Source organism: Nicotiana tabacum, chromosome 3 (assembly GCF_000715075.1).
Source record: "Nicotiana tabacum cultivar K326 chromosome 3, ASM71507v2, whole genome shotgun sequence".
In the NCBI taxonomy this organism is placed as follows: domain Eukaryota; kingdom Viridiplantae; phylum Streptophyta; class Magnoliopsida; order Solanales; family Solanaceae; genus Nicotiana; species Nicotiana tabacum.
Genome location: NC_134082.1, coordinates 187,335,352 through 187,407,440, shown reverse-complemented (window position 1 = coordinate 187,407,440; position 72,089 = coordinate 187,335,352). Strand labels below are relative to the sequence as shown.

Genomic DNA, 72,089 nt, shown 5'->3' with positions numbered 1-72,089 from the left:
TGTTTAATAATCTACTTTCTTAAACTTGGGTGTGCATTTCATGCGACCCAAATCCAAATCCCAAAATGTCAAATAAAATATGTTCCGGATTGTGGGTACATTTCATGTGACGCAGTCCAAAGACATGTTTTAAGCGATGTTCACATTCTTAATAATAATAATTATGAGAGCGGTAAAAAGTTAAAATCTGCACATAAGTTCATATTTGTATAGAATCAGATAATCAATCCGAATATAACAGTTGAGCGACCGTGCTAGAACCACGGAACTCGGGAATGCCTAACACCTTCTCCCGGGTTAACAGAATTCCTTATCCGGATTTCTGGTACGCAGACTGTAATATGGAGTCATTCTTTTCCTCGATTCGGGATTAAAATTGGTGACTTGGGACACCCTAAATCTCCCAAGTGGCGACTCTGAAATAAATAAGCAAATCCCGTTTCGATTGTCCTTTAATTGGAAAAACTCCCTTGTACCCTCTCGGGTGCGGAAAAAGGAGGTGTGACAAAGTCCACACATATTCGCCATTTCCCGTTCTTCTTTTTGACCATGACCATATTAGCGACCCACTGGGGGTATTTCAATTCTCTGATGGAACCATTGGTGAGTAATTTGTCCACTTCTTCGCTGACCGCTTCATTGATTGTGGCATTGAATTTTTTCCTCATATGTCGTACCGGCGGATAGAGTGGGTCGACATTCAACCTATGAGTGGCGATGTCCTTTGGGATTCATGGCATATCTGAGTGGGAAAAGGAAAAAAAATCGACGTTGTTAGTTAAAAATTCACGGTACTTACCTGGATCTAAGAGGTTATGCTCGATGTAAGCCTTTTTTGCGGTGTCGATGTCGTCCAACTGACTGGGTCGAGGTCCTCTATAGTTATCTTGCAGACTTCTATGATGTCTGGGTCTCTGATGGACTCTGTTGGTGGGTCGGGTTTAGTTCCCGACATGGCTAATTGTTATGCCTTCGTACTTGCACCTTTCAGTTGTTTGGTGTGCGTGCAATCTTGGGCGATCCGATAGCATTCCTGGGCGGTACGCAGCTCGCCTTGGATGCTGAATATTCCCTATGCGGTGGGAAATTTGATTACTTGATAGAAGCTTGAGGGGACGACTCGTACGGCATGTATCCATGGGCGTCCTATGATGGCGTTATAGGTTGTTTCCTGGTTTATGATGTGGAATGTGGTTTCCATCGTGACTCCCCCTGCTAAGACTGGCAGTGCTATTTCCCCGGATGTCCGCTCTACTACATTGTTAAAACCCGTTAGTGTTATGCAACGCGGTATTATTTTATCCTCGAGCCTCATTTGCGTGAGAACTCTCTGGTGAATAATACACATGTCGCTTCTGTCATCTACCATGATTCTTTTTACATCTGTATCAGCGATGCATAATGTTATAACCAAAGCGTCATAATGAGGAAAAGACAAACCGTCGGCATCTGACTTTTTGAAGATGATACTATCTTTGAGGTCATCATATCGTTCATAGGCGACCGTCCATTTGAGTTTGTGCATGGTGGTGAACTTCACATGGTTGATTACTTAGTCGTCTCCACCACTAATGATCATCCGTATGATACGTGCCGGTGATGGCGACTTTGGAGGTCCTTGAGATGGGTCACGTCCTCTGGCGAAGTTGGCCCTTCCTTTATCGCTGAGCAGTTCTTTCAGGTACCCCTGTTTCAACATCCTGACCACTTCTTGCCGTAGGCCTATGCAATCTTCGGTCTTGTTTCCTTTTTCCTGATAAAATTCACAGAGGACGTTTGACCTTCTCGCGCTTGGGTCCGATTTCATTTTTTGTCGCCATTGGACCTTCGTGCCCAACTTCTCCAGTGTGTACACTATCTTTGAAGGGGAAACACAAAAGTTCTAAGTAGATAACAGTGGAGGCATACCACTTTCATTTCGAAGGGATGCGGTGTGTCGTAGCACGACATCCGTATGCCTTGGAGGAGGCAGGTTAGATGTTATGACATAAGGTTGATGCCTTTCTCGATTGAAACGCGGGGGTTGATCTCTTCGCCCATCGTTACATCGATCTTTCCTTGCCTCGGTTTGAACTGACGTTAGTCGCTGAGTCAGGTCATTTAGATCGTCTTCGTCTGTCCTTACCTTGGCACAACAGGCGTTGTGAATTTCTTCCCATATGGTGGAGGTACTTCATGAGTCTGTTGAGCAATTTTTTGGTTGCCTTTGATCCGTTCCTGTTTAACCCATTTTGGAAGGCCGCTACCGCCATTCCTTCTGACACATTCGGCAAGCCCATCCTTACTCTATTGAATCGGGCCAGGAAGTCTCGGAGTCTCTCGCCCGTCGTTTGCCTGATGGCGAAGATGTCATTGACCCTAGCTTCAGCCTTCTTCGCCCCTGCATGAGCGGTGGCGAATTTATTCTCCATCTCCTCAAATGTTGATATCGATCGTGTTGGTAGCTGGGAGTACCATGTTAATGCTCCTCCTGTCAAAGTCTCACCGAACCTTTTTAATAGCACAGATGGTACTTGTTTTTTTTGATAGGGCATTGCCCTTTACCGCAGTGACGTAATGGATTAGATAATCCTCTAGATCTATGGTCCTGTCGTATAATCTCAAGTGTGGCGGCATTTTAAATCTTTTCGGGATGGGGTGAGGAGCAGCTCCCTCACTGTATAGTTGTTCGACAAATCGGCCCACATCGCATTTTGGTAGTAGCTTAGGGGCGCCAGGTATTTTGTCAACCCTTTCCTAGTTCTCTATCATTTGATCACGGAGTGCTTTGTTCTCGTTTTCCATATCTTCCATTTTCTTTAGGATGGTCATGAGTGCATCGTCTCTTGCATCGATGACAGTGCGGGTGTTGCTCGTTCTCGTAGTGCCTGTCTCGCCGATGGTAGCTACGATTTCTATCGTTGGTAAGTCTTCGACATTTCCTTGAGGGGATTTTTCGAGCATGTTGCTCAGAGCACTTGTCAACCACTCCTCCAGCAGCTTTTTAATTGTTGGTGGTGTTTCCCTCGTCATGGACGTGGAAGCTCCCCTTTCGCGCAAGACCATCATATCCTCGTATGGAGAGGGTGAGATATCCCCCTCCGGTGTATCTCTTGGTGTTGTATTCTCGGTGTCTTCTCTACCGAATTCGTTGAGGGAGCTTAAGAGGTTGTTTGAGACATCTGCTATCATCTTCAGCCTTGCTTCTTTCTCCGCCATTGTTGGTTTTTATGGAGTTTGAAGAACAGTAATCGTCACTTTCAATAACCTAGATGAGAACTATGATTTCGGCTATGGAAATACCCACAGACGACGCCAAATTGTTTGACTCAAAAGATTTTAAGTTCTTTTTAAGCAAATTAATCAAAGATGAAGGGGTAAATCGTAGCCGAAGATAATAAACTCTAGGATGATAATAGTAGAGAGAGATAAGAACAACAGAGAGATAATAGTAGAAAGAGAGAGAGATAATAATTTTGTATATTCCAAACTCCAAAAAAACCTATTACAAAGCTCGAATCCCTCTTATATATTGAGAGATTTCCCTTAATCGTGGGGGCGACGGATTAAGGAATATCTACCACGCCAAATACAATGCTAATACGATGGCGTCTCTCCTTCCACCTCTGGGTCGTACCCCTGTGTCCGACTCGTAGGTTTTAGGTCACTGGTCATACTCACTATATGCTGTGGTCGATCAAATTAGGACCTATACATATACCTATCGCCTTATCCCAAACAACCTAACCAATTGGTCTTTTTTTAGATGAATAATAAATGTGCTCTCTATTCTTCTCTACTTAACTATCTATTTTTAGTGGTTTGAACTTATGACTTGTGGCTAATCACATTCTTTTTACAATGCTCATTGTACTCTTTTTCAACTCTGAAACATGCTTCGTAAATATTTTTATTTAAATCGCCAAAAAGAAAAATAGCTTGATAACACAACTAAATTAAGCACTTGAATATAAGATGAAGCATTATCCTTCAAATACTCTTTTGTGGGCGTTTGGACATAAGAATGGTAAAATTTTGAAAAAAGTAAAACAAATAATTAAGTGAAAATAGTATTTGAAAATTAAAATTGTGTTTGGACATTAATACAATTTGAAACTGTTTTTGAATTTTTGTGAGTAATTTGAAGCGAAAATAAAAAATAAAAATAAAAAATAGTTTTTTTGGAGTTTTTCAAATTTCCAAAAAATCCTGAAATTTATCTTCAAGTGAAATTTGAAATTTTCATGGACAAACACTCATTCCGAAAAAAGTGAAAAAATTTCAAAAAAAATGAAAAATTTCCTATGGTCAAATGGGTGGCAACTTTAACTTCAACTGCTCTTATTTCAACTTCAACCAAAATATTATCCATATATCTATATTGAGAAAATGACTCTCTATAGACTATAGAAAATGGGGTGATGTGCACAAATAGCCACTAATAGCACTTGTCTTTATTTTAAAGTCAGTGTTTTAAATGTCTTTAGTATTTAGCCACTGGTTTAATAAACTTATACCTGACTGGACGAAAATACCCTTATGCTGTAACTTATACCTACGCTTTTATTAACGATCAGCTGTAGCAGCAGAAGCAGCGCTAACTACTTCACTGTGATCGTCGAAATTGCAGAAGATTCTCTTTCGATTTCAAACTGTAGAATCAACCTTCTCGTCCAACAATTGACATAGATTTACAGTAAGTTATACTTTTGTGTGTTTCTATTGATTTTTATTTCGACATAGTTATACTTTTTTCGATTTCTATTGATTTTTATACAGTAAGTAGAATTTTGATATTTTTTTTGAATTTCTGGATTGATAAGGTTAAGTACATCGCGTCCTGTGATAATTCTATAAAAATTGAGCATATAATATTAAGGACATAGTGTCCTCATTTTGCAAATTGAATTGAAAAAGTTAAGGACACAATGTCCTTAACTTTGTTATTGTTCTTCTGTATATTAAGGACATACTGTCATAGTTTTGCAAATTGTTTTGAAAAAGTTAAGGACACTTGGTCCTGAAGTTTGAGTTTCAAGTTGAAAAGTTCAGGACACTTGGTCCTGAACTTACAGTTATAAGTTAAAAAGTTAAGGACATGTAGTCCTTAACTTCAAGTTTCAAGTTCAATAGTTAAGGACATTTCGTCATGAACTTTGACTTGCATGTTTAATAGTTAAGGACAATTGGTCCTTAACTTAGAGTTCCAAGTTAAAAAGTTAAGGACATGGAGTCCTTAACTTCAAGTTTCAAGTTCAAAAGTTAAGGACACTTGGTCCTTAACTTTGGATTTCAAGTTCAAACATTAAGGACAGGAGTCCTTAAGTTTGACTTGCAGGTTCAAAAGTTAAGGACAGGAGTCCTTAAGTTTGAATTACAGGTTCAAAAGTTAAGGACGGACAGTCCTTAACTTTGAATTCCAAGTTCAAAAGTTAAGGACACTTGGTCCGTAACTTGGTCTTGAACTTACAGTACCTGTTCTTAATCATACAAGGATTGCTCTATAAAATATGTCTTGAGTTTCCCATTCTCTTGACTTGCAGGATGGAAACAATATGCATTATAGTTGCTTTTAATGGTAGATGGACTGAAGATTATAAGTATCTTGATCATCAAACAAAGCTTGCTCTAGTACCTGAGGCAATTCGGTTTCAAGATTTCATTAAACAGATCTTTGAAGTTATTGAATTGGAAAGAGACAAGTTTGTAGCAGTGATATGGTTTGATATCAACCTTGGAACAAGCAAGGGAATGCTTGTATCCAAAGATATGGATCTTCACACATGTATAGAGTTACTAAAAATGCATTCACTCTTCAAGGGTTGTCGTTTCATTGTTGATATTTCGGAAAGAGTTTTTGGATCAACAAGCAACTTTGAACATGTCAATAGAGAAACTCAACATGACAATCAAAACAAATGCCAATAGATAATGGAAATAGATATGGTTGAACCTCAACCAATAACTGAAGAGGTGTTTCAAACACATGTCAACAGAGAAACTCAATATGACAATCAAAACAAATGCCAATAAATAATAGAAATAGATATGGTTGAAGCTCAACCATTTGATTTTATTTAAGTAGAAAGACAAAGCATTATAGAGATTGACAACGAACAAGCTTTGGGTATTCAAGTCTTAGAGAGTGCATCGGTAATCGAAGAAGTTGTTGAAAAAACCTCTACTCAACTAACTAGATGAAGATCAAATTTGAAACAAAAAGAATCCCCAACTATGATATTAAGAGAAAATGCTTCATTGGATGAAATAAAAGTGGGATCAGTATTTGACAAAAAGAAGAGTATAATTAACTGTTTTTCGAATATAGCAATTAAAGGACATTTTGAATTCAAGGTTGCTAGATCAAGCTCAACAAGATATTCGTTGAAATGTAATGATGATAGGTGTGGGTGGTGTGTGCGTGCTTTCAGAATTAAAGATTCAACACTGTTCAAGATAGTAAAGATTGAGAAAAAGCATGACTGCTCTATTAACAATATGAAAGTTGATCAAAGGCATGCAACTTCAAAGTTGATTAGTGGTTACATTATCGACAATCTTCGAGACCCAAGGTTTGAAGTTATACTAGCTTTTGTCATGGCAGAGATGCAAAAATTGCATGGACTAGACATTGGGTATCACAAAGCGTGATGTGCTATTCAACTTGCTTCCGCTTTAATAAGAGGAACTCCTGAAGAGAATTATGAATTATTGTCTTCGTACTTATATATGATGAGAAGTAAAAACCCGGGAACATATACTAACATAAAGATAGACGACAACAACAGGTAAACAATAAAAAAAGTTTATTAGTCCGTTTTATAAAATTTAGGACATGTTGTTTTTAACCAGTTAACTTTTGAGCTTGTAACCAGAAGTTCAGGACTGGCTGTCCTTAACTTTTGAACTTGTAATTCAAAGTTAAGGATTGCATGTCCTTAACTTTATAACTTTTAACTCTAAGGTAAGGACTGACTGTCCTTAACTTTTGACCTTGTAAGTCTAACTACAGGACTACTTGTCCTTAACTTTTGGCCTTGTAATCTGAAGTTCAGGACTACCTGTCCTTAACTTCTGTTAACCTTGTTTCATACTGTTAACCTTGTTTCATACTGTATTTCCAGGTTTGTTTATATGTTTTATGCATATGGATCATCAATATCTGGTTGAAATCATCATAGACCAGTGATTGTTGTTGATGCAACTTTTTTGAAGTCAAAATTTCATGGTGTTTTAATGATTTCAGTTTCAAATGATGCAAATAACCAAATTTTTCCACTAGCCTTTGGAATAGCAGAATATGAAAATAACAATTCCTATGAGTGGTACTTTAGTCAGCTTCGCAATGCAATTGGGAGCTGTGAGAATTTAATTTTTTTATCAGACATGCATCAAGCTATTGCATATGGCATTGCAAAGGTATATCCTGAAAGCCATCATGGGATTTGCATCTATCATTTGGAGCAGAACCTAAAGCGAAGGAAAGTGAAAAGTGAGGTCATAAAACTTTTTCAAAGTGCTGCAAGAGTATACAGGCGCAAAGAATTTGATCTATACATGTCAGATATAGCAAAAGTAGATAAGAAGACTTATGACAACTTGATGGAAGAACCACCGGAAAGGTGGGCACGTTCTTGTAGTCCACGATGAAGATATGACATGCTCACAACAAACATAGTTGAGTCAATGAATTCTGTCCTATTAGAAGCAAGGGAGATGCCTATATTAATAATGATGGATTTCATTCAAGTGAAGCTACAACATTGGTTTTATGCAAGAATAAATGAAGCAGAAGGAACGTTTTATGATGTTTCTTGTTGGGTAGAGGAGGAATTGAAGAAAAAGATAGATTTAGCATTTACTTTGAATGTAAGTATTATGTTCTATGTTTAGCTTATGATTTTAATATAATTTAACATAATGTACTAACTTATAATTTTTCAACATTGAAGGTCTTCCCTGTTGATTCATGGCATTCTAGAGTTGAAGAAGAAGGAATAACTTTCTTGGTGGACTTACACAAAAGAACATGTAATTGTTTTCAGTTTCAATTTGATGAATTACCATGCATACATGCAATTGCATCTATCGAGAAGAGAAACATCAAGAAGTCCAACTTTTGGTCGCACTGGTACTTAAAGGAATCTTGGCTGAAAACATATGAAAGACAAATACATCCTGTAGGACATACAGATTCTTGGATTGTACCAGAGAGTGTTAAGTCACAAATTATTAAACCTCCAGATTTCAAAGTCCCACCAGGTAGAAGGCAGAAGAAAAGGCATATTCTAGCTACCGAATCATCAAAAATAACATTCAAATGTGGTCGTTGCAGAAGAATTGATCATAATAGAACATCTTGTATATATTCTCCGGCAGTCCATCTATTTTCAAGGAAGCATAGAGAATAGCAGATATATCCACTTATGTTTATCGACTCTTTTAAGTTTTTGCTATAAATTGGATTCATTTAGATTATTCTTATTTGAGCAGATGTCTGAATTTTCAAAATTTCTTTCTGCTTACGTTCTTTTTGTTTCTTTTGAGTTCAAAGTTCAAAAGTTAAGGACAGACAGTCCTTAAGTTTGACCTGCTTGTTCAAAAGTTAGGGACTGTTTGTTCTTAACTTTGAGTTTCAAGTTGAAAAGTTAAGGACAGGAGTCCTTAAGTTTGACTTGTAAGTTCAAAAGTTAAGGACAGACAGTCCTTAAGTTTAACTTGTAGGTTCAAAAGTTAAGGACATTATGTCCTTAACTTTGAGTTTCAATTTCAAAAGTTAAGGACAGGAATCCTTAAGTTTGACTTGCAGGTTCAAAAGTTAAGGACAGGCAGTCCTTAACTTTGAGTTACAGGTTCAAAAGTTAAGGACATGCAGTCCTTAACTTTAAGTTCAAAGTTCAAAAGTTAAGGACTGTCTATCCTTAACTTTGAGTTTCAAGTTGAAAAGTTAAGGACAAGAGTCTTTAAGTTTGACTTGCAGGTTCAAAAGTTAAAAACAAGCAGTCCTTATGTTTGAATTACATGTTCAAACGTTAAGGATAGGCAGTCCTTAACTTTGAGTTCAAAGTTCAAAAGTTAAGGATTGTTTGTCCTTAAATTTGAGTTGCAGGTTCAAAAGTTAAGGACATGAGTCCTTAACTTTGATTCAAGTTCAAAAGTTAAGGACAGGCAGTTCTTAAGTTTTAATTACACGTTCAAAAGTTAAGGACAGGTAGTCCTTAACTTTGAGTTCAAAGTTCAAAAGTTAAGGACACTTGGTCCTTAACTTTGAATTTGTAGTTCAATTACACTTAGTCATGAACTAATACTAACAAGCGCAATGGACAAATCAACACTTGAGAGAAACAAAGAAATTAATAACATGATACCTTCATATTACTTCTAAAATTATAATTTTGCATAGCTGTGACAAAAAATTATGCTATGCATTCAAAATATAGGTGCCTTTTGAGGAATTTATAGAACATTTCAGAATTCATATGGATTCTTTACAGCAAGTTTATACAAAAAGATCAACCACAACTAACTTTCTTTACAACTAAACTACAACTCCTTCGGACAGCAAGTTTCATTTTCACTCTCATAGTCATCGCCAACATTTTCTAGTGGTGTATCATAACCAGAATTTCTTTTCCACTCACCATGTGCCCAAAGATTTGCAGCAAGTTCTTTTCTAAAGTCTTTTATGTCTTCAGGTTGGAATTTCTCCACATCCTTTCCAGTCATCAACAACTCCACATACTTGATCACGAATGCACCATAATCACTCCTAAGAAAAATGTAAGATATGGAGTGAATTAAACAATAAATCTAAAGTACATATAAATTATATAACAAATAACAACACGTACGATCCAGTTTGGTGTAGTGATCTTTGCCACTGAATATCAAATTTTTTGAAGGCATTTCCAAAAGACTTGTGATGTTTGTCAAACTGTGAGAAATTTAGCAAATGGGGGATCATGCGTGCGTACATTTCCATGTGATTCATTCCTGCCTCATATGGCTCACTATATATGGAATCGTACACATCAATCTTTTTCTGATTCAAGTCCAATACCCCCAAAAGAAAGTGTGTCACAGCATTATCATATTCTGAAGGAAGCCGACATGGAAAAAAGATTTTGTCAACCTCTGTCCAAGCAATTCCACATCTACGACTGTCCTCCCACACATATGGTGTCAGAAACATCTGATTATCACCACACCAAAACTCATCAGTAGCATCTTCACTGAAATCCTTATACACAAGTACCATATAGTTATCAAAAAGAATATCTGTAGTTGTGCAACGAAAAGGATGGTCGCGAGGATGGTAGCATTCCTTCTTTCTCAGATAATATAGGGCAATGTCAATATGCTTCATAAAAAGACAAAAAATAAAATAAATCCATCAGTCATAAAATAATTAAAAAATGATAAATTAAGAATAAAGAAAATAAATGCCTTGCGAATTATCAAACCTTATCATCAAGTACAAAGCTACTATCTGAAAGCTCAAGGAAGAACATTTTGCTACTGATTTTTTGATGATACAATTTGTATGGATTCTTTCTCATACCATTATCATCAACATATATATATATATATATATATATCAGTTTGTCCCCTTAAAATTTTGAAAATATCAAAGTTAGAAGTTAGTCCTAAACTTAGCCTTTCAAGTTGAAAGTTAAGGACATGCAGTCCTTAAGTTTGAATTACAGGTTCAAAATCTAAGGACGCTTGGTCCTGAAGTTTGAGTTTCAAATTCAAAAGTTAAGGACACATGGTCCAGAACTTAGACTTACAAGTTCAAAAGTTCAGGACACTTTGTCCTTAACTTAGAATAACAAGTATAAAAGTTAAGGACAGCTGGTCCTTAACTCTGAGTTTCGAGTTGAAAAGTTAAGGACAGGAGTCCTTAAGTTTGACTTGCAGGTTCAAAAGTTAAGGACATGCAGTCCTTAAGTTTGAATTACAGTTTCAAAAGTTAAGGACAGACAGTTCTTAACTTTGAGCTCAAAGTTCAAAAGTTAGGACACATGGTCCTGAACTTTGACTTACAAGTTCAAAAGTTAACGACACTTGGTCCTAAACTTAGACTTACAATCACAGAAGTTAAAGACACTTAACTTTAGCAATTTCAATATCAATACACTAAATCCTAAAATTTAAAATTACAAGTTAAGGACACAAATTTAAGCAATTAACAAATAATAAAATACATTAAGGGACTTACTATTTTTTGCGACCTTTCCTTTTCTCCTTGCCCAACCACACAATGAATTTCTTCAATAGTTTTGCATCATCTTTGGCATAATGAAAAATACATCTCCGAGTATATGTTGATTTTATCCAGCTTGAACTCTTGGGAGCATTTTCATTGTGTGCCATTGATGTTCCTGTTTTTCTTTCCTGATCAAGAGGAGATTTCAACTACCAACTAATCTTCTTGTTACTTTTACCTCGACGAAGCTCTTCTTCAACATTTCCTTCAACCTCCATAGACAAACCCCCATCAATGCTCATTTGTGTACTTGGAGGAGTAGGAGTAAGAATAGAAAATGACGGACCATCAAAACCAATATTATCTCTCTTTCTTTTCCTCGTATATTGGTTAAGAGCTTCATCATTGTTTTCCTCTGCAGACAACAATATATATATATTAGTTTGCTGCAAGTCGTCAAATGAAGAGACAAAAACTAAGAACATTTTTAGGACACAATTAATACCTATCTTGTTCACACTGCCTTTTTGTGTTTTTTCAACAGACAATTGAGCTAACACATTGGTTGCATCATTTTCTTTATCTTCCAACTGCACATTTTCTTTATCTTGCAACTGTTCTCCATGTACTTCAGTTGCAAGTTCACAAGATTCTGCAAAATATTTACAATAGCTAACACAATTAGTACTTGTTACTAATCTTTGATTAAAACAAACATGTATAAAATTAAAAAAAAAACACTGTCTAACCGTTTGTAGTTGTCAAGATCATCCCATATAAATCATCATCTTCACTAGCATTTTCTTGGCTTCCAATATTGTCGGTAAGAGAGCGATGTGTAGAGATATCACATCACTTCTGCTTGTTCCTTCGATATTTTCTACATCTTGAGATTGTACTCCACTTTTTCTCTTGATACTCCACTCCAGCTTCTTCCCTTGCAGCTTCAAAAGATTCTGTAACATTTGCAATTAATACCCATTCTAATAATTCACTAAACATTTAATATATCATGAAAATTTCATCTAACCTTGATTGGCACAATTTTGAACTCCAAATTTCTCTTTATATGAGAGAGGTGTAGACAGATCATATGTTCCTTCTAAGCATTTGCATACAATCTCACTGACACTTGTCCTAGTGGACTTTCTAAATGTCACAACCCGGATTTCCCAACCTCGGGGATCGTGATGGCGCCTACTAATGGGAGCTAGGTAATCCAAACCTTAACTACTTGCTACGCTTTCATATTGCTTCATTTTAACAAACACAAGGCGATAACATGATAACATCAGAACTTTAAATAATTAAGCAAAAGTCAACAATTAAATATCTTAAGTCTACGTCTATTACAACTTTTAAAACCTCAAATACCCAAAACTTGGTGTCACAGTGTCACAGACTATCTAAGATTTCTACATACAAGGTCTGAAGAAATAACAATACAATGTTTCTGAATAAAAGAAAATGAAACAGGAAGTAGAGAGAGAGGGAGACGCCAAGGCTTACGGATGCCTGCAGTTTAACTTGTGTCTCCGGGTGGACTGAAGAAAGCACTCCAACTACTGTCCGAAAGCTGCTCTTGGATCTGCACACAGTGCAGAGTGTAGTATCAGCACAACCGATCCCATGTGTTGGTAAGTGTATAGCCTAATCTCGACGAAGTAGTGACGAGGCTAGGACCAGACTACCAAATAAACCTGTGCAGTCAAACGTATATACAGCGGAAAAGAAATACAGAAAATAACGAGTCAATGTGGGAGGGTGAAACATGTTGTGGGGGAGATAATAGTTCTGAATAGAAAGCATCAAGTAAGGAAAGAAACAACATAACTCGAATATCAACAAAGAATCAGAAATCAATAATTTGCACGACATCAGCCTTCGTGTTTTTACTCTCGTCCTCTCCAAAGCAATTTTATAATAACAGTGTGCACGGCATCACCTTTTGTACTTTTACTTTTGTCCTCACCAAATCAATCATATAATAAATATGTGCACGGCACCACCCTTCGTGCTTTTACTCTCTTTCCTCACCATATAATCAATGAAAATCGGTACGGAATAGTACATTGTACGGCACGACATCACCTTTCGTGCTTTACACTCTTTCCTCACAATAGCAAACAATGCACGGCATCACCATTCGTGCTTTAACACTCTTCCTCACCCAAACAACAATCACAAGCAAAGGGGCAAGGGAATAAACAAAATAGTAATAGAGATCCCGACAAGGGAACAACAGTTAAACAATTAAATACCGGCAAGGGAACAACATCAATAATCTCAACATCACGGCAAGGGGACAATTTAATAACTCTTTCTCTTTTTTCACTTTTATTTCATAACTCACTTTACCACTTGAGTCAATGCTCCAAAGGGTTCAATCATCTCATATACTTTTACAATTCATAATATAACTTGATCCAATGCTCCAAAGGGTTCAATTATCTCATATACTTTCAAAATTCATAATATAACTTGAGCCAATGCTCCTCAATGTTCAAATGTTACAATTCCTTCCACAAACTTTCCACAACAATTAGAAATCATCTCCAAGGCATGAAAGATACAACGAAATCAAGATCTTCAAAATTTAAAGACTCACGGTCATGCTAGACACCAACGTATAGATACTCATCACCATGCCTATACGTCGTACTCAACAATTATCACATTGCAAATAAGACTCAACTCCTAATCCATCAAGCTAAGGTTAGACCAAACACTTACCTCGATGCCACGAACACAACTCAAGGTTCAATTATAGCTTTACCCCTTGATTCCACCGCCAATTCGCTCGTATTTAGTCACAATTTACTTAATTACATTAATAAACGCTAAATGAATCAATTTGAATGCATGAAAATGAGTTTTTCAAAGTTTTACCCAAAAAGTCAAAATCGCCCCGAGCCCACGTTGTCAAAACCCGATTACACATTCCCCCACAAGCTCAAATATGTAATTTGTTTTGAAATCGGACCTCAAATCGAGGTCCAAATCCCCAATTTTTTAAAAACCTAGATTCTACCCAAAACTCCCAATTTCCCCCATGAAAATCTTTGATTTTAAGTTGAATCCATGTTGAAAGGTATTGATAATTGAAGAAAACTAGTTAAAAATGACTTACAATTGATTTGGAGAAGAAAAGTTGTTTGAAAAATCGCCTCTTATGTTTTTGGGTTCTTAAAAAATGAAAAATAACTGAAAATCCCGTCTAAATATACTGCCCTCGGATGCCCTGTGCGGACCGCACAAAATCAACCGCGGCCGCACAGGCTTCCTGTGTTCTATAGTGACAGGTCTTAGTTTTTTGACCATAACTTTCTCTACAGATATCCAAATTGTGATTTCTTTATCTTTCTGAAAACAAGACACAAAGGGATACAACGTTCGTTTTTGAATCATCTCAAAATTCCTTGTAGATCAAAAGATATAGGCTTCCAAATTTGAACGAGTGAATTGCTCTTCACCACGGACCGCACCAAAACTAGTGCGGCCGCAGTCCATATCGTGCGGACTACACTGCCCTGTTTAGAGGTCCTCCACCTCTCTGAGCCTGCAACAGCTCAGTTTTTAAGCCTAAGACACCTCGGAACCTACCCGAAACTCACCCGATCCCTCGGAACTCCAACCCAAGCGCACACAAAACCTCAAAAATATCCTACGGACTTATTCGTGTAATCAAATCATCAAAATAACATCATGAACATCAAATTAAATCTCGAGATCAATGAAATTTTCTCAAAACTTCTTTAAACATAAATTTTGCAATTTAAGTCCGAATCACGTCATATGACATCCGTTTTTCACCAAATTCCAAAGAAATGTCTTAAATCATTTATAAGACCTGTACCGGGCGCCGGAACCAAAATACGGGCCCGATACCATCATGTTCTAATCAAATTTCATTTCAAATTTCTTTAAACAATTCCAGAAAATAATTTCCTTTGAAAATTCATTCCTCGGGCTTGGGACCTCGGAATTCGATTTCGGGCATACGCCCAAGTCCCATATTTTCCTACGGACCCTTCGAGACCGTCAAATCACAGGTCTGGGGCTGTTTACCCAAAACGTTGACCGAAGTCAAATTAGCTCATTTTACAATCAAAACTTATCATTTTTCACAGATTATCATATTTAAGCTTTCCGGCTATGCACCCGGACTGTGCACGCAAATCGAGGTAACTTTAAGTGAGGTTTTCAAGGCCTCAGAACATGGAATTTAGTTTTAAAACAAGTGATGACCGGGTCATCACATTCTCCACCTCTAAAACAACCATTCGTCCTCGAACGGACAGAAGAAGGAAGTACCTGAGTCGGGGAAAAGATGGGAATAACCTAGGTCGATGCCTCAGAAGGCTGACCTCTCCACTGAACACGAACAGAAGGAAAACTCTTCGACCTCAACTGACGAGTCTGCCGGTATAGAATAGCTACCGACTCCTCCTCATAAGACAAGTCCTTATCCAACTAGATAGTGCTGAAATCTAACACGTGGGATGGATAGCCGTGATATTTCCTGAGCATGGACACATGAAACACTGGATGCACGGCTAATAAGCTCGGCGGTAATGCAAGTCTATAAGCCACCTCTCCCACTCTATCAAGAATATCAAACGGACCGATGAACCTAGGGCTAAGGTTTACCTTCTTCCCAAATCTCATCACGCCCTTCATAGGTGACACTCGGAGCAATACTTGCTCTCCAACCATAAAAGCCACATCTCAAACCTAGCGGTCTGCATAACTCTTTTGCCTGGACTGAGCTGTACGAAGACTATCCTGAATAATCCTAACCTTGTCCAAAGCCTCCTGAACCAGATCCGTACCCAACAATCGAGCCTCTCCCGGCTCAAACCATCCAACCGGAGATCGACACCGCCTACCATATAAAGCCTCATAAGGAGCCATCTGGATACTCGACTGGTAACTATTGTTGTAGGCAAACTTTGCTAAAGGAAAAAACTGATCTCACGAGCCTCCAAAGTCAATGACACAAGCTCGGAGCATATCCTCCAAAATCTGAATAGTCCGCTCGACTGCCCGTCTGTTTGAGGATGAAATGTTGTACTCAACTCAACCTGGGTGCCCAACTCTCACTGAACTGCTCTCCAGAAACGTGAGGTAAACTGCGTACCTTGGTCCGAAATGATAGATACAGGCACACCAGAAAGACGAACAATCTCCCGGGTATAGATCTTAGCTAACCTCTCGGATGAATGGGAGACGCCACAGGAATGAAATGCACTGACTTGGTCAGCCTATCACAATGACCCATACTGCGTCAAACTTCCTTCGAGTCTGTGGGAGTCCAACAACGAAATACATAGTGATTTGCTCCCACTTCCACTCGAGAAGCTCAATCCTCTGAAATAAACCACCATGCCTCTGATGCTCGTACTTAAACTGCTGACAATTCAAACACTGAGCTACATATGTAACGATATCCTTCTTCATTCTCTGCCACCAATAATGCTACCGCAAATCCTGATACATCTTTGCGGCACCCGGATGAATAGAGTACCGGGAGCTATGGGCCTCAATTAAAATCAACTCTCGGAGTCCATCCATATTACGCACACAAACTCGACCCTGCAATCTCAAAACTCCATCATCATCTAAGCTAACCTGTTTGTCACCTTCGTGCTGCACCGTGTCTCTAAGGACACACAAATGGGGATCATCATACTGCCGATCACGGATACGCTCCAATAAAGAAGAATGAGCGATCGTGCAGGCCAATACACGACTAGGCTCAGAAATATCCAACCTTACAAACTGATTGGCCAAAGCCTGAACGTCCAAAGTAAGTGGTCTCTTACCGACCGGAATATAAGCAAGACTGCCCATACTGGCTGACTTTCTACTCAACGCATCAGCCACCACATTGGCCTTTCCCGGATGATACAAGATAGTGATATCATAATCTTTCAACAACTCCAACCACCTCCTCTGTCTCAAATTCAACTCCTTTTTCTTGAACAAATACTGAAGACTCTTGTGGTCCGTGAACACCTCACATGCCATGCCATACAGATAATGCCTCCAAATCTTCAATGCGTGAACAATGGCTGCCAACTCCAAGTCATGAATCGGATAGTTCTTCTCATGAATCTTTAACTGCCGCGAAGCATAGGCAATGACCTTGTCATCCTGCATCAAAACTGCACCAAGCCCAATATGAGATGCATCACAATAAACTGTATAAGGCCCTGAACCTGTGGGCAAAACCAACACCGGTGCCATAGTCAGAGCTGTCTTGAGCTTCTGAAAGCTCGCCTCACACTCGTCTGACCATCTGAATTGGGCATCCTTCTGGGTCAACCTGGTCATCGGGATTGTGATAGATGAGAACCCCTCCATGAACCGACGGTAGTAGCCTGTCAATCCCAAGAAACTCCGAAGCTCTGTAGCTGATGCTGGTCTAGGCCAGTTCTTGGCTGCCTCAATCTTCTTCAAATCAACCTGAATACACTCTGCTGATACAACATGACCCAGAAATGCAACTGAACTCAACCAGAACTCATATTTCGAGAACTTAGCATATAACTGACTATCCCTCAAGGTCTGAAGAACCACTCTAAGATGCTGCTTGTGCTCCTCCAGGCTGTGGGAATATATCAGAATATCATCAATGAAGACTATCAGGAACGAGTCCAAATAAGTCCTGAACACTCGGTTCATCAAATCCATAAAAGCTGATGGGGCATTGGTCAACCCAAATGACATGACCAGGAACTCATAATGCCCGTACCGAGTGCGGAAAGCTATCTTAGTGACATCGGATGCCCTAATCCTCAACTGATGGTAGCAGATCTCAAATCAATCTTTGAAAACACCTTGGCACCCTGAAACTGATCAAACAAATCATCGATCCTCGGCAATGGATACTAATTCTTGATTGTAACCTTGTTCAACTATTGGTAATCAATACACATTCTCATCAATCCGTCCTTCTTCTTAACAAATAACACTGGTGCACCCCAAGGCGAAATACTGGGTCTAATGAAACCCTTCTCAAGCAAGTCTTGCAACTGTTCCTTCAACTCTTTCAACTCTGGTGGGGCCATACGATACGGCGGGATAAAAATGGGCTGAGTACCCAGAGCCAAATCAATGCAAAAGTCAATATCCTTGTCGGGTGGCATACCCGGCAGGTTTGAAGGGAAAACATCATGAAACTCTCGAACAACGGGCACAGAATCAATAGAAGGGACCTTAACACTAGAATCACGAACATATGCCAAATAGGCCAAACACCCCTTCTCGACCACACGTCGAGCCTTCACATACGAGATAACACTGCAGGTAGAATGACCAGGAGTCCTTCTCTACTCTAAACGGGACAAATCCGGTAAGGCTAAGGTCACAGTCTTGGAATGACAGTCCAAGATAGTGTGGTAAGGTGATAACCAATCCATCCCCAATATAACATCGAAATCGACCATGTCTAGAAGTAACAAATCCACACGAGTCTCAAGACCCCCAATCACCACAATACAAAAATGATGGACTCGATCTACCACAATAGAATCACCCACCGGCGTAGACACATAAACAGGAATACTCAATGAATCACTAGGCATGACCAGATACGGTGCAAAATAAGATGACACATGCGAATAGGTAAACCCTAGATCAAATAACACTGAAGCATCTCTATCACAAACTAGAATAGTACTTGTAATGATTGTATCTGAAGCCTCAGCCTCGGGCCTGGCTGGAAGGGAGTAACATCGGGGTTGGGCCCCACCACCTTGAACTACATCTCTAGGACGACCTGCAGCTGGCTGGCCTCCACCTATGATGGCCTGAGCTCCACCTATAGTACCTTTAACTCCATTTCTAGCACCTCTACCCCCACCTCTAGCTGGTTGGGCGGGCTGTGGAACACCTGGTGCCTGTACCATAGCACGAGAACCCTGATGCTGAGAGCTACTCGGTGCTCGAGGGCAAAACCTGGCAATATGACCCGGATCACTACACGTGTAACAAGCCCTCGGCTGCTGAGACTACTGGCCCTAATGACCTGAATGACCACCCCGAAAACTCTAAAGCGGCGATGCACTGATAGGAGCAAGTGGTGCACTGTAGGACTGCTAATTGGGATACTGCATTTGGGGACCATGACTACCTGAAGTACCGTGAGAAACCTGGAGCGCTGACTGAAAGGGCCTAGGAGGATGGCCTCTACCATATGAATCTCGACCTCTAGATGAGGTACCACTGAATCGGCATGAATGACGGGGCCTCTTATCTGACCCATGATCGCCTTCCTATGACAGAACCATCTCAACTCTACGGGCCACATTGGTCGCCTCCTGAAAAGTAATCTCACTCCCAGCCTCTCTAGCCATCTGAAGATGAATCGGCTGAATAAGACCGTCAATAAACCTCCTCACCCTCTCTCTCTCGGTGGGGAGTATGATGAGAGCATAGCGAGCCAAATCGATGAACCTGGTCTTATATTGGGTAACAGTCATGGAACCCTGCTGGAGGCGCTCAAACTGCTTCCGATAGGCCTCTCTCTGAGTAACGGGGAGAAACTTCTCCAGGAATAACACTGTAAACTGCTCCCAAGTCAAGGCTGGCGATCTGGCTGGTCTCGCTAAGCAATAATCCCTCCACCAAGTCTTGGCGGATCTAGACAAGCGAAATGAAGCAAAATCGACCTCATTGGTCTCAATAATGCCCATGTTCCTGAGAACCTCGTAGAAGCTATCTAGATAATCCTGGGGATCCTCAGTAGATGCACCGCTAAAAGTAGAAGTGAAGATCTTTGTGAACCTATCTAGTCTCCACAAAGCATCGGCGGACATAGCCGCTCCATCACTGGTCCGAGATACCACGCACAGCTGTACTGCTCCAACTAGTTGAACCGCTGGTGTCTGAATCTGAGGATCTACCTACTCCGGAGTGCGAGTAGCAGAAGTCTGGGCCTCTCCTCCATCCTGAGAGACGGCTGGTGCTACAGGAAGCAAGCTTGCTTGGGTGACACTCTCCATGAGGCCCACTAGTCGGACCAAGGTGTCCTGAAGAACTGAGGTAGCAATAAACCCCTTTGGCACCTGAGTTGGGCCTACCAGAACTGCTGGAGCTGGAGCCTCCTCATCAAAATCAACCTGAGGCTCCATCACTGGGGCTGCTGCTCGGGGCAGAGATCTGCCCCTACCTCGGCCTCTAGCACAGCCTCAGCCTCGCCCTCTGCCCCTCGTGAGAGCTGCTGCTGGGGGCTCGGGCTGCTGAGCGGAGGATGAGGAAGCGCGTGTTCTCGCCATCTGCTAAAGAATAGAGTAAAAGTTCAATTAGCATTGAGAAACAAAACCGAACGACGAGAAAGAACAAACGTGAAGTTTTTTCTAACTCTGTAGCCTCTGGGGGATTAATAGAGACATCTCTGTACCGATCCCTCAGACTCTACTAAGCTTGTTTGTGAACTATGAGACCCATGTAACCTAGAGCTCTGATACCAACTTGTCACGACCCGGATTTCCCACCCTCGGGGGTCGTGATGGTGCCTACTAATGGGAGCTAGGCAAGCCAAACCTTAACTACTTGCTACGCTTCCATATTGCTTCATTTTAACAAACACAAGGCGATAACATGATAACACAGAACTTTAAATAATTAAGCGGAAGTCAACAATTAAATATCTTAAGTCTATGTCTATTACAACTTTTAAAACCTCAAATAGCCAAAACCTGGTGTCACAGTGTCACAGACTATCTAAGATTTCTACATACAAGGTCTGAAGAAATAACAGTACGTTGTTTCTGAATAAAAGAAAATGAAACAGGAAGTAGAGATAGAGGGAGACGCCAGGGCCTGCGACGCCTGCAGTCTACCTTGGGTCTCTGGGTGGACTGAAGGAAGCACTCCAACTACTGTCCAAAAGCTGCTCCAGGATCTGCACACAGTGCAGAGTGTAGTATCAGCACAACCGACCCCATTGCTGGTAAGTGTCTAGCCTAACCTCGGCGAAGTAGTGACGAGGCTAAGACCAGACTACCAAATAAACCTGTGTAGTTCAAATGTATATACAACGGAAAAGAAATACAGAAAATAACCAGTCAATGTGGGAGGGGAAACATGTTGTGGGGGAGATAACAGTTCCGAATAGAAAGCATCAAGTAAGGAAAGAAACAACATAACTCGAATATCAACAAAGAATCAAAAATCAACAATTTGCACAGCATAAACCTTCGTGCTTTTACTCTCGTCCTCTCCAAAGAGATTTTATAATAAAAGTGTGCATGGCATCACCCTTCGTGTTTTTACTTTCGTCCTCACCAAATCAATCATATAATAAAGATGTGCACGGTACCACCCTTCGTGCTTTTACTCTCTTTCCTCACCATATAATCGATGAAAATCGGTACAGAATGGTACATCGTACGGTATGGCATCACCCTTCATGCTTTACACTCTTTCCTCACAATAGCGAACAATGCACGGCATCACCCTTTGTGCTTTAACACTCTTCCTCACCCAAACAACAATCACAAGCAAAGGGGCAAGGGAATAAACAAAATAGTAATAGAGATCCCGGCAAGGGAACAACATTTAAACAATTAAATTCCGGCAAGGGAATAACATCAATAATCTCAACATCCCGGCAAGGGAGATAATCAACAAAGCAACAATATCCCGGCAAGGGGACAATTTAATAACTCTTTCTCTTTCTTTCACTTTTATTTCATAACTCACTTTACCACTTGAGCCAATGCTCCAAAGGGTTCAATCATCTCATATACTTTCACATTTCATAATATAACTTGAATCAATGCTCCTCGATGTTCAAAGGTTACAATTCCTTCCACAAACTTTCCACCACAATTAGAAATCATCACCAAGGCATGAAAGATACAACGAAATCAAGATCTTCTAAATTTAAAGATTCACGATCATGCTAGACACCAACGTATAGATACTAGTCACCATGCATATACGTTGTACTCAACAATTATCACGTAGCAAATAAGACTCAACTCCTAATCCCTCAAGATAAGGTTAGACCAAACACTTACCTCGATGCCACGAACACAATGCAAGGTTCAATTATAGCTTCACCCCTTGATTCCACCGCCAATTCGCTCGTATCTAGTCACAATTTACTTAATTACATCAATAAATGCTAAATGAATCAATTTGAATGCATGAAAATGAGTTTTCCAAAGTTTTACCCAAAAAGTCAAAATCGTCCCCGGGCCCACGTGGTCAAAACTCGAGGTTCGAACCAAAACCCGATTATCCATTCCCCCACGAGCTCAAATATGTAATTTGTTTTAAAATCAGACCTCAAATCGAGGTCCAAATCCCCAATTTTTGAAAAACCTAGGTTCTACCCAAAACTCCCAATTTCCCCCATGAAAATCTTTGATTTTAAGTTGAATCCATGTTGAAAGGTATTAATGATTGAAGAAAACTAGTTAAAAATGACTTACAATTGATTTGGAGAAGAAAGGTTGTTTGAAAAATCGTCTCTTATGTTTTTGGGTTCTAAAAAAATGAAAAATAACTGAAAATCCCGTCTAAATATACTGTCGTCAGATGCCCTGTGCGGACCGCACAAAATCAATCGCGGCCGCACAGGCTTCCTGTGTTCTGCAGTGATAGGTGTTAGTATTTTGGCCATAACTTTGTCTAGATATATCCAAATTGTGTTTTCTTTACCTTTCTGGAAACTAGACACGAAAAGCTACAACGTTTGTTTTTGAATCATCTCAAAATCCCTTGTAGATCAAAAGATATAGACTTCCGAAGTCAGACCAGTGAATTGCTCTTTACCGCGGACCGCACCAAAACTAGTGCGGCCGCAGTCCATATCGTGCGGACCGCACTGCCCTGTTCAAAGGTCCTCCACCTCTCTGAGCCTGCAACAACTCAATTTTTAAGCCTAAGACACCTTGGAACCTACCCGAAACTCACCCGAGCCCTCGGAACTCCAACCCAAGCGCACACAAAACCTCAAAAATATCCTACGGACTTATTCGTGTAATCAAATCATCAAAATAACATAATGAACATCAAATTATATCTCGAGATCAATGAAATTTTCTCAGAACTTCTTTAAACATAAATTTTGCAATTTAAGTCCGAATCACGTCATATGACATCCGTTTTTCACCAAATTCCACAGAAATATCTTAAATCATATATAAGACCTGTACTGGGCACCGTAACCAAAATACGGGCCTGATACCATCATGTTCTAATCAAATTTCATTTCAAATTTCTTTAAACAATTCTAGAAAACAATTTCCTTTGAAAATTCATTCATCGGGCTTGGGACCTCGGAATTCGATTCCCAGCATACGCCTAAGTCCCATATTTTCCTACCGACCCTCCGGGACCGTCAAATCACGGGTACGGGTCTGTTTACCCAAAATGTTGACCGAAGTCAAATTAGCTCATTTTATAATCAAAACTTATCATTTTTCATAGATTATCATATTTAAGCTTTCCGGCGACGCGCCCAGACTGTACACGCAAATCGAGGTGACTTTAAATGAGGTTTTCAAGGCCTCAGAGCACGGAATTTTGTTTTAAAATAAGTGATGACATTTTGGGTCATCACACTAAATCCTCCTGAGATTGCAATCCACATTTACAAATTTTTTCTGTTACTCCTGTCTCTTTTGGATTTTTTTGAACTTCCACTCCATCAATAGATTCTACAAATATTTGCAATCACACTAAGTTTATATGTATTACACTGTTGAATATAAATTTCAATGAAAATAAATTCAAAACTTATATCTAACCTTTCCCAATATCAGTGACATTATCAGTTTCATCATCTAGATGTGCATCTCTAAAATCTCTTTCATACTGAACTTCTGCATGCACATCCATATCATCACGTTCATCGCCACCTGCATCTTTGTTAATTGTAACAGTAGGCTCTGTACCATGACAATGATCATCAACTCCATCTTTAGTAATTGGAACACTAGATTCTCTCTCTATGTTCCTTTCATTAGGTTTCACATAAATCTTCAACAAAGTATCAAGCTTTGATCCTAACTTTTCTTTAAATCCTGTGAAAGAAACTAAGTTAGAAACTTAAGGACAGGTAGTCCTAAACTTTTAATTCCAAGTTAGAAACTTAAGGACACTTGGTCCTGGACTTCAAGTTTCAAGTTCAAAAGTTCAGGACAAATGGTCCTGAACTTAGACTTACAGGTTCAAAAGTTAAGGATACTTGGTCCTAAACTTCATGTTTTAAGTTCAAAAGTTAAGGACATGCAGTCCTAAACTTATAGTTTTAAGTTCAAAGTTAAGGACAGGCAGTCCTTAACTTATAGTTTTAAGTTCAAAAGTTAAGGACAGACAGTCCTTAACTTATAGTTACAAGATCAAAATTAAAGGACAATAGGTCATTAACTTCAAGTATCAAGTTCAAAAGTTAAGGACAGGGAGTCCTTAACTTTGAATTCCAAGTTCAAAAGATAAGGATAATGGTCCTGAACTTCAAGTTTCAAATTCAAAATTTCAGGACTTAGACTTACAAGTTCAAAAGTTAAGGACAGGCAGTCCTTAACTTTGAGTTACAAGTTCAAAAGTTAAGGACACAAGGTCCAGAACTTAGACTAACTGAAATTAATGATATTACCTTGATTTCATTCTCAATCTTTTTTTCTGATACATCTATTTTCTGATTTATCCTAGTAACTTCAGGATGCAGATCCTTTCTAAAACTCTCTGATAATCTCTGAATAAAAAAACATAAAAACAAAAAAGTCTATTAAGCAAAAAATAATCAAATAAAAGACTAATGTTATTCAAAGGCAGAAAACCTACTTTAACAATTTCCTTAAGCGTGGCTTCATCAAATTGTGTGGAATAAGGCATTGAGTTTTGATCTTGAGAAATTGGCTCTTCCACACTAATAGGCTCTGTATCTTCTTCAATAGGAATAAATGGTGACATCTCGATCAACTTATACAACTATTATATAACAAAAAAAAACATAAGTTTTCAGAACTAAAACAAATAAACAAACAAAAAATAGCTAGTAATTAGATTAACTTACATTATCATTATGAAAGTATTTTTTACACAGAGAATCATACTATGGAGATTTCATGTCCAAATAACATAACATCCGAGGAAAACCGTATTCTTGGAAGTTCAGAAATTATTTTTCCTGGAAAATAGGCAATACTTCTATAATCCAAACACAAAAAGCAAAAGGAAAGCCAAGTATAGTGTAGATATCCTTGTCTTTATCTTTACCTTTCTCTTTCTCTTTCTCTTTCTCATTCTCATTGGACTTCAAACAACTCTTCAATAATTTTAATAATGTTTCATAAGAAAGAGAGCCCCAGTTGAAAGAAGAGGAAAGTTCATCATCGTCTACAATTTTCATTATCTGCTCTGACACATTCCTATTCTTCCACTTCCCCATAAAAATAGATTCAACAAAATAAATTGTTGCCAACTTCACAGCATCATCATCGTTGCCTACAAATGATGCAGTTGTACAATGTGGGTGACTAGTAATAAAATTAAACAAATCACCCAACTCAACTCTATCATTTCCGGGGAAATAGACTTTCGAAAGCATATTCTCTTTTTCATGCAAACCTTTGATGTCCAATGAAGAATAACACTTCAAACCAGTAATTATATGAAATGCATCACGTGTAAACTTAATTTCACGGTCAAAAACCTTGAATGTCATCGAATCAGGCTCATTATTTACAATTTCTAAAAGCAATACACAGTGAATAAGTTTACCACAGAACTTAACACTTTGTAATCGGAAAAAATTTCCAAAAATACCATCCCTCAACTTCTTCCACTGCATGTTTGACAAAAAAGTTTTGATTGTTTCCTTATATTGTAAATCTCCTTTCCAATAGATCATAAAATTACGCTAAACATCAAACTAGAACACACGATCTCCTTCCATTATCACACTACAAAGAAGGAAAAAGAACATAAAGATTAGGACTTATAGTTACAACTTGAAAAGTTCAAGGCACTTAGTCCTTAACTTCAAGTTTCAAGTAAAAAAGTTAAGAACAGGCAGTCCTTAACTTAAAGTTTCAAGTTGAAAAGTTAAGGACAATAGGTCATGAACTTCAAATTTCAAGTTCAAAAGTTAAGGGCACTTGGTCCTTAACTTCAAATTTCAAGTTAAAAAGTTAAGGACATGCGTCCTTAACTTATAGTTTTATGTTGAAAAGTTAAGGACACTTGGTTCTGAACTTCAAGTTTCAAGTTCAAAAGTAAAGGAGACACTTAGTCCTGAACTTTGACTTACAAGTTCAAAAGTTAAGGACACTTGACCCTTAACTTAGAGTTACAAGTTAAAAAGGTAAGAACAAGCAGTCCTTAACTTATAGTTTCAAGTTGAAAAGTTAAGGACACTTGGTCCTGAACTTCAACTTTCAAGTTCCAAAGTTAAGGACACTTGGTCCTTAACTTCAAGTTTCAAGTTAAAAAGTTAAGGACACACAGTCCTTAACTTTGAGTTCCAAGTTCAAAAGTTAATGTCGCTTGGTCCTTAACTTTTATGAACACAATTAACTAAAAATTCATAAACACAGTTAGCATATGAATTCGTACGACTGTTTTTATGAAATGTCCTTACATAATCAAATATATTGATTGAACTACAAACACATTTCAATACAATTTTTTTTTGAATAACAACCTCACAAAAATACGCTACTTATTCGACACTGAATCAACTTATAATCATTATTTTTGAAATTTCACACATACTTGACACAGCATTGATCGCGAACACATATACAAAAACAAAAATGCACAAAAGCAAAAAAAAATACTAGTTCGATCGTTCGTAGCAAAGAAAATGAAGAAGGAGAAAGATTAAGTGCAGCTGGTTTGCATGCGAGGACGAGGACAATATAGATGAGGAGCACGCGAAACTTGCCCTGAAATTTTCGCTCCCAAATTTTCCCTCTTCTGAATGAATAAAACAAGGGTTTAGGAATATAAGAATTGAAGAAAGGATAAAACTGTCTTTTTGCTATTAGTAGTGGCTATTTTTGCTGAGCATTATAATTAGTGGATAAAAAATAAAGACCACCTTACTTAGTGGCTACCACACGCCATTTTTACCAAAATTTTAATAGCTTATGTTTTTCCCCATTGACACGAAATGTCCCTCCGGCCCAAACATATTACATCTAATAGCCCGAAATATTTATTTAGTACGTATAGTTTTTGTATAGTGACAGTCTATTTGTAGAGTGACAATCTATTGTATATTTTTTGTACAGTGACAGTCTATTTTGTATATACATTGCATAAAATTTGTATATAGAGTATATCGTGCATCTTGCAATATATCCATAACGTATCATTAATGTATCCCGAGCGTTTTTGTGTATCTAATGTGTAATTTTGTATATATAAAGTGTATCGTGCATTTTACAATGTATCATTAATGTATCCTGAACGCTATTATCCAAAATAAAAACTCATGGCATATTTAAAACCCTACTTTCTTTATTAAATTTCGTGTTAAAATAATTAAATAAAACGCAGAGAGTATAAAGTATTTCCCCTTGTTATTCTGGTCTACAATACATGAGGCTTTGAGTCCTTAATCATCAACTCGAAAAAGACAGAAACTTCGTAGGTAGCATCAACCAAATCAATTAATTACAAGTACTTTGTGTATATAAAGCCCTCATTCAAAGTGAAGAACACATAATATTTCCAGCTCTTAAACTTGCTTCTTATTAGCTTTAGCGTGGCACAGAATTAAAAATGAAACATGATGAGGTTAGGACAAAAATTAATCATGGCCAAGTCACATATTTTCTACTGATGGATGAACGATTTAGGCATTACAATTGTTTAATGAGAACCAGCATGAGACATTTGTTAAAGAAGAAAAATAAGAAAATTAGATGGATGATGAAGTTAATCTGGATTAAACCAGCAGTAGCTTAAGGAACATGCGGCAGCTTTAATGAGAACGTAGACGAACGATTTAGGGTTTATAATAATGTATGTCGGTATGTGGAGAAGACCAATTTAGGCTAGCCATTATAATTTGTTTGGGGCTATAAATTGTATGGTTTAATTCATGGCTAGCGAATGATAATTGTTTCCACCGACCGGCTACAAATGAAATTTGCTCATCTATACATGGTCAGAGACTTGCTATAGGCCATGGTCGTGAAAGAACATTTATCGAACACTACACTCTAAATCCAACAGGGACATAAACGAACCAGAAATGCGAACGCCAAAAATAAAAATAGAATTAACACATGCAAAGATTGTGTCCAAAAATACAAGGGGTATGTATTCTATCTTTTTCCTGACAACACTTCGACCAAAGTAGTAGTAAATAAACATACATCACAAGAATGATCACTACAAACACACATGAAACAACCATGTTTGCCTAACTAAAGTACTAAAACATATTAAAACAAGCATATCAGATCAGAGGTTAACCAAAACATATGAACGAAACCAAGCATATCTGTCCAACTGAAGTCGCCAATTTCTATATCTGTTATATCCTATAGCAGAGGCACGCAAATCATTCTTCCCCAAAATCATCCCTTTATTATATTGCTGCTCTCAAGGCCCCTCTAGCAGCTTCTTGTTTCATCTGTGCAGCTTTACCACTTCCTCGGAAATACATGTATACTTGCTGCATTATGACATTACAAGTAAACCAAAAGGTTAGATTCTGTGCTCGAGTAAAAAGATACTCTGGAGCATCGAGAAATAAAAAATGAGTCTGACCTGGATAACCCAAATGCTCAGCACTGATTCGAGACAAAATAGCCCGAAACCGATGAAGTAGAAAATCTAAGAAGGGAAAGACAATGGATACATGTTAATAGGCAGAACTTTTGTAGCTTGATAAAGATGCTATGCATTATGATAGAGACACTATGGATTATGCTCAAATAGTCCTAACTCACCCCAACAAGTACATTTTTGCCAATGAGATCCACTGCAGGCAGGATGCCTCTGTTTCAACAAATAACCAAACATAATACATTATAAGTTTTTTTTTTTTTTTTGACAAGGATCAGATCATTACAAGTTATAACAGTTAGCTACTAATGTAGATAAAAAATCCACACAAAAGAAGGCTAATATCCATCTGGGAAGTAAGTTCAAACTGTGAAAGAATAAATTACCCAAACTCACTTATCCTCCCTTATTTTCTCCTATATGGGATTAGGAAGCTAATCAAGTAAATTTAGAGGAAGAAGTTCTACAACTTTCTTAAAGAAGAAAATGCAATATGGAACTTACGTAAGGGATTTTCCTCGGAAGACTACTGGAGGAGCAACAGCAGCAAAGATACAGAATATAATGTGAACCTGTAAACAGAGCAAAGTCTAAGATAGCTGCACAATTGAGTCGGATATCAAAGAGACCTTGGTAACAAGGACTCAGGTACACTTTTGAACTATCCTTGTGAAGTACCCATTCCCATGTCATTCACGTTTGGCGTATAACAAGGCAAAAAAATAGTCTATATAAAAGAGGAAGACAATTGTGTAAGGAACTTACCATGTAAAACAAGAAAAACCACGCAAACTTCATGGCACCCTCAGTTCTGTGACCAAGTAGTATCTCTATTAGTAGGGGAGGAAAAAAGAGCACAAACAGGGAGATAAAAGGCATAGGCAACATTTTGCCTGTGATCCGGGAAATGGACCTATACCCGACCAACCAGTAAGATCTTAAGTTAAGAAAATTTTTATGCCACATTTGACAAAATTTTAGAATATAATACTTCAGCAATAACAAAAACCAACTGATAAAAAATCACTGTTTGCATCCAAAAATGATCTGATCATTTCTGAAGTAACTCAATTCACTTCTCCGAAAGACAGGAAAATTACCTAAAGGCACGATACAGAGGACGATACCACAGGAAATAGGCTCCAGGAACTCCCGATATGAAGTAAATGATAGAAAGGAACCAGATCTTTACATCTAAAGCCAAAAACAAAAGTTAGTAATCCGGCTCCTACGGATAAGTAAAGACACGTAGAGATAGGGAACATGCTGATCAGTGTACCTCCTTCTTTAATCCATGCTGTAGTGGTAGCTACAATGTTCCACACAAGGCATGCAATAAGTCCTGCTCACAATCAGCATATATCTCATCAGCAAGAGATAAATAAGATACTCGCATACAGTATGAAATGAGTAAAAGTAAACAAAAGAATCTTTAAAAAATTATTCCATATAACGTGTAAAGAACTTTTATTAAACGACCAAAACAATTAAATACTAGCAAAAGCCTGTATGAGTTGCAATATTCATGACAAGATACAGCTAAGATGTTGATAGAGAGGGAGCTATGCCATATGGATCCCTTATTGTCTGCCAGTACAATCAATTTTGACATAGCTATCGGTAATTACAGGAAGACTTTCTAAAAAAAAACTAGAAATTAGTGAAAAATTGCCCCCAGTACTACTGGATACTTACACTGTTACTGGATATGTACACATTTCCGAGTCCATGGACAAAAGGAAGAAAAATGTGAAAAGGCTACCAAATCAATTTTTCTTTCTATGCGGACTAAAATAGAGTCTTTTTTTTCTACATTATTGTAGTACCTAATTCATTCCAGTGTTATCAAAGGTGAAAAGCGCAAGAAAGCTCTAAGGTCCGTTGGGGCTTTAAGTGCATGGCGCAAATAAAGCGTGGGCTTTAACAAAGAAAGGCGCAAATGAAGAAAATCTACAAATATGTATGTGTAGTCTAAGACTAATATCTATAAGCATGAATACCATATATATGGACAAAGAAATTGAAGAAAATTTACGATAAAGTGAAATATCAATTGTTTAGTGTTGCCTCTTTAGGATTACGCTCATTGACAATGAAAAGTATGTCGTAAAGCCTTGATGGCAACACTGAAGCGCCCGCTAAGCGAGGTGAAGCGCTCAATATGCTTTGAGCCTCGCTTCAGGGCTTAAGTGTGCTTTAAGCGCGCCTTTGATAACACTGATTCATTCAGGGTCTCTGAAAAATGCATTAGATATGGATGTGACTTTTCTTGGTCCTTATTTTTTTTGAGAAGGAAATTTTCTTGGTCCTCAATTTAACATTATTTTTATATTCGTTTGGTTGATGCAGGATATGCTTCAAGGGTGGATGAAAAACAAAAGATGAGAAAATATCAATCAAAGAGGGAAACAAATAACAAAGGCTTTAGGTCCCAAGAATACTAAACGTGCGAAAATAAAAACATTCAACATGTTGGATTGTTGAATACAATGATTAAAGTCTAAAAGAACTATTTAACCGATTGGCACTATTACTACTTCAGGAGTCGGAACTATTTTTCTGACGATTTTATCAAAACTTTTCTAAATTTCAACTACAAAAAGTTGTGATTTACGGTACTCTTATGTAGTGTTAAATATGTAATTTTAACTTGAGAAATCAAGGAATGAATGTTCAAATTATTAGATGCATTGACACTCGTACACCGAACGCCACCATATTTTGGATGAATGGAGTGCTACATAAGAGCAAAAACCTAAATAAATTATGCACCATACACAGTGTACTAAAGTAGAACCACCAAACACACTGTAAGCAATAATTAACATACCCAAGAATGTTGTAAATGCAACATATTGTAGCTTTTGCAGATGAATTGGTATTTCATTTCCAATATCATGATGGATAATTGGGAAGAACGGAGGCCAATTTTTCTTCTCGATAACAATGCCAGCTGCAACTCACATAGGAATTAAACTTGTAAGATACTGCACAAATCACAGGATAGAAGTTCCATCTGAAATACAATATTCTACAGAATTTGAAAATTACCCAAGGAAATCAGAGAAATTGAAAGTTGCATTTGAACAACAGATTACATCAAATGTGAAAGGATGATGGACAACACCATATGAGAAGTATAAGAAGAAAAAAGCAAAAAGAAGTAGCTTAAGATCAAAATCAGAAGGCCCAATCAGGAACATAGAGGAAGAAGTTCCCTCTATCGTTCGTTCTTTCTTCATATGCAGTTAGAAATTTTTTATGGTTTTCTCCCTTCATTTTAGTAGTTTAAATGTCTATAAAAATTTGCATAGAGAAATATCCTAGAAGATCAAAAAGAAAGATAAAGGGTAAAAGACCCACACAAAAATAATAATAATAATAATAATAATAATAATAATAATAATAATAATAATAATAATAATAATAATAATAATAATAATAAAGCAAAAGCAAAAAAGCACCTCTTGCTGCAGCATCTTCTCTTTTTTTTAGTTCCTGCACGGCAAAGAAACCAATTAAGTGAAAAACGACTTTGATGCACCAGCAAAGAAGTGCTGAGGTGCAAATAGAGGGAAATGACATTTTCAGCTCAAATAGATCAATATTATTCAATAGTGGTGGCAAACGGGTGGGGGGGGGGGTTCAAAAATGGATAAAATATCCGACCCAACCCATATGTAATACGGATAGAAAATGGGTTAACCTACGGATAATATGGATATCTATATTATCTATGGCTTCTTGAATATTATCGCTTTTGGGAGAATTCCTAGTCTCCCAAACTTGAGAAACCTCCAATTTGAGTCTTTGCAAATGTAAAAGTTAAACTCATTGGTTATCCATTTTTTAAGTGGATAATATGGATCTTATCCATTCTTTACCCAATTTTAAAAGTTCATAATCCAACCCACTTTTTAGTGGATAATATGGATGGATAACTATTTTTTTAATCCATTTGGCCACCACTATTGTTCAGCAAGAAGAGGAGAAAAGAAGAGACATAGGCACCAAGACACATAATAGAAAGCAATTTCATTCCAAATGATAGAGAAAGCAGACGATTGTAATACTAATGACAAGTTCACAGATGAATTAACCCAAAACCTCTGGCTCAAAACAAGTAGAAAGACTGAAAGACTTCTTAATTTGATTATCAGAGTAAGGACTTTGTAAACTGGGAAGAAAGACAAGCACTCTACAGACCCCCTATCCCCCTCCTGTAAATTTCATTAAGAGGGTCGAAGCTATCTTCCACTCTTATCTTCACATATTAGAATAAACACTTCCAACCAGTCTCTCAATCATGCCACTTCAACGAGAGGAGGAAGACAGAGAAAAGCCCCTTGGCTGCAAGCATAAATATACCAAAAACAGTAAACTCAAAATTTCTATGACAGATGCTCTAGGAAAGCTCCCATCTAATTTCGAGAATATACAGCAGACAAGTTTGCACTTAGGCCATGTTCATCAGTGGTATAAGTAAGTGTAATTCTAGTAAAGAGAAATAAACCGGAATAAAGCCGCATAAGGAAATTCAGAAAATACAAAATTTGGAAGGAAAAAGAAAGAAGAGGAAAAAGCAAGATTATTGTTGGATTACCGAGGAAAACTAACAAACCTCACCACCTTATACAGGAAATATACAAATCAAGAAACATACATCACCGGGTAAAAGGGTGTGAAATATTAAACATAAGTTCAAATTTTCATGATGATACCTGTTCCCTCCGCCGTAATTCACTCTCCTTTGCCTGTAATTCTTTTTCTTTCTTTTTCAAGTCCTGTCATTCAAACTAACTTCAATTAAAAAAATACCATAGATATTGATGTCAAATAAGATGAATAAGCATGCACATTCAACAAATCAGAAAGTTCCAACTACCGCAGAACTATCAAGAGGAATATCAATTGATGCATTGCGGTCATAGAAATCAGCTGGTTCTGGAGGAAGGGGTGACAGTCTGGAATTTGTTGCTGAAGGCACACTCCCAGACTGAAATGTTGATAAAAAGAAAAAAATTAGTAATATAATGTATCAGCAGAAAGTGGCAAAACATGCTAACTCCAGAACAATTCCAAGCACTAAGCAGAAAAAATGTAAATCCAGAACAAAGTAAACTACACTTTGATTTAGAAACTAGAATTGATGATTAGAAGAAAATATGTAGTGAACACAGTCACACACGCACAAAGCCACCAAAAATACCACCAAAAGGAAGATTACAGAATATAATCCGATTTAAGCAGAGATAAATGTCTAGTTCAGATATAACAGCCATTTGTAAAAGCAGAAAAGTTGATCTCTTTACCAAAATACAGAAATCTAGTTTTATGGCATTGATGTAAACAGAGTGATATAGGCAGATATGATAGAGAAAAGTATATCCAACTTACTGTGATATTAAATGCACCTCCGCTAAATTTTGATTGCCCTGAAGATTTCCCTCTGCCTCCACCATCCTGCAGCAAATAACAGAAGATAATTGAGACAATTATATCGAAAGAACTACATTATCCGAAAAGTGAACACATAGATGTCATTTTTTGTTCCTTCACGGAGATCAATAGAAAATAATTAAAATTCATGTGACATGTTGCCTAACATGAGTTGCGTCATTATTCACTATACTTATGAAACTATGGACAAAAGATCCCATGTTAAAAACACATCACGGATTAGAGGGGTCTCATGTTCAAATATGATGGAAATGTTTTCTCCAAGACGTGTCCAGCTGTTACAATATAACCAAAAAAAAAAATCACTTGTCACTTCTACTACTCCAATTATTTTCCAATCATTATACTAAATTGCATACATCTGACAGAGCATTATGAGCATTAAGCCATGGAATGGGTCCATAATTCCTTATCCATCGCCACTAGAAACAATAAATAACAATTGCATAATGGAATACATTCAAAGATTAAAACGAAGAACCATTTTTCCTTTAGATATTCATGTCTTAAAATGTTCAGACACGATTAAGAGCCACACTACAGACAAGAGTTCGACTCAGGGAAAGTAAAGATATTTCCCTCATACTTCAGAATACCAAAACTCAACAATTTTCCAACAGTACCCAATCATATTATATAACAAGCCTATCATATATTTCAATATTTCCAAAAGAAAACGTTGACTTACACAAAAATTAATCGCACAAACCAAGATGCTGACAAATTAATCGATCCAACAAACCATAGGAAATATGAAGCTTCAAGAACACCTTTTTCAGTAATTAATAAGCTACAACGGCACTTCTACAATAAAAACGATCAACTCCAAATTATATGAAACCCGAAACACCAAATTCAACTTAAGTCAACTTCAAGCTATACACTTTTCAAGAAACCACTGAACGTACATATCTATCACCCAAAACTTGAACAAGCTACAGCATACCACAAGTTACAACAACACCCCCCCCCCCCCAACCACCAAAAAAAGGAAAAAAAAGACCAGTAAAATACCTGCCCTGCAAGTTACAGAAAAATGAAATCTTTACTTGCATAGAAACAAAATAGGAAACCCCACGAAGGGAAAAGAGCAACTTTACAGAATTAAACCGCAAAAGAAAGAAGGAACTTACAGCAAAAGGATTAACTTCTTCTTCTTCATCAAAAGGGTTTCGATCATAACGGCCCGCCATTTCAACAAACTATAAATTTTGCTTCTACACAACAAATTTACAGAGGAGAAGATGAGATCCGAATAGTAGCAAAAATAAAAGAAAAGCTTAGCAGAGAAGGCAAAAAGGGGCAAGTGTCTTGAAAAGACCAAAAACTATTCGAGGAAATCAAGAAGAAGAAGAGAAAATTCTACTCCAATTCTAGAGATAGAAAGAGAAAAGTATAATTGGGGTGGTTTTGGTCAGTTTTTGATTTTAGTACGGACTTATTTGTCAGATAGAAAGAGAAAAGTATAATTGGGGTGGTTTTGGTCAGTTTTTGATTTTAGTACGGACTTATTTGTCAGATAGAAAGAGAAAAGTATAATTGGGGTGGTTTTGGTCAGTTTTCGAAATTCATAAACGGTTCCTTTAAGTTGTCTCCAACGATCAGTTGATCACTTTCACTTCTCAATTGACCAACTAAACACCTCTACTTACCAGAAGTGTATCTTCTGATCCTTTGTGGCTGATGTAGCATATGTGTGTTGGATAACAAGATTTTGAGCGCGTGAAGTTATTTTTTCAACCTAATTTCCTTTTTCTTTGATTGAAAATACATCTTTTTCTCTTGGTCTCTCTCCTACATTCATAGCCGACACTCACCTCCATTATCGACCACTATCCATGGCAGCCTTAATCTAAATTGCTTAATGTTTTTCAAAATTTTAATGCTTTGTTATTGTTGGGCCACCATATTTTACACCTGAGCCACGCCCAACATTGCGTTAGAAGGACAGGCCCAATTAGGTAGGTTTAATTATTTATTTTTTACTATTTTGCCCCTAGTTATATATATAGTGGGGTTGATTGTATATAATGTAACCTTGTATCATTTTTGATAGATGAATGTAAAAGTTCTGATATTTCTCTCCTTTCCGTTCTTCTAGAACCTTTATCTTTGCTTCGATTTTTATTCGAATTCATAGAAGGAACTTGAAATTTCTCATGGTGTCAGAGCAAGGTTGAATAATGCTCTTCATCTGATGGCGTAATTTCTGTTTTTTAGATTGTTTGGGGATGAATCACGCAACCTATAGTTTTGCGATTTCTCCTATGGTTTTGCGAGTTGTTTTACTTCGTGCGGTTTTGTTTCTGGACGTTTCTACTACAACATTGTGAGATTCTGCTGGTTTCATCTGATTGATTCACATTTCGAGTCGGCTAAAGTAGATTTTTTGGATAGAGCTGGTTTTATTTGGCTGTCATTCGAAAAGGAAAACTTTTGATTTCTTTTGTTCTCTGATTTCTCACTCAGCACATGTGTGAGTTTAGTAGTTTTGTCAAATTGTTGCATGTCTATTTGATTGTCTAATTATTGCAATGGGAGATAATTCATCAATTACAGACTTACTTAATACTGCTCTAGATTCGGGGTCTACTGTGACCACTCTTATTGATCTCTCACATCCATACTATATTTTCCTCTTGTGACGTGCCGGGGATTTCTCTTGTATCCACTCATTTTGATAGTACAGGATATGTGAATTGGAGTAAGGGAATGTTGATGTCTCTTTCTACTAGGAACAAAATAGGTTTCACAGATGGATCATGCCCTAGACCTTCTGTTACTTCACCTCTTTACAAAGCTTGGGATAGATGTAACAATTTAGTTAGAACATGGATTTTGACTGCTTTAACCATGCAAATAAAGAATAGTGTTCTGCACTCTAAGTCGGCAAAAGACATGTGGGATGACTTGAGAGACAAATATGGTCAACCTAATGGGGCTCAGATCTATCAGCTCAAGAAGGATTTGGTTGGGGTGACACAAGGGAATAGTGACATAGCAATATATTACTCTAGACTTAAGAAACTATGGGATGAATTGAGTATTTTTAATTCTTTTATGACCTGCTATTATTGTGATTGTGTGTGTAAATGTGGAGCAAAAGGGCATAATGCTGGTATGATTGAGAGTGATAAAGTGTATCAGTTCCTCATGGGTCTAAATGAATCCTACACTGCATCAAGAGGTAATATTCTCATGATGACACCACTTCCTAGTCTATCCGAGACATACTCTTTGTTAGTACATGAAGAAAAACATAGAGAAGTACAAGCAAGTGTGTTCTTCATAACTGCGGTTGCTTTTCTCATTGCTGGAAGTAACAACATGCAGCAACAACCTCAAACTCAGAATCAAGGCTTCAATCATAATCAGAATCGTAACATGAATTTCAGAAATAGCAACAATGGTGGAAAATTCAACATTGACTTTAAGGCTGGACAGAAGTATGTGGGAGATGGAAGAAAAAATACTATATTTTGCAACTACTATAAAAAGTCTGGGCACCTAATTGATAGGTGTTACAAGTTGCATGGTTACCCCAACAATAATCAACTTCAGGATAGATTCAATCATAATCAGAAGGCTAAAAGAACTGCTACTATGGTACAAACTTCTTAAAATGATGAAGGAACTGGATCAGAACCTGGACAGTCTACTGTATATGGAGGAGCAATAACCAAGGAGCAGATGAGTCAATTGATGCAGCTCCTGCAGAATGTTGTTGTTGGGTCTCAAGGTTCTTCTCTTCCTGAAGGCATTGGTTCTGCTAACTTGGCAGGTAAAGTTACTGACTTAGATTCTAACAGCTTTGCATAGTCTGTCTCATCTGCCTCATCTGATTCCTTGTCTCAAAAACCCTGGATCATAGATTCAGGGGCTACGGATCACATGACTTCTAACTTGTTTCTTCTTTCTTAAATCAATCCCCTTCATGATCCTTATTTAGTTGCCTTACCTAATGGCTATAGGGTAAATGACCGTTCAGTAAGTTCACTTCCTTTGTCTAAAACACTTTCACTTCCCAATGTGTTGCATGTTCCTTTTTTTTAGTATAACCTAGTATCAGTTCACAAACTATGCAAGCAAATTAAAGGCTTGGTTTGTTTTAGTGAATCTACTTGCTTCTTGCTGCAGGGACCTTCTCCGAAGAGGCCACTGGAAGTTGGTAGTGAAGTAGATGGGCTATATATCTTATAGTCAGAAAAGTTTCTTAGTGATGGTTTTATCCATTTAACTCTCTTTGTTCCTTTGAATAAATGTGTACCTAGTTCCAAATGTAATATTTCCAAGAACTGTGAGAATATCTTTGAGTTTAAGTATGTAAATTCCATTTAGAATGATAAGCATACTTTGTAGCATTATAGATTGGGACATTTACCTTACAATAAGTTGAAGTCTATTTCTTCTAAACTTTCCATTTCTGTACCTTCAACTCAACAATTTCCTTGTCATATTAGACAAACAAGGAACTCATTTCCTTCCAGTTCAACAACTACTACTTGTCATTTTGCTCTTATTCATGTAGACGTTTGGGAGCCTTATAATACTGCTACACATTCTGGGAATAGATATTTCTTAACTTTGGTTGATGATTATTCTAGATCTACTTGGACTTATCTTCTCAGTATAAAATCCAATGCCTTCACAGCTTTAAAATCTTTCATTCTCATAGTTGAAACTCAGTTTAATTACAGAGTTAAGATAGTGAGATCTGATAACGCTCTTGAGTTAGGATTAAGTCATAAATCTTCTTCCTTTTTTCTCTCTAATGGAACTCTTCATCAAACATCTTATGTAGAAACGTCTAGAATGGAATTGTTGAAAAGAAACATAGATACTTACTTGAAACTGCAAGAGCACTTCTTTTTCAATCCAAAGCGCCTTTGAAATATTGGGGGGAGTGTATTCTGACTGCAACCTATTTGATTAACAGATTTCCTAACTCTGTCCTACAAGGAAAAACTCCTCATGAGCTTCTCTTTGGTACACCTCCTTCTTATGATCATCTTACGGCTTTTGGTTGCCTTTGTTACATTTCAATACTCAAAAGGGGTAGGGATAAGTTTTCACCAAGGGAGTCCTTGTGTATTCTTGGGGTACCCTTTTGGGAAGAAAGGTTATAGGGTATTAAATCCTGTCACTTAACAGATTGTGATGTCCAGAGATGTGGTGTTTTATGAGGTTGTTTTCCCTTTTGCTTTATAACAAACATCTCCTTCTTCTGAGTTTCTTGCATCTCCCCTCCCCCCTCTTGATCTTTCTTCTTTTTTTCCTTCTCCAGAATCCTCCTCTTTGCCCATGCCTACAAGTTCTTTTTCCTCTTCATCTCTACCTACAGGTTCTTCTTCTCCTCCTCCTCTTTCTCCATCTTCCTCTAATGTGCCTCAACTCACTCCTACTCATGATCCTACACCTTCTATTGCATCCTCTTCTATTCTTATAGTTCTTCCATTGAGGAAGTCATTCAGAACTCACCAAAGACCTGGGTATCTTCAAGACTTTATGTGTAACTCTACTTATATTTCCTGCCCTTCCTTCTCTTCTGTTTTACTTGATCTGCTCACACCAATATGAAGCATGTTTGTATTTGCGCTTTGTCATGCCAATCTCAATCCTTTATTAACTCTCTTTACACTATGCAAGAGCCTAGATCCCATTCTCAGGTAGCTTTGCATCCAGGATGGCAGGAAGCCATATCCAAGGAATTTGAAGCCTTAGAGGCAAACAATACTTGGAGTTTGGTTCCTTTGCCTGTTGGGAAGCATGTCATTTCCAGCAAATGGATTTATAAAATTAAACATAGGGTTGATGGTTTTATCGAAAGGCTCAAAGCCAGGCTTATCATTAGAGGAGATACCCAAAAGGAGGGTATTGACTACACAGAAATGTTTTCTCCCGTAATCAAAATGACTACTATCAGGTGTCTTTTAGCTATAGCTGTCAAGAATCAGTGGCAACTTTTTCAGCTAGATGTTAATAATGTTTTTTTCATGGGGATTTGATGGAGGTGTATATGAAGGTCCCTCAAGGTATGGTTGTCACTTCTTCTGATTTGGTTTGCGAGTTGAACAAATCTTTGTATGGTCTCAAACGAGATTCCAGACAATGGTATGCAAAACTATCTGATGTCTTACATTCCAAAGGTTTTCAACATTCTAAGAATGATTATTCTCTGTTTTTCAAACACTCAATTGTTGGTTCTGTGTATTTGGGGGTCTATGTAGATGATATTGTGTTAACTGGTAATAATATATAAGGCATCCTTCATCTTAAAAATTTTTTGGATGTTCAATTCAAAATCAAGAATTTAGGTTTTTTACATAACTTTCTTGGTCTGGAGGTCATGTATGTGTCTGATGGTATTTTGGTGAACCAAAGGAAGTTTGCTCTCGAATTGGTTGAGGAATTTGGGTGTACTGATTCCAAGCCAACCTCTAGTCCTCTTCCTTTGGGTCTGAAATTGTTTTCTGATGTAGGTAGCTTGCTTTCTGATCCTTCCCTTTATATGAGGCTAATTGACAAACTCAATTTCTTAACTCATACTAGGCCTGACTTAGCTTATACGGTTCAACATCTTAGTCAATTCATGCAGACTCCCGAGCAACCCCATTTGGATGCTGCTTTACATACTGTGTGCTACATCAAAGGCTTGTCTGGTTTGAGACTTCATTTCTCTTCTCATTCTTCTTTTTCTATGGTTGCATTTTGTGATTCGGATTGGGCTTCTTGCTTTGATTCCAGGAGATCTGTTAGTGGTTTTTTTATTACGTTGGGGTCATGTCCTATCTCTTGGAAGTCGAAAAAGCAGACTATTGTTTCTTTATCATCTGCGGAGGCAGAGTACAGGTCTGTTCGGAGATTGGTGGCTGAATTAACTTGGCTATGTCAATTCTTGGAGGATATGGATGTTACTAATTTGACTCTTATTGATGTCTATTGCGATAATCAGTCTGCCATTCAAATTGCAAAGAATCCTGTCTCTCATGAGTGGACTAAACACATCGAGCTAGACTGGCATTTTGTTCGGGAGAAATTGCAAGATGGCTTGATTTTATTGCATTATATACCCTTCTAGTGCCCAACTTGCGGATATTTTCACTAAGAGCCTTCCTGGACAGGCACATTTGCAGCATTTGTCCAAGTTGGGAGTGGGTTCCTCTGGCCCTCACTTCCAACTTGGGGGGGGGAGACCGTATCTTACACCTGAGCAAGGAGAAACACTGCGTTAGAAGAACAGGCTCAATTAGGCAGGTTTAATTATTTGCTTTTTATTATTTTGTCCCTGAGTTATATATATAGTGGGACTGATTGTAAATAATGTAACCTTGTATCATTTTTTATAGCTGAATGTAAAAGTTTCGATATTTCTCTCCTCCTCGTTCTTCTAGAACCTTCATCTCTGCTTCGATTTTTGTTCGAATTCATGGAAGGAAGTTGAAATTTCTCAGTTATCAAAATAGACCAACTTTTTGGTGATGACGGGCCATAGTTCTATTCCTAGTATCTTTTTGACCGGAGGATATTACAAAATTAAAAGAAAAACAAAAGATGATTCAGTCTTCAAAGATTGATATCCGTGTGAACTTTTGCCGAACCAAATTCTTAAAAATTAAAAAGAAAAATTAATAGCACCGTTTGGTGAGGCTGCATAATATTAGGCATCCATATGTCAGGTTTTTAAACATAGGAATAATATAAAAACTCAAAATACATTAATAAAGAAATTTTTGAAGTGGTAGGAAATGCTTTTCAAAATTTCCAGCAAAGTTAAAGACAATAAAAAGAAAAGGGCAAATCCACTGAATAATGGGGGATTGACAACAATTCAAACAAACATACTAATGTTTAAGACAAAGCCAGAATGTTATTGTCCATACTTCTTACAATTCATTTGTCTGAAAACAGATTACAAAATTATCGGAATTTTCAACGATAGACATAAGTGAGGCCCAATGGCGTACGCAGGATTTTTTATAAGTGGTGTCACTATTTCTGGTAAAAGGGCCGTAACAGTCAAAAAATATTTTGTGGAGCCAAGGGAGTTTGAACCCAAGACCCCTCACATAATACTTGAAGCTAACAACCACTAGACTACTAAGATGTTTTGTTGCAAGTGGTGTCACTTTTAATAGTTTTATCTTGTATTTCTGTTTTACTTATTATATTTATATATACAAATAGTAAAAAAATTCGACGAAGCGGTGTTGCCATCATGTAAATACGCCCCTGACTAAACCCAAAGTTGGGTTTCATTTCAGTGACTCCATTCATTCTAAAACTGTCTCAAAAAGACAACGGTATAGAGTAATACTCCTGACAAATAATTAATCCATAATATAATTAGTAAGACGCGAAAATATTATCAAACCATATATAATTTCGTGAGTAAATCACGAGTCAAAAAGCAGAGTTCATTCCTATCATTTTTTGGCAATCTAGAACTTCACATTCAATAGTTGTAATTAATCGTACATCCAACGTTAGAATTACAAATCAATAAATCCTATAGTAGCAAATCCTTCGATACAACAACAATAACAACATACTCAATGTGATCCCACAAGCAAGATCTGGAAGGGTAGGATGTACACATATCTTACTTCTAACTTGTGTGAGGTAGAGAAAAAAAAAATTTGTGCGAGATAGAGAGGCTGTTTGCAATAGATCCTCGGCTCACGAAAAATATTTTCAAAACAGGTTTGAAAAATACAAGAGAAAAAACTAAGATGAAAATACTAATGAAAAGAAAAACAAAAAAATAAAGATACACAAAGTAAAAAAAACAACACAAGTAATAATTTTTCTTTTTAAAAAAGATAATAATAATAATAATAATAATAATAATAATAATAATAATAATAATAATAATAATAATAATAATAATAATAATAATAATAATGCTCTATAAAATATGCTCTCCCACATAAATTTAAAATTAGCTACAAGATTTTAACCTAGAAACAGTGCCGGCTGAAGCATAAGGCAAGTAAAACAAGTGCTTTAGGCTCTAAAATTTCAGGGGCCCCATTTTTCAGTAGTAGTAGGTATATGAATTAAATTTTAAAAATTTGAATATTTTGAAGTAAAAAAAAGTATATTTTTTAATAAACTAAGAAAATAAATCTTCAAATTTTGAACAATTAGAAACGTATGAAAATATTTTTGGTTTCCTATTTAGAAGTATAAGAATTTGATATAACTAGGTGACGAGATTTTGGAAATACATTGCCTTAACGACGAAAGATATTGATGGTTTAGACTTATTTTTTGAATTAAAAGTATGCAAGAAAGCTAAAATAAGTAAAAGATAATACTCTAATCAATATACTCAATCATATAAAAAGACTTGATTCTTTTCTAAATGGTTATATTATTTATATATAATAATGTTAACTATAAAGAAGTACAATGGATTAATTTTTTTTTTATAGAAAAAATAACTTAAGGCCACTCATCAAGGTTTGGCTTTAGGCCACCGATTTTGTTAAGCCGCCTCTGCTACTCACCTTCTACTTAATCCGCAATAAACTAGTCATATTTTCGTACAAAAAAAAGAAATAAATCGTTCGACTAGCTGGCTAATCTTCTACCTAATCTCTACTTGCATGCTCTCCTATCCAGGGAAGTAAATCCTTCAATAGTAACCAGTAACAGAAATATTCGATTTCATCGTCAATCTTAGGATGTTAGATTTGGTTTTTTCCAAGTAGGATTACCCTTATAGATGATCTTTGACTATGGCAGCTGTCGTCTCGTTTGTTTTTTCATTACTTTTTTCATTGTCTTTTTTAATTGAGATGAGGCTATTTTACCTCAACGTTGTTGGGAATATAAAATTAACTTCTAACTGCAGATATAAATCTTTTCTGCCCAAAAAAAAAAAAAAAAACTTTTATGCCCTCTCAATTATCAATTTTCAAGTGTAACTTCAATATTGTGATATTTATTTTCCTCTACGTTATCAGATTCACCCATAAGACCAAGGCTCACGATTTGAAAGAAAACTTCCCTAGTCCCTACGAGACAAGAAAATGGAAATTAAAACCAACGGCAATATGAGGTCACCAACCAAGCCTAGTTACAAAAAAATGATGTACATGTAAGAGAATCGAGAGAAAAATGTTAAAGAAGAAAATTAATAAATACATTCAGCACAAAAACTAGGAGAAACTAAACCTATTCAAATAATGAACTAATCATTGATTATGGGGACTAATTTAAGAACAAACTGCAAGGTATGATGAATCTGGTAGGAACAGTTGTGATTGAATGCCCGTTGATTGAACTTCAGATAACCTGTAAACCTCATCTACGCCTAACCTTTGATTTTCTCCTTTGTTCATACCATTGCTTACGTCTCTGCCTTGTTTTAAATGGATCTGACCACTTTTTGTCCTCCTTCACAGCTCGTGCCCACCGGTCCTTGAATATTTGCAGTTCATACGTTGATTGTCTCCGAATCTGTAAAATGGGATGATAGCGGAAAATAAGCTTAGATGGAAGGCAGATTGTAATGCAGACAACAAGAGCAATGGATGCTATAGCTATACCCATGCAAAGCTTAGAAATGTCATCAAATACAAAAGATAACTGAATGGACGAAAATACAAAATTGTACAAAGCAAGACTCTCACCTCAGATCTCACGTCAACAACGTGTCTCTGTAGGTCAAAGGAAATGAGAATGAAAATCAAGGACAAGAATTAGCAAAAACATCAGCAGCGGATATATATATTGAGAAATATTGAGAAAATCAAACTGCCGAAGCACAGAGTAGAATGGCATATACCTTCACAGACTCTTCAGGGTTTGAATCCTGCACAAAGACAAGAGTATGGTTAACGTAGGTAGATTGAAGCAAACAACACGATTATACCGTAGCTTCTATCTGTAGTAGACTGTAAGTACAGCTTATCTGATATACTTGAGAAGATTAATGAGAATCGCAAAAAATGAGCCTTTAGCCTTCAATAATGGAGGAAAAATACCTTTTTCAAAGATTGCCCACCCAAAGTTTGAATACTCTGGTGAACTACATATTCACTATCAACTACTCCCACCTTTTTGGATCGATCTCCCTACAGTATTTAAATTAAAAAAGATATAGGGCTGTTAATGAGCTCATCACTTTAAGAGAAATAATGATGAAACTATTAATAACATCCTACCATATAACCTCAGCACAAATAAAACCCAAGTAGCTTATTGTTAAACTGCAATAATAATACACTAACCCACCTCCATGGTGCTTGAAGGTGATGAACATTAGCAACATCTACATATCAAGCATCCAATCAATCTCTGCCCTAATGGCATCTAAGTCTAGAGGAAGTGGCTATGATGAAGAACAGAAGAAGTCTAAATTTTCAGTTGATATGAGAACACAAAAAGTTTAGCTATGTTAAGCAGTCGGGCTGTTTAGCTTTACTAAAATTTACGCCCCATAAAAGGAATGGCACCGGGACATCTAGTCCCAGCTATTCATCTCAGATAGCCAGCAAACGCTAGCAATTGTTGTTTCCACACTGAAAGAGCTAACATTACAAGCTAATACATAAACATCGAAAAATGTTTTGTAACACCTTAAAAAGGCAACTACCAAATTTAACGAAGAGATAAACTGATGATGTTTTTTTGAGGAGTTTGATGAATTAGGAATGATTCAAAAAAATTAAACTTGAAACAGGTCATAAAGTAATGATATTTTTGTGAGCCAGGAGTTAGATGAATTTGGAATGATTCAAGAACATTAAACTTGAAACTGCAGTTTTAGAGAGGAAAGAGAAATGTATAGCAATTTAAATTCCAGAACTCCTACAGTACACTCTAAAGCAGACAGACATGAAAACTAGTCCACCATCAGCGGAAACAAACATAAAAGCATTCACAGGGACGGATGAGAGGTCCATATTGTAAATTCACAAGTCGAAAAGAAGTAAACCAAAATTTAGCAGCCACAAAAAAGTTAACTCACCTGTGCACAATAACCAAGTTTCATGTCCATTCCCCACCCATGAACGAGATCATTCTGACAGGACAGAGCAACGATTAGAAGCTTAATTAAACAGGATGAATCAGTACGAAACCGGAAAATGAAACTAGTTAGGAGTGTGAACAAGCAGAAGCTTAATTAAACAGGATGAATCAGTACAAGACCGGAAAATGAAACTAGTTAGGAGTATGAACAAGCAGATAGTGCGTCCTGGTGAAATATCAAAAGTGCAAGTGAAAAGTAATCCAAGTACCTAGTTGAGCTTTGCTAATTTAAGTTAAAGCACGTTAACAGTATAAGAGCATTTCAACCCAAAATGAAAATAAAAATTATCATAAGATGAGAAAATACAACAATTTAAAGAAACAGTTTAAGTTCCAATACAAACAAGACATAGTCATCTCATCTCTAAGAGAACACTTCTCCTCACCCCAATAAGTAAAATGTAACATAGAACACAGGCACACACAGTTGAATTCTAATCTTTAGTTGCCAGAATTCTTAGAAGGTACCATTCATTGGGATGATCAAATAAACAAAGTAACAAAAACTCAAGCACTCAATCCAAACAATTATAGAATACTTTGCCTGCCTCTTTCAAATCAATAAATCCAAATATCAAATTTACAGTCCTATACCTGATTATGTTATAATTAAGTGTATATGTTGCTTTAATAATGGTCTAAAAGTGGTCTGACCTCAGCTCAGAGAGAAACCAAGTTCTACCTGTATCAGATGCCAAGCACAAAGCCACGCAGATCTTGAAAAGACCGGAGCCATTCCCTCCACAAATCTATAAAAGGACAGTGGAATAAACCCATTCTGTTAATGACATGGTACAGAAAATTTCTGGAAGAACTCTCATCTACTGAAGGCACTAGAGAAGTTAAATATTCTCAAAATCTTTTTTGTAGAACAAAATTGTAGGAATAGAGAGTATATAACAAAGGGTCAACTTGCCAACCACGGGTCAACTTGATCATCAACAACTGAATGCAAAAGCTCATCCTAACCAACCAATGACCAAAGGCTAATAACAGTCTGATCAATTAATTGCTTTAGCTTACCCGCTGCATGGGGGACCTTCGCTTTCGTCTGAACACTTTGTACTACCTCTAATATCGTAGACCCTTCTGCAAAAAGGATTTGTGCATCAGTATTCACCCAAAAGAGGCGGACCAAAAGGTTGAATTTGCCCGGTTGGATCACCAGACAGACGTACCTGTGGAACCTGTTTGTTCTGCTTCGTATTGTGATTCTATGGTGGATACCAGTAGAATTCGGGTCTAAAGCAGGCTGAGAAATTTCCAGTCCTTCAGATTTCACAATTTCAAGGTACCTAGATAACAAAAGGATGCAATTGAAAGAAACTTATAATTAACAAAGAGACGTATAAAAATTGGTGTTATTATGGTAAATAACAAACATCCTTCTAGGAAAACTCCCTAAAAAGGAAGCATGGTTAACAGAGTACGTTATAGAAAACACCCATTGACTTGATAATGTAAATGCAACAAACTGTAGATACTAAATGAAGCAACTGCAAATAGTTCATCTCCTAGAAGCTTGGAATGACGGGGAAACATGTCACGACTTTTGACGCCGAATGCTTGAAATAAAAGAGAACAGAAAAATATTCAGGATTATAGAAACAAAATCACTACTGATTTATGTTTAAAATGACTGCTTATTTCTTTAAAAAAGGTGTTCATAAAATCATTATTCACAATAATCCACCAGGAGTAAGTGACTTGCATCAAGTGCATATATTGAGTCAAATGATTACATCTGCTTATTTCTATAAAACAAGTTCATAGGATCATTATTCACAATACTCACCAGGAGTGAATGACTTGTATCAAATATATCTATTGGTAGATTAAAAAAAATTAAGATAAACAAAAGTCCAACAGCAAACTTGTTTAATCATCCTACCTTCCAGGATGGAAATTCTCCACGCCCAAATCTTCATCCCAAAGAAAAATGTAATCGTAGATTGAAACAACTGCAGGATGTAAAAATCTCTTTGCAAACCACCTGCATCAAATTAATGCACACCAATGGGGAGATACTATTTAGCATAAACCATACAAGCTACATGCAGAGCTCCTCAGCAAGAAAACTTTGCATAAAAAAGGAGGCCATATTAGGTCCTTAAAGAACAATATGTCATCATTTGTTCAGCAAAGGGTCGCAGGGTTTCATGGATGGTTATTATGATGCAGGCTAATTTCCAGCAACTTTTTTGGATTAGTAAACAATAAGCTTTATATTAATGAACAGCACATCCTAATTTCAAGCAACTAATGGACAAAGTATTACTCTGCTTTCACTGAAATCACACTGCACGTCAGTTGAACGGCACTTCTAAATCACGCCAAAATTGCAAGTCAAGGTGCGTAAAATTTTCTAATCCATGATAAAATATAGAGTGTGTTTCTTACCATTTCGTCTGATTGTGAGCAACAATATGAATGGCATCTTTACTCCATTGGAGGTCCTCCCACCCATCAACATTACCATCATAGTGGAATAGAATGACAGTAAAATTCTCTGAAAGAAACTGAATATCACAAAATTAGGCTACAGATAAAAATAAGGTAGTGAAGTCAGAAATTACTAAAAACAGAACTGTTGTCGTAAGAAACTTAAATTAGATGTTATACCTTTTGGACAAGAGCGTCAACATTGCTCTTCTGATTAATGCCAACTGGAACTGCCAACAAGTTATGGCAGCTAGAATTGCTAGCCTGAAAATGGAGACATAACATTGCCACAAATTAGATGCACGCAGCCTGGAGGAAAGAGTGATAGACAACCCAGCGAGGGGAAGAGATGGTCTAATATCTTGGATAAGCATGGTAACAAATAACATATCAGCATCAAAAGACGGTTGCTCTATTTTTTTAGAGTTAAAGGGTAGAGTAAGACCTTTGCCTTTGACTTCGAACTACTTGTTGACCACAGAGGCTTTAACTCAAGATCTGATCTTGCTTGGATAATACCACGAGGCAAACTGTTCAAACTTCTCATATCCAAACTAGGGTCCTGGTTGAAAGAATAAATGGCATCCAAGTGACATGAGAATTTTATATGGGCAAGCTAGTTCACACAAAAGCCAGAAAGTTCTATTTTAGGTGCTGAACCTAAGCAGATCATGCTGAGGACACTCTACCGCTTATAGCGCCCCGTTGCTTTTTTATGTTCAGCATCGGTCAATTTAGATAGCAAGAAATGCCATTGATGAATTAAAATTTTTGGCTTCGAAAAGCCAATCCTATTGCCTCTACCTTGTGCTGTAAGGTATAGAAAGCTAGAAAATTTTAAGTACGAAACAAAAACATAACTACCTGCGAAGAATAAAATGGATCCAACCTCGACTCTATCTGAAAAGGTAAACAGGGAAGAGAAAATGTTCATCAGCAAAACTGTATCAAGGTTCAGGTAAAGCAGAATTAGAAGGTCAAAATAGAAACTTAAATGCCAAAAATGTATCAGCCAGCTTCTCCGTATTACCTAAAAGGAAACATATCTCTTATTCTTTCACATTCAACAGTTTAAATATCAAAAACAGAAGTAGCAAATGTTAGCAAATCAATACAAGTACAAGCACTCATACCTCTGTTTGTTGATACTGATAATTAGTGGTCCTATATACAATAAACAACATAACTATACAGATGATCCCCATAAATGGTAGCTGTCTCATCTTTACTCCACATGCTCCCTGCGATTTTTTTACAAGTTACATATAATAAACATATGCATTATTTGCCCAGATAATCAGGTCATTAGTAATTCCTAACCACAATGCATTAACATACCCCATCAAGGAACACACTCCTCTTCTTCATCAGAAGCACTGCCATAAATTAAATGCCTGTTGAGGGCGAATATAAAATCGAAAAAGCTCTCATTGTAAGCTGCACCAAAAACACACTTATGAACGACTAATGTTAACAAAGAATCTACTCAAAATATAGACATTGACAATTATATCCTTTCTTCAATCCATAAGCTGATAAACATTGTTTCTAGTACAGGATCTCCAAAGGAACTCCCAATCTAGCAAACAACGTACAGAAGGAAAAGAATGTTGTGCTAGCTATTAGTTTGATCACAACTGGAATACTAGATGATTTCTTAGCCGAGGGTCTATCGGAAACAACCTCTCTGCCCTTCCAGAGTAAGGGGTAAGGTTGCGTATATCCTACCCTCCCCAGACCCCAATTGTGGGATTATATTGGGTTGTTGTTGTTGGAATACTAGATGATATTAAAATCTGCATAAGATGGCCTAGTAGCTCTCCTCACTCAGCCTATTTAACCTGCTATCAAAGCACATAAATCTCTAAACAATCTTTTTTATGGTACCTTTTATGGACAGAAACCAAAAAGGGTCTAGCCACCAACATTCTAAAACCTGAACAGGTCATAAGATGACGAGTAACCCACACAAGTACATAATCAAGACTCAGGATGCGATATATGCCGTGAAATGACAGGTCATTTTGCATTCTAGGGACCCTACTGGTTGCTTGGCATGGCCTAGCGGTGAATGACGTGGGTGAAAACTATGGGAGACCAGCAATTAGGGGAATGAAGTAGGTCAAAACTATGGGACAACCAGCAAAGATAAAAAGGCTAGGTAACTTCTTTCCATCTGTGTAAGCGTGGGTGGATAAATTTACCGGGTGGAAGATAGCATGTGGAATAATCGAGGTGTCGAAATTGGCGCGTACACCACCGTTATCAACAAAAACAAAGTAGTTGCAAGTTCAGACAGTAGCCAACTATTACCAGGCAAATCATTCACTCCCTCCATCCAACCCCACCCACAAACCGACTGAAAAAAGAAAAAGAAAATCTTTTTTAAAAGAGGTTGTGTTGTCAATTGGTAAGATGTCTAACTTGCATATAATAGAGAATATGACACTAAAGTGACACGCAGGAGTTTTGCAAATTTGACAAACTCCACTAGCAGTTGCCACCTTGTTTGATTTTCATGTATGCCACAATTTCTCTGAACAACAATTGTAGTTCACATCAAGACTCCCCTAAAAAGGTCCAACCGACAACTTGAAGTTTCAAACTAACAAATAGGAATTGTTCTACATTTATCTATGATTGAACCAGAAAAAAAAGAAGAAACATCAGTCTTTCTACAAAAAGATTATTATAATTGACAGTATCGTAATTCCAAATAAAAATAGAAGAAAAGACGGTGAAATTCCTAACACTCTACTTTTTTTCTACGTTTTACAAATAAAATCACGACCCCATAACGAATTCAAAGTATTAGTGAAAGAAACTGATGTTTTCAACAGGATCCAAAAAAATAAAAGGAATTCAGAAAAACAGGGGAGAAAATTAAATGAACAGGAAAACGTTACTTGGACAAATTTGTTTTCAAGATTACAACACTGAAACATTAAATGCATACTTAAATAACAATTAATTAAGCATACACTAACATCAATACAACTAAAAAGCTAATAAATCTGATCAGCTCACGCAACACCACCATGGGCTTAATTGTAATTGCACAACAACCTCCATGGCAGCACCAAAAACCAAGAAAAAGATTGAAAAACATACCTCAGGCTCAGGAACTGAAAACCCAACAAAGGGTTTGAACCAAAAAAACAGCTTCAGATTCTTGAAAGTGAAAAAGGAGTAAACTTTAAAGAACCAAGTTCAGTATTTGTCGCAAAACAGAATATTAGGGACAAAAGCTATATGTATGTATAGGTAAGCAGTAGCTATGGAGAGAAGGGAACACAAGGGTGGCCGGTGGCAGTAGGTATGGGGGTATAGGGTGGAGGGGGTGGGGTTAAAGGAGAAAGGAAAGAGTCTTATAGAGAGAGCCGATATTGTCGGAGAGTACCTCGTTTTAAGGAGGGTCTTTCCTTTGCTGTGTTCTACTACTACTGGAATAATGCACCTGTAATCACCTCCTTTTTCCTTTTATTCCTACTTTCTTTTCCTGTTATACTTTATTAGTCTTTAATTAAAATATGCAGAAATTGTTACTGTACATTGTACTATTAAATTACATAAATAATAAAATATTGTTGGTATGTTGTTTGCTAAAGTGATTTGTGCGTATGTGTCCTCGGAATATCGACAACGTATAGAGGTAGTACACATGTACAATTGTAGATCCCATTATGATACTCGAGTATATATAGACCTTTGTTTATTTTTAATTTGGGTACATCATTATGATTCATATACACTTTCTCTTTGTTTTTAAAAATCTTTTTGTTCTTTTAATTGGAGTGAGTTTTCTTTTTCCTTTTTGTTGAAGGAAGTAGTGTCAATGCGGTGTTAGGAGTCACTTGTTTTATAGATTAGTTATATACAAATTATAGAGTTTATCTTTTATATACTAACGAAATTCTTACATTAACAAATAACTTAACAATAATTATATCAAATAATAATCATTCAGTAAAAGTGAAACATGATAATTATTACGCCAAGTTAAAATACGTAAATAGCTTTAGGTTTCAGTAAATATAAATTTCAAACTTTTAATATAGTTATTATTATTATTAGAAAATTAATATATACTTATAGTTAATACGGATATTAGTTATTTCATATTGCTTATGGTACACGATAACACCTAAGTTGAGGTATAAATTATACAAGTATTATTAGTTATGACTTTAGGAAATGCGAAATCTTTCTCTTTTGTTTCATGGAGAGATCAATTGTAATTATTATGTTTAAATTAAGAGCATATCTAACTAAGCTGCTTAATTCATATATGTTTTAGTGGTAAAAAAATAAAAATGACGCTAATCTAGTTGATGCATGACAAAAATCTATTTTAATTGATTACTCATGCCAGATATAGAAATAAATTGATCTCATCGCTAACACATTTTGACCATAACCAAAAGAAAAGGGGGATAAATGATACCATAATTTTATACTGAATTTATGTTTTCTACTAATCCCTCCAACAAAACGACCCTTTAGTTAGCGTTTGCGTTTTGAAAAATTTGATTTCGGTGAAATTTGATTTGAAGATGAAAATATATTTGGGCATAAGTTGTTAAAACATGTTTCACTTTTTTTTAAAAAAAACATGAAACATGACTTATACCCATAAGTTCTAAAAATTATCACAATTATCCAATGGAACCTTTATCAATAACATTCATTATATTATCGCAAACCATAGTCCTGAACATAAATAAATTTGGTACAAAATTATTATTTTTATAATGAACTACATAATACACTATCAGATGACTGAGAAGACAAAGCAGCATTGTTGCAAAATAATAAATGGTGCGCTCTTTTATCAAATATAAAAGTTTTGGGCAATTTTTAAAAAATGTAATAGTGATATTTTGGGCCAAAACCAACTCTGGGATTTGGGTTTTGGGAATTTGCCAAAATGTAAATAAAATCTATTACCAAATATGTATTTGTCAAAAAATTCCAAATATATTTTGGCAAAATCTATGGCCAAACGGGTCCTTAATATATGACTAAAGTAAGAAATCTTCACAAGTAGTTTCCTCTTTGGTTCTATTTGCGTGATAGTGTTACATAGACTAATTTCACCTTAATTTTTTCTTTTTCGGATTATATCTAATCAATTGACATCTATAAGACATATACGTGCGTATTAGGACACAATGGAAATACATACACACGCCCATACATAGCATCTTAGACATTATAATGAAATTAGGGGTGTAAATGGATATTTAAAAATCGATTAAATCGACCGAACCGTACCGTACCGAATCGAACCGATTTTTAGTTTTTTTTTTTAATAAAACCGTAGGTTTTTATATAAATCTATAACCGTACCGATAATTAGGGTAGGTTTTTTATTTTATGAAAATAAACCGAAAAAAATATCGAACCGTACCGAATAAATTTGTATGTGAAAAATATATTTATATATTAAGTTTAAAAATAATAAATTATTAAATTTTCCTTGTGTCTTAGAATTATGAAAACAATTACAAGCCAAAAAGTAATAAAATTAAAATTATAATTTCCAAACCTATTATGCTATCCCATTGAAACTAAATTATTTTCAGCATATTCACTAGCAAGACATAATGTATTTGTAGCGATTATGAGTAGCAAACTACGATATATTGACTATGTTTTCTTTCGTATGATTTAGATTTATCTTTTTGAATATTTAATCTTCTATAGACTTTATTCTTGAGTATCAGTCTCATCTTGGTTAATATCTTTCCACTTGAGTGATTTATATTTTCTATATATTAATTTGTTTAATTTCTTTTACGTTGTTGTAGAGTAGTTGATGGATCTATATTCTAGCCATCTTTCATATTTTCTTAATTCATCACCCTTTAAAATGTAAAAATATCCAGAGAGTTTTGCTAAGTCCTATAAAAGTACGTATGTTATTCCATTCTACTTTTACTAGTGACTTTTACATGACATATAAAAAAAATCGAAAATTAATCGAATCGTACCGATACCGAAGAGAAACCGATATGATTCGGACGGTTTCAAAAAATCTAATTTTGGTTATATTTAATAGAATAACCAAAAAATTGGTATGGTACAAAATTTACAAAATAACCGTCCGAACCGAACCATTGACACCCCTACCTGAAACCAAACTAAAAAAATTGTGACAGGGGCAAATTAAATGTTAGTTGTGGTTAGGAAAAGTGTGTTCAGTAATTGTTTGTCTTAGAGGGGGCTGAGATTCAATATTTGTTGAAGTATGCGAAAAGATTATGTTTGTATTAAAATTTTAACATCAATTTAAACTTAATAACTTTAGCAGTATAAGTAATGTAATTATCTAAATACTAATTTGGGAAGTAACATTAGTATGTTTTGCAAATTGGGACCGGTCATGAACTCAAAATATTCCTGCATTATTACTGAGTGTTGATTAGGGCTTTTGAAAATACGCCTTAATGGCTCCGATGGGTGATTTTGCTAGAATAAGCAATAATGAAATCATTCTTTTAGTAAATGATACAAAGAAGGATAGTGACATTGATCCACAAGAAGCTCAGCAAATTCTTAAACTATATAGTGTTAGATGATGGGAAAAAGACTGAAGGAAGGAGACAAATAATTGAGGCAAATTTAGCTCTCGGGCGAGCTAGAACATGGGTGAAGGCTATCAATCTAATTTCATAACTAGTTGGTATGTTCGAATAATAAAAAGCAAGTTCTCTTCAAAATTAGTTAGAAGTCTAGATTAACTTTATTAATTGAACTTAGTTAAATAGAAACTCAACGTTTATCTGCGGACATTTACTTTAAAAAAATTATTTTGCAAAGTATTGTAGCATAATTTTCCTTATATAAACATCCTTAACTAGGGATTTTCTTATTAACTCAATTAAGTACCAAACTTGCCCGGTTAAGGTTTACTCGGAAAAAAGATTCTTTTTTGGTTGAAAAGTGCAGTTGTGAAAAACCTTTTGAAAACACTCACATAATTTTATAAAAAAAATACCTGTATACTTCGAAATTTGTTTTTGTTTGCCAATACCAAATTTTGCCTATTAAATATTTTATAAAATATTTCTGGAAATTTGTGCGAATCGCATTAGTGTTTGTCGGTGTATACTTTCGTGATCTAATGGGGGCCAAACCAACAGATTGCTGCGTTTTTAGGTCATCTATTTAGTATTCGGTAATCTCGCACAGTTAGGGGTGGTTTGGTAGGATGTATAAGAATAATGTGGAATAAGGTATATTAGTAATGTATGTATTAGTAATGCAAGTATTAGTTGTACATATATTATTTCTTATCTATTGTTTGGTGTGGTGTATTAAAATTATAATGCATTGCATAATTTTTAAGAAAAATAGTTGTTTACAAAAATGTCCTCCATATTCTCTCGCTTTAAAGGACTTTAAGGACAATTTTGTCTTTAAACATACTAATGCATGCATTAATAGCCTTGGTATTACTAATGTCATGGTTTTCTATGCATTACTAATGCATAGGATAATACCAAGTATGATGTATAACTAATACAAGTATTAGTTATACACATGTTGAAAAAATATACCAAGCAAGGTATTAATAATGCATAGAGATAATGTTTGCATTATTTTTTCTAATACCTCCTACCAAACGACCCCTTAGTATTAATAATACTATAATCAAGATTAAATTACAGTAAACACCTTATAATATAACTCAAACACATATGAGTCATAACATAATAAAATAAATCTTCTTTATATAGTGTGTGTCACACCCCTTTTTTTTACCAACTTCACTATCCCTCTTAAAAATATTAAAAAAGATTTCGCAAAGCTCAAAAGGATTTTCAATTAGAAAGTGACAAAAATTGTGTTCAAAAGGATTAACTCAGAGTCACCACCTGACATTTGATTTCGGTGTGCCAGGTTACCGTTTTGTAAAAATGATTTTTCCTTTTTAAACACTTTGGACTCCAAAACTAAGTCTATACCAGAGATTTGGGTAAGGGGGTTCATTTGACTTGGGGAGAAGGTGTTAGACACTCCCCTAGTCCCGTAACTAGTACGGTTGCATACTTGATCAAGTTGGCTTCTAAAAATATTCAATTGAGGTAGAAAGCACAAAAAGGGAAAATAAACACACAAGAGGCTCGAGGTCGTCCCCACCTAAATAAAAGAAAAAGAAAAATGAAAATAAAGTAAAAATACTATAAATTCTACTATCGATCTCCAAATACAAATTCTTTGAAGCATACCCCGAAATAAAATATATACAAATCCTTCGGGACATTCCTCGGATAAATTTAACTAAGGGAACGATCTCTCGCCTCGAAACGAACAAAATCCTAAGGCTTGCCTACCCAAGTGTGGTCGGCCTAAGCATGCTTCTAACGGACAATGTAATAGAAGTAAAATAAGTAAAACTAAAGAGATAAAAATTAACTTTAAGCCCACTTCCTTTTAACCGGCCATCTCCATTCCTATACAACAAATAAAGAAGTTACTGCTAACCGAACAAGTAGGCAGCATAAGCATTCAAACAATGAAAGCACTTAAAGCAAATGAGAATTGCAACAGAGAATTCTAATAAAGCAATACTATTTAACTCAGGAAGACTCTTAATATAATTGACGAGACTTCCTAATCCCTTAACTCTTTGCAAGTTGTTTATTTACAAAAGAGCTTTCAATCATGACTTGAACCACAGAAACATTCCAAGTATCCAAACACAATATTAAAGCTTTTAAAACTACTGTGAAACTAAAACTAAGGACGAAAATCTACAACTAGGTTAACCTCTCCTGCCCCGAACATTTAAAGATCACAAACATATACATAATTCAACTCAGTGAACTAATTTACATAGATTTTAAACACTTAACCAAGAGAGAGTTGTGAACCACATGAATCCATTTGCCATGATGGTGAACTTGAAGTCCTTTGAATGAAATTACAAAATCTAACACCAAATAATCCACAGGTTCGAACTATTTGAGCTTTCTAAGTGACGTAACTTTAATCTGCTTTTACTTCTCGTATTTTCCATACATATATACTTTTTCACTAAATTCAAATCATAGGATAAAGGAAACTTCCATGACCAGAATATGAATTGTGCTAATTTACTAATAACATGAAATAAGTTTCAACAGTAATCGAGTCTAACCTCATTAGAATTGTCATATCTCATCCCAAGGTTTACCATTTTTAGCAGATTTAATCTTCAAATCAAGATATCCGTTCAACTTACCATATTAGATCCTTATAAAAGACTTCTAGTAGTGACTGAGCCATTCAAATTTGCAAACTAGCGCACACTTTCAACCTCATTTTGACTAGAAAAAGTAGCAGAAAAGATTTAAGCGAGAACAAACTAATTAACATGATCATCACCAAAGAAAAACACAATTCACAACAGAAACAAAAGAAAGGAATAGAAGTGAACCTGTTAAGCTGAAATCTTTCTAAATAACAATGGAAAAATTAGCAAATACACACTCCTCGAATCGAAAGAAAATCCGACGAGAAACAACAAGCAAAATCGAACGACGGAACCAGAACTCGAACGACGAACACGACTCCGACCTCGAACAAATTCGAATGGCGAACGAATCTTGGCTCAACCAACCTCCATGTTGAAACCGAAACCAAAAGAAGAAACTAAAATATTTTTTGGGATATTTTCTGATTTTTTAAAATGGAGACAAGTTGAAACAAAAATCTAAACTCAAACTATTTTTTGTATTTTTGTTTTTCTGGAATTTGAACTCAACTGAAAAGGGACCAAAATGAGAAGAAAAGAAGAAACTCCCTCTTAGAACCCAAATTTCTTTCCAAACCCTTTTCTCCAAATTCTCTCCCCCAAATTTCTGTCCAAAAAACCTCAAATATATATAGCACCCCTAGAAGCTTCCTCCTCCTCTCCAAGAAATCTTGTGTGGCCCCAATAAGATCCGAAAATCCCATTTTTAACAAAAATCAGAAATGGAAGTCTTGGATCAAAATTTTAATCCAACGACTCCCATTTTCCAATATTTATCTCAAGGATTCGGATTTTTTGTTTAAACAAAAGAAATAAAGAATAAATCCGCGTGAATCGAATTGAAATGATGAGATTTGATACGATTTGAGTGACGTGGAAGAAGGAGAGGAGAGTAGGGGGGACCAGTGAGTGAACTTGCCGGGTTTGGTGAGTTTTCCGGTGAGTTTGGGTAGCTTAGAGTCGGGCAGAAGCTTGAGGGGTGGGGATGTGCCGTTTGGGTGTTCTTCATTAGGGTTAGGGTTTGATAAAAATGATATTTATATGGGGTGAGGGACTGACTGATGGCCATCGGATTAAAATTTATTGACGGCTGAGATTTAATGGAGAGGCGGGGCAGGTTGGACGGGTATTTGGGGCGGGTCAGTCCGGTTAAAAGTGAAGAGGAATGGGCTGCCCCTATTTTGGGCTCAATCTTGGCCGAAATTGGGCCTCAAATTTGGACTATAACCCTTTAAATCCATCAATTTAATAAACTTAAACCTTTTCTTTATAAAAATGATTTAAAATTAATTCTAACTAATTAAAATAAAATAAAATTAATTTCAATTAATTAAAAAAACTATATCATACTATGAAACCATATTTTTTTATATATATCATTTTTATATAAATTATTATATTCAAAATAAAAGTGAAAATCATGGTAAAAACAAAAATATATTTCCATAAAAATATTAATAACCTAAACTAAATAGGATAAGATAGAACATGAAACTATTTTTTGTATTTTTTCCAATTTTTGTGCCTTAAAAATAGAATTAAAATTAGTAATAAAGTAAAATCCTATAGAAATAAACCCAAAAAAAATACTAGAACTATTAAAGGTGATTCTAATGCGTGGGTCAAAAATTACATGTCTACAACTGGCCCTCTTTGACGGGAAACACAAAGTGTTTTCAAACAAAGAACAACAAGACATGTTTTTTGACCCGACCCTTATTTAGATTGACAAAAATTAAAGAAAAGAGAATGTGATCGAGCCCTGGAGTATACCGAGGTGGAGAGCCGAGTGAAGTGCCGTCGAGGTTCCGGTCCGCGGTTCTTGCCATTACAAAGAAAATAAAAGGAAAAATTACAACAAAGGTAAAAGAAAAACACAAGATCCTATCTACTTCTTGTCCTGAATCTTCCTTGAATCTCTACTTGATATTCAACATGAGACTGAAAAGTGGACCCTGTTCTTCAGGCGGGCTCCTGATGCTCCTTGAATTTGCGAATTGAAAGTAACTCTGAAATGAATTCCCTTGTTCTCCAGGTGGGTGCCTGATTGCCAAAACTTGAAATGTATTCCCTTGTTCTCCAGGTGGGCGCCTAATATTACAACAAAACAGACAAAACAAAAGAAATTTTCTGCCCCAGTTTGGAATCTGGGCACATCTGTGAGTGTTAATCGAATCATGTTACCTAAAGAGCTCTAAGAATTTAAAAGCTAAATCACATTATCCAGAAGGGTCCTGAGAACTTTTTAAAATTAAATCTCATTATCCAGGAGGGTCTTGAAAACTTCTAAAATTAAATCTCATTATCCAGGGGGGTCCTTAAAACTTGAAAACTAAATTCCATTATCCAAGAGGGTCCTGAGAACTTTTAAAATTAGATCTCATTATCCAGGAGGGTTCTGAAAATTTTAAATTAAATCTCATTATCCATGACGATCTTGAAAACTTTTAAAATTAGATCCCATTATTCAGGAGGGTCCTGAAAATTTTAAATTAAATCCCATTATCCAGGAGGATCCTGATTTTTTTAAAAAAATTAAATCCCATTATCCAGGAGGGTTCTGAAAATTTTAAATTAAATCCCATTATCATGGAGGATCCTGAGAATTTTTAAATTATATCCCATTATCCAGAAGGGTCCTAAAAATTTTAAATTAAATCCCATTATCCAGGAGGGTCCTGAAATTTTTTAAATCCCATTATCCAGGAGGATCCTAAAAAGCCTAGAATGAACTTTCTTGAACCATGCTCTCTTCTTGGAGGATTCTGAACAGAATTTCTTGCCCCTGAACCATGCCTTCTTCATGGGAGGGTCCCTGTGGATTAACAAATTTTCTTGCCCCTGTTTCATACAAATAAAATTTTGTTAGTTTAAAAATATGGTGGTTAGTTTGTGGCATCATTGCTGAGTGTCTGCTTCTGCCACTACCATGCCTCATTCTGATTAGCTGCTTCGGGCCAACAAGGAATTGTTTAACCTTTTGATTGGAACTGGACCAAAAAACCTCTAAATGACCTGAATCTCTCACACTCACTTGTTGCATTGAGCTTTCATTCTGAAAGTTGTTGAATCCTTGTATTTTCTCAAAATTCAAGATTCACTTGATTGCCTGAACCTCAGTTATCACCATACTGCTTATTCTAAATCATGTCAATTGTGATATGCCTGGCCGAACTCCGCTTTGTGCAATTTAGAAGCTGGTAGTAGGCTTTGGAATCCTTTCCTGCTTGTTCAACAAGGTCTAACTCGAAAAAGACTCATAAAGATAGATTCAAAGAGCACAGTGAAATGATTTTTGGCAGAAGGAACAAAGGAAAATTTTGAACACAGATGACTATGTGAAGAATAATGGGAAAAGGAGACTTATCTGAGTGAAGCGGCTAGCTCCAATGATCATGACATGCATTTCGGATTGATAAGCCTAATCCGTCCCACCAATCATATTTTCAGTTCATGTCGTGTCTTCATACCTCAAAAATCGGGATTTCACCGATCCAACTTCTCTGTAAAGCCATGAACCTCATTCGACTTGTAGTGCCACGAAGGGTTTTCACCAACAAGCCTCTCTTATTTGTTCATCTCTCAACTCACCATCGCCTTACGGTGCCCGCGAGGGTTTTCACCAATAAGACTTTCTCATTTTAAATTTTGTCTCAGTTCACCATCGCCTTACGGTGCCTGTGAGGGTTTTCACCAATAAGACTCTCTCATTTTATTCATTTTTCCTTTCTGCCCATGAACAAAGTGTTACCCATGATGTAAATCATACCTCTATCTCGCTTGACCTGACATCCTCAAAAATTGATCGAAAGGTTTTTCTTTGGACCGTAATGTAGGCTTTTGGACGGGGTTAGAAATAAAGGGTGGCATGAAGGCTCAAAATAATTTAAGATGAAGAGGGTCAAAATTACAACTTTTGGATTCAGATCTTTTCAAAACCAAAATTTCTGCCCAGTTACTCTAGGTCTGGGGAATTTTTTATTTTTCTTTTGATGAGACCGAACCGTAAGGCTGCCTACGTATCCTTAAAAGAAATCAGGTCGAACGTAGTTCAAAAGAAAGTTGTTTGTTTTTGTTCCTTTTCTTTTCTTTTCTTTTCTTTTTTTTTGCTTCTTTTTTCTTTTTTCTCCTTTTTTTCTTCTTCTTTTTTTCTTTTTTTTCCTTCTTTTTCATTTTTCTTATTTTCACTCATTCATCATCATTTTTTTCTTTCTCTACTTCTGCTACTGATTCCAAAAGAGGGGTATGAAAGAAAATAGATAAGGCTCAAAAGGGATAGCAAAGGATGAAAGCGTTCAGGTAGTGGAACAAAATCGTCATTTCAACTTTGAACATGCCAAGTACAAAATACAATTGAAGGTCAGCAAAGAAATCATATATAGTACCTCTTAACTGCATCAGAATTGATAGCCATATCTACACATTTGCCTTCTATGTCTGTCAAATACAAAGCTCCGTTGGGCAACACTCTTGTCACTATGAACGACCCCGGCCAGTTTGGGGCGATTTTGCCTTTAGCTTCCACCTGATGAGGAAGGACGCGTTTCAATACCATCTGGCCCACTTCAAATTTCTGAGGACGCACCTTCTTGTTGTATGCTCTTGCCAGTCTCTTTTGATAGAATTGGCCATGACATACTGCAGCCAATCTTTTCTCATCAATCAAACTCAACTGCTCTAGCCGGGTTTTGACCCACTCATCATCATCAATTTCAGCTTCTGCAACGATCCGAAGGGATGAAATCTCAACTTCTGCAGGTATAACTGCCTTAGTTCCATATACCAACAAATAAGGAGTTGCACCTACTGAAGTGCGAACAGTAGTGCGATAACCCAGTAAGGCAAAAGGCAGCTTTTGATGCCATTGTCTAGAACCTTGAACCATCTTACGAAGCATCTTCTTTATGTTCTTGTTGGCAGCCTCAACAGCTCCATTTGCCTTGGGGCGATATGGAGTGGAGTTTCGATGTATAATCTTGAACTGTTGGCATACCTGTTTCATCAAATGACTGTTGAGGTTGGCAGCACTGTCTGTGATGATCACCTTGGGAATTCCAAACCAACAAATGATATTTGAATGAACAAAATCCACCACTGCATTCTTAGTTACGGACTTGAAAGTTACAGCTTCGACCCACTTGGTAAACTAATCAATGGCCACCAGAATAAACCTATGCCCGTTCGATGCTGCCAGCTCAATTGGTCCAATGACATCTATGCCCCAAGCAACAAAGGGCCAAGGTACAGACATTGTGTGTAACTCAGATGGGGGAGAATGAATCAAATCACCGTGTACCTGGCATTGATGACACTTGCGAACAAAACTGATACAATCACATTCCATGGCGAGCCAATAATAACCTGCTCGAAGTATCTTCTTTGCCAACACGTACCCATTCATATGCGGCCCACAAACTCCAGAATGCACCTCGGCCATGATAGTTGAAGATTCTTTAGCATCTATGCACCTCAACAGTCCCAAATCTGGAGTCCTCTTGTACAAGATTCCCCCACTCAGGAAAAATCCACTAGCCAGATGCCGGATGTTTCTCTTTTGATCACCTATGGCATGTGCCGGATATACCCCTGACTTGATGTATTCCTTGATATCATGGAACCAAGGTTCGTCATCTATTTCCTCTTCCACCACATTACAATAAGCATGTTGATCACAAACTTGGATATGCATGGGGTCGTCTTAAGCCTTGTCCGGATGATGTAACATTGATACTAGAGTAGCCAAGGCATCAACAATTTCATTATGAACTCTGGGAATATGTCTGAATTCTACTAACCTGAATCATTGACAAAGGTCATGCAGACACTGTCGGTAAGGTATAAGCTTCAAGTCCCGAGTCTCCCATTCTCCTTGAATCTGATTAACCAACAAACTGAATCTCCTAGAACCAGTATTTCTTGGACTCCCATGTCTACAACTAACCTCAAACCCAGAATGCATGCTTTGTACTCGGTCATGTTGTTGGTGCAATAAAATCTAAGCTGGGCTGTTACAGGGTAGTGTTGCCCTGTTTTAGAGATAAGTACAACCCCTATTCCGACACCTTTTCATGTTAGCAGCTCCATCAAAGAAGAGTATCCAACCTGGATTTTCATCACGGTCAACCTCGTCAACACACATGACTCTTTATCAGGAAAATAAGTCTTCAGTGGCTCATATTCATCATCCACCGGATTCTCGGCCAAGTGGTCGACCAAGGCTTGGGCTTTCATCGCGGTCCGAGTCACATAGATGATGTCAAACTCTATAAGTAAAATCTGCCATTTTGCAAGTTTTCCCGTGGGCATAGGCTTTTGAAAGATATACTTTAGAGGATCCATACGAGAAATGAGGTAAGTAGTGTAGGATGACAGATAATGCTTTAACTTTTGTGCCACCCAAGTCAGGGCGCAACATGTTCTCTCAAGCAGAGTGTACTTAACCTCATAGGGAGTGAACTTCTTACTGAGATAATAGATTGCTGGCTCCTTCTTTCCCATGGTCAGACTGCTTCTTTGACTTTATGATCACGTCGTCTACATAAACCTCAATCTTCTTGTGTATCATATCTGAAATATGGTGGTCATCGCCCTCATATAGGTTGCCCCAGCATTCTTCAGACCAAATGGCATTACCCGGTAGCAATATGTTCCACATGGCGTGATGAACGCTGTCTTTTCTACATCTTCCTCATCCATTAAGATCTGGTGATATCCCGTGTAACAATCCACAAAAGACCCAATCTCATGCTTGGCACAATTATCGATCAGAATGTGAATGTTCGGCAATGGAAAATCATCCTTTGGGCTTGCTTTGTTAAGATCACGGTAATCAAAACATACCCTGGTCTTACCATCTTTCTTTGGTACTGGCACAATATTGGCTAACCAAGTGGGATATCGAGTGACCCGAATGACCTTTGCGGTAAGCTGCTTTGTGATTTCTTATTTGATCTTCACACTTATATCAGTCTTGAACTTTCTTAGCTTTTGCTTGACAAGAGGGAATGCTGGATCAGTTGGCAATTTATGAACTACCAGATCAGTGCTCAGGCCCGACATATCGTCATATGGCCATGCAAAGACATCTTTGTACTCAAACAATGTTTTGATTATTTCCTTCTTAACTTGTGGTTCTAAATGTACACTTATCTTGGTTTTCCTAACATTATCTTGGTCCCCTAAATTGATTGCTTCAGTTTCACTCAGATTAGGCTTTGATTTTTCTTCAAATTGTTTTAGCTCTTTACTGATTTCCTCAAATGCTGCTTCTTCATCGTATTCTATTTCATCCTCATATTCTACTTCTTGGATTGTTATTTCAGAATTAGATTGGCTTTTAAGACTCGGCTGAATATTCTTCATGCATGTCATGTCATTGAAACCAGTATAAAAAGAACTGTACAAAAGAAAGAAAACAAAATAAAACACTATTAGGAATAACAGAAAACGGGAAATTGCATTTCATTGAAAATAAAAGGATAGAAGGGTTTGAACATCAAAACAAGCAAAAACTAAAAATCTGGATTACAACCCTGGAATAACCCAGATAATAGAAAGGAAAACAAAGCAGACTACCAAAACTCCTTCCTGGTGGGGAGAGAAGTAGCTTCCCAATTGCTAAGCTTCATATTTGGCCCAACGAGCTCCACATTTGCTTTACTAGAACCTTCACCAACTTCTACCATATTGACCTAACTGAACAGACTTTGGAACCTCTTGATCAGCTCTTCATCAACATCAACCACAGGTTTTGGGATTGAGAAGGTTGGAGGTTTTTCGGCCCCTGGCTTGACAAAAGACTTAGATATGTGTGGGACAGGCTTGGAGAGTGACCATACCTTCTATTTCAGATTTTAACCCTTTTCACATCCTTCTCTATAGGCATGAATCCCAAACCAAATGTACCCAGATTCCCACTGGGGCGCACTGGATCCACATTACCCTTCAGAGATGAGCCCAAACCCTTGCCCGACACAAAACCATTCTTCAACATTTCATTCGCTACCATGACAGACGCGGAGGATAGCTTAGGACTCGGAATGCATTTTACTTTAGGAATCTTCTCAACAGACACTGTTTCGAATGTTTGATAGACCCAAGGTCCCTTATCATCTAAGGATTGTGATGCGCCTAACGTCCACTTGCTAGGTGTTGATATCCAATTTTTTCCTGTATATTTTATATATACAAAATACTTTCAAAATATCCTATGTATGCATACATAGGTATATCCAAACGTTTTAGTATTTTTCCTAATTTTAAAAGATTTTTTAAATCAATTTATTGCCCTATTTTAGCAGTACAAAAACTAATAATTATTTTCAAAATCATCATTTTGGTGAATAATTTATTTTATTCTTATATTTATACCAAAACATAGTTAAGGTAATGTTTACGTATTTTTACAAATTTATTTAGTATTTTTAAAGCTAAATTGCATATAATTGCAATTTTAGCCTATCTTAAGATTTAATTACGTTTATAATTACAAAATTAATTCTAGTATTTTTAATTTAATATTTATACATTATTAATTAATCTAGTACTTTCAATTTGTTTTCAAACATCATTTTACTATTTTTTATTAAATAAAAGGGAGAAAATGGCTATTTAAATACTAGCCCTATTTTATTTCAATTTTAGCCTAAAATTAGCCCCAATTAACCCCAATTTCAAATTCGAACGGGCCAGCCCAATTCCTAAAATAACCCGCCCCTAACCCGCTTATCCAACGCGCCCGATTTCCCCTTTTGATTCTGGCCGTTGATCATTTTGATCAACGACTAGTATTTCCCCTTTCCCCTTTTAATTCCCAACCCCCCTAACCCTATCCCATTTCTCACCAACCGCTGCATCTGAATCCTCTCATCTCTCAAACTCTCTCGAACCTTCCCCTAACCCTAGCAGCCTCTCATCATCCTCACCTCAAAACCCACCGAAATCCATGGATTCTCAGGCCATGAAAACCTTATACTCACCTCCCTATACTCTTATACACTTGGTCCTTGAAGATTCGAGGTCTGACCTCAAAAGTTTTTGTCCAGATCTCCGCTGATTCAAGGTTCTACGTCCATCTCCGGCTTTGCTCCGGCGTATCTTGGTCTTATGAGCCTGTTTCTGACTTCTCCGACTCAGATCGGAGACCTTTTCAAAGCTTTTCTCATTCTAGGGGTCTTCTGAAACTAACCCTTCGAGGTTTTCTCTGATTTTTTCTTAGATCTATTCTATATATGTGCTCTACTTGAGTTTTTAAATGTTTTCCCCTATTTTTCTTTCAAAAATTACTTTTTCTAATTTAGGGTTTCTGAAAAAGATTAAAATGTTTATCCGACTCTTCTTTTCCTTTCTTTGTGTATTTTTGTCTCGCATATGCTTCTACTACTTTCTTATGCTATACATGTTCTTCTGTGCTTTGTTTTTCTACTGTGTTTTGTACCATGCTCGCATGTTTATCTTGTTGTATCTTCCTATATAATCTTTTGCTTTGCTTTTCCGGTACTTTTTTTTGTGTTCTTCTACTGTATGTATTTCCTATTGAGTTCTTAAGTTTTGTTTGCCTTCTACTAAACTTTGTCTGAGTTCTTCTAAAAGACCTCTTTAAACATGTTTCTTCTACGGTTTTCTTAAGTGTTATACCATCTCTTTTCTCTTCTGAACCTTGGCTAAGTTCCTTCTGAAAAGTACTTTCTTCTGCTATATCTCCTATTGTGTTCCTAAGTGTTATTGCTTTTTCTTCTACTAAACCATTTTTAAGTCCCTTCTAAAAGGTTTTCTTAAACACGTTTCTTTTACTGTCGTGACTATTCTCTCATTATGCTCCTACACTCTGTCTGCTTTGAATGTTATTTGTATTTGCTTGTCTTCTCATGAGATTCTGAAAAGAAATCTCTAAGCCTGTTGCCTCCTCATCTCTGTATTCGACTCGAGCTGGAAACCCTAGAATTTGGGGGTTTTATCCGAGTTTGGTCATATGATCAAACTAGGGTTCTATTTGAGAACCCTTGACTCTTTTAGACTTATTTCTGGGGTCTATGAACTAAGTGTGAACTTCTTCTATTTGCACACAATTCTGATTCTCCTACACTAGACTCTTCTATTGAATAACATGACAAATTTCTTCATATTTAACGTGTCTGTGTACTTTTATATATGAGGAATCTTTCTTCAAAATGGTTTTCCAACTTGTGATTGATTCAGAATTCCTTTTAATAAGTTTAATTGATTGGTACTGATTTTCCTAAAGACAAAATCCTTCCCATATTTCTGACCTGGTTCATTCATACGAAATCCTCAATTTCTGATTTATTAGCTGTTAACTGATTTTCTTTCCTTATTTGCACAAACCATGTACTATCAAGACTTTGTCCTTAAATAAACCTCTATGTATTTACCCCTCTTGTGCTGCTATGAAAAAGTTTTGATTGACCCCTTTCCTTAATTATTTTGCCTGTTTGAAATCAGAATCCCTTAATTAAAGGGAGACCTTGTGTTATTGATTTCCAAACCATTTTCTTACCTATTTCTACTTGCTTTCTGCACTATAAAAGGGCACGACCCTTCTGCACTTTGGGACACCTTCAATTCAATACTTTTACACTTCCGACTTCACAATTCTCTTCTAAACTCATAGCATTCTGATTGCTCGTTTACACTTTGGCTTCACAAGACTACTGCTTTTTCTTTGTTTGTTTTCTCTGAAACTAGTATGTCCTAATTTTAGTTTCAGCATCCCCAATGTGTTTACTTAAAGTTTTTATATCCATGGTTACTTTACTGCTTATGTAGAGTTCAATATTTAACTTAACATGCCTATGTTCTACTGCCTGTTTCTACTGTGAATCTTTGCTCCCTACCCTATTACCCCTATGTGTTTGTAAGTGGTGACTTAGGGCATGGAAACATGAGTTGTTGCCCATGACCTAAGTTCTGAATTCGTGAGGTCCTAACCTCTAACAGGCTAGAGGGTGTGCCAGCCTATCCCGTTGCTGAGTATGCCCATCAGTCTGCTTTTTTTGTGTTTTTGCAAATTCCCTACTCCCTTATACCCCTCTAGGCACTGATTTCAAGTTATTCCCCTCCTCCCTTCCCCTTTTTTCCCCAGAATTTCACTCCTGCACTCGCACTCTTTCTTAGCTTCTAAGTTCTGCCCCCCTCTTGCGAGCCTTGCCTTGGGACCTTGAGTTCCCTTTGAACTTGGACACTTGAGGGCTGGCCCTTTCACACTGCACTATATCCTAATCTGGTTACACATTTGGGTGTGAGCACTGCCTGGAGTCCCTATGAGGCTCTGAGGGAACTCTGACACATCCAAGTGAGAGAAAGGCTTTGGTTCATGATCTCTTGAAGTTGGTTCATCTCATACTTCAGACATGGAGTCTGAATTAGGCTCCTCTTGGTTGTACTTTAATTGTTGATGTAATTTTGCTTTTCTTATTCATTCGGGGCTGTAATAACTTGTAATAAACAATTGGGGACGGCTAGTGAAAAGGGGAGGGAATAAATGTATGCAAAGGGTAGATAACTTGCCTATAGGTTTACTAATTTCTACATTCACATAGATTTCCTGCCTATAGGTTTACTAATTTCTGCATTCACATAGATATCCTACCTATAGGTTTATTAATTTCTGCATTTACATCCTGTCTACAGTTTACTTATGAATTTCTGCATATCATGTAGATATCTTGCCTATAAGAGTTTCTTTCTGAATCTATGCACTCACATATAGAAATCATGCCTATAGAATTCCGCATTCGCATATAGACACCGGGACTATAAGGATTTCTACATTCTCATCTTTAGATAACATGTCTATAAGATTTCTGCATAGATACCATGGCTATAGGATGCACATGCATGAATATAATATGCATATAGGTCTTTTTTGATTCTTGCATACTCCTCTCTCATTAGGCAAATATAATTATAGGCCTTAATAATCAGTGTAAGTAGATATCACATTCTTAATAAAATACAACACCTAGACAACATGTCTCTGCACTTCTCTATAATAGTGTTTTAAGTTAACAAACACTTAGAAAGCATGCCTATAGGAGTTCTAATCAAAATCTGAATTGCCTCACTCGTTTTAAGTTTAATCTGTCAGTAGTAGTGCGTTATTAATCGTAGAACTTGTTTTATTCTGTTAAAATTGGCGACCTTTCTGTAATCAGTTTACCTCTTTGTTTCTGAAACCAGTAGATATCATGCCTATAGGTTTCGCCTAATACTTAGGCAAGCATTAGGGTAAAAGTTTTAACTGTACCAGTCTTTATTAATTACAACCAGCAGACAGGTCTAATTCAGACTTCTTATCTGAAAATATGTGATAAATCAGCCTGCTTTAACTTCTTAAGTTTTAATCAGACCCTAATCAGTATGTGCAAGACATGCTAAACCATATGATTTTATTTGGTTTAAGGAGGTCTATTTAAGCCGTACCTGTTTATGTGCTTTCCCAATGCTTGCTATATATATGTTTTGATTGTCGCCTTAGAATTTTGTCCTTTTAAAATCATAAAAACCTCATACCCCTTCCCTTTTAGGATTAGTAGTTCCAAATACCTCCAGGACTGATAGGATTGAGGCGGGTAATAACATGCAATAAGTAAACAAGACCATTCCGCGTTTAATACCTTAACGGGGTGGGAAATGGTAGATATGGATATAATGACCACGCGACAATGTCACGTGTAGCTCCTCATCGAGGAGTGATTACCGGACATTACGTGGGGTGATCCATATTATTTATAAACCTAGGACTCCCTTTCCTTTGTTTTGTTTTCGTTTCTTTGAAATTTCGAACTGTTTCTCTCAGCCTTCTTTCAATTCTTCCCAACATTGTTTATTTGTAACCATTATGTGAAAACCCCCCTCTTACTTGAAGTTTTATTTGCCTACGTGTTGTTTGCGCTTAAAGTCAAAATAATTGTCTGGCGGGAACCACACTAGTGGATCCTGAGAACACCTTCCCCTTGGGATAATTTCAAGCCCTTACCCAATCTCTTGTTACTCAAAATAAACCCTTTTTAGTTTCCTAATGCACTTTAATCATTAGGTGGCGACTCTCCAATTCAAACCTAATTCCCGAAGGGGAACGAGTTGTCCTCCCAAATGTCCTAAACCCGATTTCGCAAGAAAAGGGGTGCGACAGCATGGCCACTCTGCTAGGGATATACTTTTAGGCTTTTACCATTTCAAGCTATTACTGTGACTTTACATTTCTTATGTGCCTTATTTGTTTGATATCTTTAAGCATTTAATTCCCCCTTCTACTACAAAAACTAACTTGCCTCTTGTTTCTTTCCTTTGTTTTTTTCACTTCTTTCCTTTACTGCACTGCTTTATTACTGTTTTAAATTATTGTAATTATCACTTTATGAACGTGCAAATACGTGACAACTTGTTTTAATTATTGCATAAGCATGCTTTCAACATCATACTCCACTCGTGCCAAACAAATACCATAGCAACGCTTATAATGAGTGGTTACGCTCTTCCGATATTATCACCCTTTAAATTCGGCAAAGGCGTATTTGTCGTAAAACCAGTTGATCAACGGTGTAGTCACCCGTTCCGTGCCTTTCCCTCTTGAGTTGTCCGTTCAAGGGTACCAATCTAAAACCCCCATATAAACCTTACTCTGTTTAATTGTGCATGCATCATGATCAAACCTAGACGAGTTAGTTATGTTGTCCGCATAATGACTCTTTAAGATAGCCTTATCCAAAGTCCACTGGGTTTCCCAAAAACCCAAACGACACTATCACGTTTTGTGCATTTATTTGGAGAACTAAATGCTTTTATGCCAATTATTGGTATTTAATAGTCTAATCTGGTGGGGGTAAGGGCCTAACCCTTTTGTCTTGCAGAAACATGAGGCACGAAGTCCCCAGATTCGGCATGGTCACAAACATCCACCCAAGGCTGCTAAGTTGGTGGGAGGATCTTCAT

General features: G+C 36.7%; 4 protein-coding genes across 4 annotated transcripts; 2 read left to right on the top strand and 2 right to left on the bottom strand.

The window, feature by feature from the left end:
* Positions 1 to 6,213: 6,213 nt before the first annotated feature.
* Positions 6,214 to 7,629, top strand: LOC142178448 (uncharacterized). Its single transcript, XM_075247971.1, has 3 exons — positions 6,214 to 6,614; positions 7,104 to 7,144; positions 7,226 to 7,629. Exons 1-3 carry the CDS (start codon positions 6,214 to 6,216, stop codon positions 7,627 to 7,629), a joined length of 846 nt encoding a protein of 281 aa, XP_075104072.1.
* Positions 7,630 to 28,416: 20,787 nt separating this feature from the next.
* On the bottom strand, positions 28,417 to 35,848 carry LOC107768768 (secretory carrier-associated membrane protein 2). Its single transcript, XM_016587913.2, has 13 exons — positions 35,548 to 35,848; positions 34,352 to 34,417; positions 33,840 to 33,950; positions 33,676 to 33,738; positions 32,419 to 32,452; positions 31,785 to 31,907; positions 30,234 to 30,296; positions 30,055 to 30,148; positions 29,720 to 29,765; positions 29,459 to 29,526; positions 29,119 to 29,167; positions 28,937 to 29,002; positions 28,417 to 28,841 (listed from the first exon to the last, which is right to left on the bottom strand). Exons 1-13 carry the CDS (start codon positions 35,605 to 35,607, stop codon positions 28,755 to 28,757), a joined length of 930 nt encoding a protein of 309 aa, XP_016443399.1. The 5' UTR covers positions 35,608 to 35,848; the 3' UTR covers positions 28,417 to 28,754.
* Positions 35,849 to 37,126: 1,278 nt separating this feature from the next.
* On the top strand, positions 37,127 to 39,991 carry LOC142178446 (uncharacterized). The gene is made up of 6 exons (XM_075247969.1): positions 37,127 to 37,949; positions 38,046 to 38,195; positions 38,552 to 38,578; positions 38,943 to 39,234; positions 39,351 to 39,436; positions 39,699 to 39,991. Exons 1-6 carry the CDS (start codon positions 37,127 to 37,129, stop codon positions 39,989 to 39,991), a joined length of 1,671 nt encoding a protein of 556 aa, XP_075104070.1.
* Positions 39,992 to 44,449: 4,458 nt separating this feature from the next.
* LOC107768767 (uncharacterized) lies at positions 44,450 to 52,380 on the bottom strand. Its single transcript, XM_016587912.2, has 16 exons — positions 52,007 to 52,380; positions 50,234 to 50,332; positions 50,029 to 50,136; positions 49,760 to 49,795; positions 49,341 to 49,457; positions 49,076 to 49,159; positions 48,854 to 48,972; positions 48,345 to 48,446; positions 47,632 to 47,748; positions 47,477 to 47,542; positions 47,136 to 47,202; positions 46,392 to 46,445; positions 45,406 to 45,495; positions 45,207 to 45,233; positions 45,052 to 45,078; positions 44,450 to 44,878 (listed from the first exon to the last, which is right to left on the bottom strand). The coding sequence occupies exons 2-16, from the start codon at positions 50,276 to 50,278 to the stop codon at positions 44,723 to 44,725; spliced, it is 1,215 nt and encodes a 404-aa protein (XP_016443398.1). The 5' UTR covers positions 50,279 to 50,332; positions 52,007 to 52,380; the 3' UTR covers positions 44,450 to 44,722.
* Between the last annotated feature and the right edge of the window lie 19,709 nt (positions 52,381 to 72,089).

Excerpts from the sequence above, each read along its gene's own strand:
- LOC142178446 (XM_075247969.1), top strand. The coding sequence starts at position 37,127 with ATGTTGATGTCTCTTTCTACTAGGAACAAAATAGGTTTCACAGATGGA. Across the intron at positions 37,950-38,045 it reads TAGGTGTTACAAGTTGCATG|GAACTGGATCAGAACCTGGA; the intron begins GTTACCCCAACA and ends AAAATGATGAAG. Across the intron at positions 38,196-38,551 it reads TGGTTCTGCTAACTTGGCAG|GGACCTTCTCCGAAGAGGCC; the intron begins GTAAAGTTACTG and ends TTCTTGCTGCAG.
- LOC142178448 (XM_075247971.1), top strand. The coding sequence starts at position 6,214 with ATGATATTAAGAGAAAATGCTTCATTGGATGAAATAAAAGTGGGATCA. Across the intron at positions 6,615-7,103 it reads TTGCATGGACTAGACATTGG|GTTTGTTTATATGTTTTATG; the intron begins GTATCACAAAGC and ends CTGTATTTCCAG. Across the intron at positions 7,145-7,225 it reads ATATGGATCATCAATATCTG|TTTCAAATGATGCAAATAAC; the intron begins GTTGAAATCATC and ends TAATGATTTCAG.
- LOC107768768 (XM_016587913.2), bottom strand. The coding sequence starts at position 35,607 with ATGGCGGGCCGTTATGATCGAAACCCTTTTGATGAAGAAGAAGAAGTT. Across the intron at positions 29,168-29,458 it reads TTCCGAGGAAAATCCCTTAC|AGGCATCCTGCCTGCAGTGG; the intron begins GTAAGTTCCATA and ends TTGTTGAAACAG. Across the intron at positions 28,842-28,936 it reads TGAGCATTTGGGTTATCCAG|CAAGTATACATGTATTTCCG; the intron begins GTCAGACTCATT and ends GTCATAATGCAG.
- LOC107768767 (XM_016587912.2), bottom strand. The coding sequence starts at position 50,278 with ATGGCAGTGCTTCTGATGAAGAAGAGGAGTGTGTTCCTTGATGGG. Across the intron at positions 49,458-49,759 it reads ATCCATTTTATTCTTCGCAG|GACCCTAGTTTGGATATGAG; the intron begins GTAGTTATGTTT and ends TCTTTCAACCAG. Across the intron at positions 47,543-47,631 it reads AGAACAAACAGGTTCCACAG|AAGGGTCTACGATATTAGAG; the intron begins GTACGTCTGTCT and ends TCCTTTTTGCAG.